The following is a 72,089-nucleotide window of genomic DNA, read 5'->3' as shown; positions in this document are numbered from 1 at the left end:
ATTGCAAGATCCTATTTACTATTGATGCAGCCTCTAAAGCACTTCAGTCTAAAGCCACCGATCTTTCAAATGCCGTAAAACGTTTGAAAATCTGCCTAGAAAGAAGTATTGGAAAGGTATCGCCATGAATTTGAAAATTTGAAGATGGAAGCAAATAGTGTAGCTGAAAAATAGTCCATCACCCCTGAATTTTCTAATACTCATCAGAGGAAGGTAAAACGCAATTTTGACGAGCTCTGCGAAGATGAGCGCCTCCAAGATCCGTAAAGTTTGTTCAGAGTGAATATATTTTATCGAGTATTGGACATCATTATAAGCCAACTGAAATCACGTTTCATTCCAATGAATGAAATTGTTTCAAATTTCAATATTTTACAGCTTTCCACGTTAAAAGTGTTAAATGATCTATTAAAAAATGCTCTAGAATTTGTTGAGATTTATAAAAAAAGACATATCTGAATCATTTGGCAGAGAAATCCTAAGTTTTCGATCCACCTTTAGAGACGAAATAGAAAAATTGTCGTGTATTAGAGACATTGCTGATTTATCTATCCTAATATTATAAAGAGGAAAACTTTGTTTGTTTGTTATGAATAGGCTCAAAAACTACTGGACCGATTTTAAAAATTCTTTCACCATTCGAAAGCTACATCATCCACGAGTAACATGGATTATATTTTATTTTGGAAATAGGGCTCGAGAAATAGGTCAAAACGTGGACCCGGGTAACCTTCGGATGTGTATGTACAATATGGGTATCAAATGAAAGCTGTTGGTGAATGCTTTAGTCCAGAGTATTTTTCATGCCGCTCTGTGACTAGAGTCTCGAGATAGAGACCAAAACGTGGACTCTAGAATGTGTTTGTACAATATGGATATCAAATTGAAGCTGTTGGTGAATGCTTTAGTACAGAGTATTTTTCATGCCACTCCGTGACTGGGGTCTCGAGATATAGGTCAAAACGTGGACCCGGGTAACCTTTGGTTGTGTATGTTCAAAATGGGTATCAAATGAAAGCTGTTGATAAGTGCTTTAATACGGGGTAACTTTCATACCTATTGATGACTAGGGTCTCGAAATATATGCCAAAACGTGGACCCGCCGTGTCTTTGCACCGAATTAAACCAAACTTATGCACATTGTTAAGTAAGTATTGAAAATGGGTTTCGTAAAGTTTGGTTGTAATTCGGAGCACTGGCAACGGGTACAGCGTTCTTTTCAACCAGCCATAATGTCGCTTACTTTTTTAACGCTTGGGGCGGAACTGAACTGTCAAATTGACAGTGTGAGTTACAATGGGTCTATATTTCTTTCTGATTTGGATGCAATAAGGAAAAAACGTAAGTGCAACATGTAAAAATTGTTTGTGAATTTTTTTGGAGTGGATTTTGGAACAGTGAATAATTTCTTACGAAATTTGAGAATTTAATGTGAAATCCGAATGAAATTATGTGTTCGTGGAAAAAAATTTTTTTTTCGTTTTTTTTTTTTTTTTTTGAAAAATATAAATGGATAATGGTTAAAAAAGCTCCAATGCTTAATAAAACATATAAATTGAAACGAAAAATTCATGGATGATCAGGAAAAAAAAACGATTGTTTATTCATATGCGTTGATTTGAAATTTAAAAACAATCTTCTTTTTTCCTGATTTTCAATTTATATTTTATATTTACTCAAAAACAAATAGAAAAACCAAAAATATTGTTTATGCCAAAGCGCTTGAATAAAGAATAAAGAAATAAATAATATGAAAATCATATATTTTCAGTTCTAAGCCATATCTATTCTATTTTAGTGTGCCCAGCGAAGGGGGCCGGGTTTGCTAGTTAATAATAAAAAAATATTTTATGTCTTGCAGCTTCCCTGAAGTACGCATAGCATTAATGTTATTTCTCACAATTCCTGGGACTACAGCTGGTGCTGAACGATCATAACTTCGCTGATGTTATGGGCACTTTTGCTCAACAGAAATCTCGAAAAAAGAGTTTTCCTAATAAATAACTCATTCAAATTAAATTGTTGTTTTGTTTATTAAAATCATCTGTTAAAATAAAATTTGTTTCTTTTAATCAAACTGAGTACAACGTGTCGATTTTTATTGATAGGGCCCCATCATAAGAATTTGCCACGGGCCCCAGATGTTGTAGTTACGCCACTGGATGTGCTATTTGGCTTCTGGGGAATTAAAGGGTGTCGCGGAAAAATGTTCGATATAGCATTATTATTATTATTATTATTATTATTATTTATTAGATATATCAAAATGCTTATATCAGTTAACAATGACAATGATCCACAAGTTCATTTTCCCCTCCAGTACGCCACTACTGGGTTGCATTGTAAACCAAGATGATGCTGGGATATAAAATGCACATAATTATGATAATGATATTGGCACCGTGTGCAAAAGCATTGTTTACTACAAAGGAATTGTCACCTTATGCTAAAAAAAAAACAATGGTATCAATAAGTACAGCCTAACTGCAATGCAAAGCGACCAAACAAGTATCGAGGGAAATGAATTGTTGCTACACACAAAAATGCAACGGGAAGATGGACAAACAGGTATGGAAAAAACCAAAGCGCTGCTGATTGTAAAAAATTAGAGCATTCATTGCACGAGTTTGGACACGAGCACTTGTGAGAAGTTCAGTCGAAATACGTAGTATTGTGTGAATAAAGTCTTTTGAAAAATCAAGGCAGTGAATATTATTTTATCTAAATATAGAGGAGTACTAGCTGCCAGGGCTTACGACTTTTTCTTTAAGTATATAATACCTGTGTTGATTTAGTTCTAATTATGGAGTTTAAATAATCTTTATTGACTTACATTGTTTCAGAAAGTTATATATTTTGTGAATGTCGCCAAATATTTTGATCCTGTGGCTTCGGAGATTGGGGCATTCATCTAGTAAGTGGTCGACCGTGGAAAGTGATCCACACCAAGGACATGTGTTTTTGGGTTTCCTTGTGAGGAGGTGTTCGTAACCGTATAAAGGTAGTGGTTTGGCTCCGAGTGTTATTATTTGGAAAGTGAGGGTTTTGTCCTGATGGGTTAACTTTGCTGTACCAGGATGAAAAATCTTTCGAATTCTTATCTTTCTCACTTTGAATATATGCTGCAACGGTCCTAATCGAATTGTGTTTTTCAAATGTTGCAAAAGTAAGGCAGGGTTGGAGATGGATTTGTTTGGCGGCCGCATCTGCTGCCTCGTTACCTGGGATCCCAGCATGACCCGGGACCTATAATAAGTTGATCTTTTTATGATGAGTACTTAGTGCTGCTTTAATATTTTGAATTAGACTACTGGAGGTGTTTACGCTTTGGAGTCCACTCAAGCATGATAAACTGTCTGTGCATATTACGAAATTCCCCTTCAGTTTTGTCGCATATTCTATAGCAATTTTGATTGCCAGTGCTTCGGCTGTAAAGACTGCGGTTCCACCGAAAAGCCAACCACCTGATATGATTAACCCTGTGTTGGAAACTACGGCGAAAGTGGCAACATTTTTGGTTTTAGATCCATCTGTGTAGATGAAGCTCCAGTTGTCTTGAGTATACTTTTCAAATTGTTCGCGAAATAGAGCTCTGTAAACTTCAGGACTAGTTGCGGCCTTTTTATACTGATGTAGGCAAACGTTTATGGCTGATTTATTAAAGATCCACCAAGTTTTCGGAGGCATAATATCTAATTTTTTGGAGAATGCTGCGCAGCGCCTTAGGGCGGATATTTGTTTATACAGCCGCTTGTGGGTTAAAATGTTTTTAAAACAATTAAATAGTACGTAATTTGTTGTATTCATTAGGCGGGGGACTAATTTCAGCGTGGTTTCCTTTACCCTTTCTTCTAAGGAGGAGAATCCGGCTTCAGCTAGTATGGCTCTGGTTGGTGAAGTTGGAAACGCATTAAGACTGCGGCGCACTGCTGAGTGGTATGGTGAATATATCTTTTGGAGATTGCTTTTGGCACACCATCCGTAGATTGGCAGGTCATAATCAATTTTTGACATAATTAGTGCTTTTGTGACATTTGTTAGAACATTAGTGTGAATTTGACATTTCTTTGATGCTAATAGTTTAACAATACTTAGTCTGGCAGCTAGGTCTTTTCTTAAACCTAAGCAATGTGTCTTAAAGCCAAGCTTATGACCAAAAATAATTCCTAGAATTTTTAAACTATTGAGTTGTTCTATATGTGTATTTTTGAATGCTAAGTTAAGAGGGGGGCAGTTATGTTTTTTACAGATGTGCAGCGTTTTGCATTTAGTGATTGATAGTGATGCACCTGAAGTGTTACCCCATCTGTCTATGTCTATAAGGATTTTGGAAAATATATCTTTTGTGCGAGATAAGTCGGGAATTCTCGTGAAGGCAAATATATCATCCGCATAGATTCCGTAGTCGATTTTTTTGTATTTTTCGCAAATTTTGCTTACTTGGCCAAATGCAGTGGTGAACAGTACCGCGGATAGCGGTGAGCCCTGTGGAATTCCATTGTGTAAAGAGCAAAGTTGGGATAAATGGTTGAGGACTCTAACGCAAAAATTTCGTTTGGTCAAAAAGGCTTTGATTATGCCAAAGATTTTAGGACCAAGGTTCCATTGTTGCAGTTGCTCCAGGACTGTGTGAACTCCTACGCGATCGAACTCTTTTTCAAAGTCAATGGCTAGGATAGTAGCATGGCCTTTAACAGAAAGAGCATCGAACGCAAAGTACTGAATTTGAAGTAAAAGGTCTATAGTGCTATGCCCTTTCTTAAATCCGGTTTGCTTGGCAGGTAGCAAATTGTTTTCTGATATGAACCATGAGAGCCTAGTAGCAATTATTTTTTCAAATATTTAAGCTAAACATGGGAGGTGGGATATTGGACGGTAACTGTTTATTTTATCAACTGGTTTATTCGGCTTGGGTATGGGTACGACGACTGCATTGAGCCAAATGTGAGGATAGAGGCCTTTTTCAAGCATTATGTTGTAAACTTCAATTAATTTTCTCTTTCCATTTAATAGTAGGTTTTTGATCATGGGGTAGGAGATACGGTCAATTGAAAATGCTAATAATATAATACCAGGTGGCGCAAAATTATTCGCCCTATAGGAAGATTTATTAGTTTTACATTTGACGTCGTACATCAATTATATTTGACACTTGTGAACTACTGCAGTGTACAAACAGAGCGCGTAAAGGTCAAAATAAATATTGTCCATCACTCAAAATCATATTTCATTTAGTAAAGTTATTAAAAACAAAATTGGATGATTAAATTTACCTCATATCTTTTATCAAATGAGCGCGCAAAGCTTGGGGACGTCAAGAGCGAATTGAAACTTTTGTATGATTTCTCTCCACTTTGAATGAATGAGCTAGTAAATATGTATGCCTATGGAAAAAATAATAAAATCCAAATTCCGTAAGCATAAAATTAAAATTCCCGAATTAATATTAACATCTCTGTTGGTATGCGTGTGCATGTTTATGTATTTATTATGCACAAAAATGCGAGATAAACCGGCAAAAGATGTAAGTATTATTGGCATCTTGATACAAATGCCGTTACATCATTTTCGAATAAGCCATAAGTGTTAACTCATTGACTGAGGGGAAATAGAGGATATTCAAGCGTCTTTTCAACACGACGTTTGGCATGAAATTTTTTCGGTAATAAAGACCAGCATCGGTATACATACCTATGAATGTATGTATGTATTTTAATTTACTTCAAGTTTCGTTTTTGTTATTTTCCATAATTTGTGCCACGCTTGACGACAAAAAACAAGCACCTGTATGTATGTGTGTGTGTATTTAGCGCATTCGCATTAATTAGGCCCTGCAAGTCGAGTTGGATATATGCCGGAGTAAAAACAATCAACAACGGTAACTTTCGTAATAAATGTATGTAGGTTCGTACCAACAAACGTGCGTATATGTGCATGGAGCACGCCGCACAGTGGTTCACAGTGCGTGTAGCAATGGTCAAAACTCGTTTTCACTGAAACTAAAAAAGGTTTCACAATGGAACTTGGTATACTTATTGAGTTTGGTTTAGTTTTGTTTGGCTATGAAAATGGCGTAAATTAGTTTAGAACCACGCCTGCCTGCCTTATAAATGATTGCATGATGAGTTTTTTTAAATTTACAAGTTTTTCTAGATACAATTTTTTTTGAAATCTTTTTGTTTAATAATAATAATTTTAACTAAAAACTAAACTAACTAAAAAAATAAAACACTTTAAGGAATGAAAGTTCTCATTTTGTACAAGAGGCACAAAGCTCTATTTATGCTCCCCACAAGGACTTTTCTTACATTTTGCACAAAATGATTTCGTCATCCGTCGCTTAGCAGGGGGACAAATTACGCAAATCTTTCTCTTTTTTGTTAAATTCTTTTGGCGATTAGTATCTGCGGTATTTTCATCATAAGAAATAACATTTTCAATATTTGATCGCAACGACGTAGACAATCCTGGTACTTCAAGTATGTTTGTCAAGTGACTTTGAATAGGGGCAGAATGCAATTTTTCCTGGACGACTAAGAGGTGTTTTACTTGTTTGAAATACGTTGTGTGAATAAATAATGTGGCTGTTTATAAAAGCCATGTTCAATATGCCCAAAAATTGACACATTGGCCATCGGTTTGTTTTAGGTGAACAGCTCATGACACTACACATTTGGTCAAACGTTTTGTTGTAAAATTCGATCATGTAGGGTTTGTTGGATTTGGGGTTTACTGCTGATGATAATAAATATATTACTTTATTCGGCTTCGGCTTATATGATTGAAGCGTCAGCTCATTATCATAGCAAAATATTGACATATTAAATTTACGACCCTTTATATTTTTCATTTCACTCGGAATCTCTCGCTTATTAGAACGTAGAGTTCCAACCATTGTCAGCTTATATGGTTCGCATAACAGTGATTTAGCAAGAGGAATCGAACTAAACCAGTTATCCATTGTAACGTTTCTATTTGAACCATGTACAGTTTTAGGCAACTCTTTTACGTAGTACTCACCAAGTGGAAAGGTGGTTTTGTTTGAACCTGTTCCCAAATACGGCATAGCATCTACCATGTAGTTTGTACCGCTATCACATATCATTACCATTTTGAGTCCATATTTTGCTGGCTTATTTGGAATGGGCATCCGGGAGCTACATTTTTCCCTGAACGCCAGTAGTTGCTCATCAATCGTATGGTATTCTCCAGGCGTATAGTTTTCACGGCACTTTTGAATGAACATCTCCCAAATTTTTCTAATGGGCGCAAATCTGTCTTCAACTATTTGAAGCGTGCAGATTTATCGTCGAATCGAAGACACGACATAAGAAATTTGAACCTTTCTTTTGTCATTATCGAAATATATGTTGTTCTACCATAAGATCTGTCAAACAATTCATCTTCAGACAGATGCTGATCTTTCTTGATTGCTGTTAGTACCAAGAGTCCAATTAAGGGGTTATATACCTTGTGGTCCGGTGAAATTAGCGAAAGTTGGGTTTTTTTTAAAGATATTTAGCAATAATTTTATTGTATAAAAGTTTTTATTATTGGATATTACAATGTTTAAAGAAAAAAAAAAGGCTTTGTTTGTGTAAAAATATTTAAAAATGGCGGAGTTATGGCGTTTTCCCCCAAGGCCCTTTTTTTGGAAGAGGCTTGCGGTGGACGCGATTCAAGTCCACCAAGTCAACTGAAATCAAAAAATCGAAAAGATTTCATTAGTATAGGGTTATATCTTCTTAGTGAACGATCAATATATTAAATATTTTGATTTTTGTGAAAATAGGAACATGTTTTTAAAAAACTCCACTTCTACAGTCCTAAAATTGGCATTAAAAAATTCATATCTGCAAAATAAAAATTTATACATAAAAAGTTGATCGTTCACTAAGAGGCGACATCAATTACGAACAATTTAAAAAAAAAATTATAAAAATCGGTTGAATACTTTTTTTGCAATCGCGTCCACCGCAAAAGCATTTTTGGAAAAACACGTTTTTGAGATAATCGCGTTTAAAGTTTCAAGCGCCGCATGAGGCCGTACGCTCAGGACGTGACGACGCACAATTTAAAACGCTGTAACTTTCGATCTATTGCTCAGATCTCTATGAAATTTTTGGAAAATGTTCTCAAGGGATTGTACTTTACGATAAAGAAATAAAATTTATTTTGATTTTTTTGAAAAACACAAGGTATATAACCCCTTAAGGCAGACATTTCATTTGAAGAAGTTGCTTTCCTTTGAGCTTCTTCTGTAGTTACAAGTAAGATGGACTGCCGATTAGCATTCTCAATGTTTGTCCATTGAACAATTTCCTTCACGATCTCTGGTGTAATGAACATTTGGAAGCATTGCAGTGGGTCTGTTATATATTTGCAATGGCGTGTTGGTCCTCGAGCTTTATGTACTACATTTAGACCATAACGATAAGATTTGCTCCTTTTTCTTGTCCACTTATGTTTATTTTTGCCCCGCAAAATATGTTGATTTATTAAAATAAATTATATTTGACTTGGCTCTCAATAAATGTAAAAGTATGTTATCTTCATCTGGGTCGGTTGATTCTTCTGAAGAACTTGCATCCCCTAAGCTTTCGTTTTGTTCGATTTCTGCATCAGATTGTAGTTCGCTGTTGTCTAACTCATCGTCTAATCCATTCTCGTCGTCGCACATTGCAAGAAATATATTTCCCACGTGGTTCCTACGTAGATATAATGGGTAAATGTATCTATATAATGTTGAATAATTACCAAATGTATTTGTGCTTCTGTTTATTGTTTTTTTTTTTTTTAACATTTTTTTACAAGGCATATAAATAATGTTTCGAAAGGGAACAACGATCTGCTTATTTGCCATATTCGCCTTATCAGAAAATTGAGAAACCAGCCTTGAAGCTTACTTCTTACTTACGCTTATATTTTAAGCAGTCTGTAAAAAGCACAAAAATTAATCCAATTTGCCCAGTTCAGACACACTGTGTGTGCTTCCGTTGTCAGGTTTGACGCGCAGCTGCGCGGGAGACACCAAAATTGCCAGAAACTCAGCCAAGTAGTTGCCACGCAACCGACACCACATGCAACATGAATTACTTAAACGCTTTGTGGCGCGTCACATTTTGCACAAATGAGCTAAAAGACAAATAATACAAATCATAAATCTAGCACAGCCCAGCTACGTTACACTTCATGTCAACTGAATGACTGCCGCCAGGCATCTTCGAACCTCTTCACATCCTCTTCGCAACGCCGCGACGCAACGCCTGCTTGGCTAATATTTGTAGCGTAATTTCATTTTTTTTTCGCTACTAACCAATGTGCCTTCCTTCTCAGCTGAACCGGTTGGCGAATTCACATGCGTACCTTTTCACGCCAAGTGTGATACCCCTTCTGCCGCTGTCGCTTATGATGCGTTGCATCTTACCCAATTGAATTATTACATAACAGCAATGAAGACACGGAAGCGACACTTCCAAGGTAACAAACAATTTTTACTTTGTTTTGATTTTGAGCAGCACATGCACTAACCGAAAAAAAGGAGTTTTTCAAGTTGAAGGCAAATGAAGTTGAACGTCATTTCGACAAAAACAAAACAACAAAAAGCAATTTAAACACACTTTGAACAGAGGAAGCACAATACCATTCCAGTTTGCAGATCATCTTCAACATCGCCAGCAACAGTGCCAGCCGCCAGTAGGTATGAAGCAAAACTTGTCCAACTGCAATCGTGTGATGACATCTCTCTGCAAACGAAGCGTCGCTGAAATGTGGGAAGAAGTTGAGAAGATGCAACATCGACAACGTGCAGCAGCGCAGCCCAAGTTCAAGTTGTTACCGGCAAAATTCACTTTCATTTTCGTTACATGAGCGCACATACATACATACATTAATATGTATGTTTTTATGTAGTAGTTTTTTCTAGCTGAACTCGTTGGATGTTGCATTGCGCGCGCAATACACAGCATTTTGATTAAAACGAGAAATGCAATGGAAAATATCCCTTACATACATATACACACACATATGTATATATGTATGTATAGTAGTGTGTTCCCACCACGGTGCAGAGAATCATTCTCGTGCTAACCGGCGCCAGTTGGACAAACCAAATGAAGCCATGAATGAAGTCCTTCTCCACCTAATCTTTCCAACGCAGAGGAAGACTTGCCAGAGCGCTTGTATCCATTCGGATGACTTGACCCAGCCAACGAAGCCGGTGGAACTTTATTCGCTGCGCTATGTCTATGCCTACGTAGAGCTCATACAGCCATTGTTCCTTTGTGGCCTAATCCCTTAAAAAGGTGCAATTACTTCAAACCGCTTATACGAGTACAATTGCTCCTTGACGAGATGCCACAGTTTCTCTAAAAATAGTTTGAGAACGATTTTAAAGTTCCCAGTAGGAAATTATTTATGGACCAATAAGACTACAGAACGGTACTTAGCGAATAAGATATAATCATGAGCTGGAACTTTTAGCAAAAAACGAAACTGTGGTAAGATTTATAAAACCTCAGAGTATAAGATGGCTTGGACACGTGTTTAGAATGCCCAAGGAGAAAACAACTTGAAAGGCAATTGAATTGCGCCCTGTTGGAGGCCGAAGAAGAGGATGGCCCAGAAAGAGATGGCCCGACGACGTTGAAGATGACCTTGCAAAGCTGAACGTGCGGCGATGGAAGAAAGTAGCCTTAGATAGAGACGGGTGACAAAGGGTTGTGAATGAAGCAATGGCTCACGAAGGACTGTTATTTTTTACCATTGCCTGCCGAGGGGCGACCGCTATTAGAAAACACTTTTTCTTCATTTTGGTGTTTCACCAAGATTCGAGCCTATGTTCTCTCTGAATTCCGACCGTTATGTTATATTATGTTATGTTTAGACTTTAACCTTCTTAGAGATATTTTCCCTCTTATTCTAAAGAAAGTTATAGTGGAGCTGCACAACGCGCAATGTTACATTCAGAGCCGTCAGCGCTCACTTTAACTATAAGTTTTATTACATTTCATCGAAAGCATTGAAATCGTGGAAAAAAAATAGAATGCGAGCTAAAAATCCAGGAGCTTAATGAGCTCGCTGAACTTTCGAGCTTTTACGTTTCTAGGTAAAGTCACACTGACCAGCTTTGCAGTCAATTTATGGCTATGGTTGGCAATCTTCACATAAGCACTGGCTGTCTAATAAGGCATTGCGCTTTACGTTTACTTATACGGTTACTTTATTTTCTGCATTGCTTTCGCTGCTACTCATCTCCACAACTTTCGTATGTTCCCAATTTCAGGCGTTAAGTTTCCGTTCTTTCCTCGAGGGAATACGAAGAATAGCTCCGTCCAACATTTCGTACAGGAAACGTTCAAAGAAAATGTAGCTTAAACACGAAGTGCAATAAAAATCTTCTTTTATAGCAAATCAAAATTTCAAGACCAAATAGTTATAATGGGAATCCATTTGTAAAACAGAGTTTCAGTAATATGACTTCTTACCTTAATTCGGCTTAGCCAGGTGTCCCAATTTTCCAATATTTTATTATTAGGTTCTGGTAATACTCACTCATATTCACTTTTGTTTGTTCTAGAGGAGCACTTCAGACAATAGGTCTAAAACTCTCAATTTACATCCGATATAATGATTTGCTGGACGGTAGGATGGATGCCTATTGAACTGAAACATAGTTCAAGATCAAGTCTCACAAAAAGGCTGCAATCATAGGTCTCCCTGACTTATCGCTAAGCAAAAAGTGGTTTCCAATCATAATTTCGAAGAACTGGGTAATGACAATACCCCAAAATCCACATCGATCAGTGAATTTGAATTTCTTGCAAATACTTTGACAGCTCGTCGATGACGAATATGTCCGTCGTTTCTTTCACTTGTAAATCGGCGCCTTTTGGCCACACCAAGTGCAGCCAAGTCCTTCTTTGCCTCATCTATTCTCTTCCTCTTCTACCAACAGCGGATACCGCATCGAATACTTTCAGAGCCTGTGCCTTTGTATCCATTCGTACGACATGACCCAGCCAGCGAAGCCGCTGGATCTTTATTCGCTGAACTATATCTATGTCGTCGTTAAACCCATAAAGCTCGCTGTTCTATCGCCATCGCCAACGGGAAGGCAAAAATATTCCATAGAAACTTTGTCTCAAACCCTACAAGGGGCATCTCATTGGATACTGTCATCGTACACGCTTTTGCACCATATAACAGAACGGGCATGGTGAGAGCTCTATAAGGTGTGAGTTTTCTTCGCAGAGAGAGAACTTCAATACGCAATTGATTTTTCGTTCAAAGTCGCCTTGTTGGCAAGACAGATATTGTGAGGTTGATTTAATGGTAGTCTCTTAATACCTCAAAATTATTAGCCAATAATATGAGATCTTTCTGCAAAACTCTCACGAAGCTAGTTAACGAAATTGATATGGTGATCGAAGTGTCATATCAGGCAAATTCTCGAACTGAAGCTTCACGAACTTTTTGCACACATTTCTTATCCACAAACACACTCTTTGTGCGCCACATTGTTCATTTTGGAAATAAGTTTGCCACATTTTCCAAGCGATTACTTTCCCTCCGCCCGTTTCTGATATTCACTAACAGCCAAGATTTAAAGCGCCAAAGAGCATTCAGCCTGAAAATATCAAATTGCACTCGGACCACCCTGTATATGTACACACATTTATTGTCTATCAAATAATTGGGCAATGCAGAAAATGGCCAATAATGTGCAACCAATGTGTAAAAGCCATTTCCGGGCTCAAACTTTTAGCCGTCCTATATCCCCAACGAAAAGCGCATATCGTCGCCTTGGTGAAAAAACCTGCCTGTCTGGTAGTTGACTATGGCCGTGGCAACCCAAAATTTAGTGGCCAAAATTGTATGTTTTCTCATGGCAAGCGGAGTATCGACTTTTATTTCAAAGGCTAATGCCGCAAACAAATCAAAATCGCAGCCTATCACACTGACTGAGTTACCAGCGAGTGCTACTCGTGCTGCTGCCTGGAGACGGGTGCATCTGGGTGCCGAAACCTGTCGGATCGGTTTGTTACATCATCGGCAATAATATTGCGACCACCGCAGACTCTTAGGCAGCCAGGCTCTTGCACATCTGTATGTATGTATACACAAACATATACATACATTTACAAAATTATCGTAAGCGAATTTCTGTAGCCTGCTAAGACGTCGCTTTGTAGAGCAGCTCAATAATAACAGTTATGTGCTTTATTGTTTTTGTTTTTGTGCGCTCAAAGTGTTAAACTTGGCTGCCAAATCGAATGGGCGGGTAGCAAATGCCACAAAATGTTACAAGTGCAGCAAGTGTTGTGGTTTTTTTTCGACCGAGATGATGAGGCATTGTGCCAATTCAACAGACATTTTTTCTTTCCTAGTGCTTTTAGGTAATTTTTTTTTTACAATTCTCATGTCGTGCAATAATTTTTGGAATTTTGATATATTTAAACAATTTACTAATACAACTGTACAGGAAGAGTGAAAGTTGAAATGCTTTCGAACATACATACATACTAATATACATTATGCATGTAGTTATGGGTAAATCAAACTAAGAGGCAAATAAACAAATTTATGAATTACCAAAAACTGGCACCCATCTTTATATTAAAATTCCGCTATGTGTGGTCGTAACTCTTCTCCTCCTCAATGGAAATTGAAACACTATTTTCATACTTATGGGGTCACTTGCGTGGTTCCTGGCCGAGTGGTGCCGGATCTATTTATTTCTAAAAGCCCTGTTTGCTGTATGCGTTTGCTCATATTAAGAATAAATTTGTTTGTTTTTTAAGCAAGATTATTTCTGCCTTTTCCAAACTGAATAAAGAAGCACAGCGAATGGGTTTGGTGGTGAACGGGGGCAAGCCGAAATACCTCCTGTCATCAAACAAGCAGTAGACGTATTCGAGTAACCACTGTTGAAAGTTATAATTTCCAGGTTGTAAGAGACGTTGTTTATTTAGGAACCAACATTAACACCGATAATAATTTCAGCCTTCAAATCCAGCGGAGAGTCTCTCTTGCCAATAAGACTGCTTTGGTCTAAGTAGGCGATTGAGTACTAAAGTCTTTTCTCGACTAACAAAACTAACACTTTATAAAACTCTTATCATGTCCGTCCTATCGTATGGCGCAGAAGCGTGGACGATGACAATATCCGATGAGACGTCACTCGGAGAGTTTGAGAGAAAGATTCTGCGCAAGATTTTTGGACCTTTACACATTGGTGACGGCGAGTATCGTAGGCGATAGAACAATGACACACGGCATAGACATGGTTAGTTGGTTGTTTTAAGTGGTTATTCTTCCAGAATCCAACTAGCGCTTCCGCACCATTTTGTTGACACATCCTCGTTACCAACTTGTTTAACGGTTATTTTCAGCATGACTATATCCAGTCTGTGCGGTTCAGGAACCTTATCAGGTTGTTGACATCTAAACCAGACAGCTGTTCCAGACTCTCGAACAGCGGTTTACCCAGGGTTAACATTCTGCCCTTCCATAGGGCAGGGCATTCGCAGAGGAAATGGAAGATTGTTTTCTTTTCCTCCGGTTGTTTACAACTGTGACAGTATGTGTTGTAAGGGATGCCCATTTTGGCTGCTTGTTCTCCCACAGACCAAAAGCCAGTTATGACTGCCATTAGTCTCCAGGCGTCCCGTCGTTTCATGTTGATCAATGTTGACGATTGCTTAAGGTTGTAGGTGGGCCATAACGTTCTGCTGATTTTGCATTTTGTCTGGTCTCTCCATCTACAATCCGCGATTTGAAGGTATTTTAGGGAAATTGCACTCTGGATTGCACGTAGTGGTGTGAATACCGATTCTGTAAGAGCGTTATTCATGGCAGAACCCCTTCTTGCCAGTTCACCCGATTTTTCATTACCTTCGATGCTCCGATGTCCCGGGATCCAGATTAAGGTAACTTTATGGTTTTCGCTCAAGGTGGTGAGGCTATTCCTACTTTGTTCCACCACTTTAGAGGTTGTTGTAGCTGAACCCCGTGCCTGGATTACAGCTTGGCTATCCGAAAGAATATCGATACTGCCCTTAAAAGAGGGATCTGCGATTAGTAGCCTACAAGCTTCCCCAATTGCCAGTACTTCAGCTCCAACACCACAATCCATTTTACTGCCATCTGCGTATAGACTGTAGTGTCGAACTTGTTTAGTGAGAATCCCTTATTCCATTCTTTCCGAGATGGAAAGAGATTGACAAAATTTCTGCTGAATGTCACCGTCGGGACGATGTAGTCAGTCCTCTTCGAGGTATCTGCATAGACATGCTGCTGAGAATAAAGATCCAGCAGCTTAGTTGTTCATGTCATCCGAATGGTTACAAAAGCTGCGGCTCTGAAAGTATTCAATGCGGTACCAGCTACTGGGAACAGAGGAATAGGAAGGCTTCCTCTGCGTTTGAATTATCAGGTGTAGAAGGACTTGGCTGCATTTGGTGTGTCCAACTGGCGCCGATGATAAATAAACGACTGGCGCATTTTGTTGAACTCGGCCAAAACCGCTTAAGCCGCTATCGCGCCCATTCAACAATAAAAAGAAGAATAAAATGTATCTCCCTAAAATCTTATAAAGGCTCCACATATGGACTAGTTTTGGCTATTTACTTATGTGTTTTTTAGGTAGGTAGGTACCTATGTTTTTTTTTTAATTTCAATTAATTTTGTATACCAGGTGTTTATTAACAAAAAATGGTTACAAATTTAATCTTCAAAATAATAGCCATCGCTGGCGACACATTTTCCATATCTCTCAGGCAATTTGTGGATGCCGCGCCAAAAAATGTGTCCGTCTTTGGCAGCAAACCAATCATCGAGCCATTTTTTGGTTTCTTCGTGAGAATTGAAGCGCTGCTCGGAAAGTGCGTGGCCCATCGATGCAAACAAATGATAATCGGAAGGCGCCAAGTCTGGTAAGTAAGCCGCATGCACCAGCGGTTCCCAATCGTACGTCTCCACCAATTCCCGGGTCGCTCGTGTTCGATGTGGCGGGGCATTGGCATCAAGAAAAATTACTTTGTGACGCCGATCGGCATATTCTGGGCGTTTTCGGGCGTTGTTGAAATGGGCGCTGTTGAAATCGGCCAATTGTCGTTGGTAGAGTGCACCGTCAACTGTTTCACCTGGTTTTAACCAAATCATACCACGCTGATCCCAGAAAACACACAGCATTGCCTTGCGGCCGAAGCGATTTGGTTTGGACGTTGTTTTTGGCTTGTGGCCGGGCGGACCATACGAGCGTTTACGCTTGGGATTGGAGAAATACACCCATTTTTCATCACCCATAACGGTTCGATGCAAAAAAGACTTTCTTTTGAACCGGGAGAAGCGTTTTTCTTCAATTAATAACAGAAAATCAACGATGTCGGCAAATCGTAATTTGAAGGCACGAAATTCCACATTTTTAAGAGTGACCAAAATGCATTGTTGTTTGAAACGTAACAAAAAATGAACTGAATATTGTTTACAGATGACAGACGAAAAAAACAAGACATTTGGGAAGGTTTAAAAATACTCCTAGCTACATCTATGGACTAATAGCTTAAAGTCTCACTTCATAGGTATATACATGGTAAACATATGATTCATTCTATAGAAAAGACCAAAAAAGTCCAAATTTCAAGCTTTCTACAAGATTTATGAAAATTTAACGCATTTTCATCAACATTTTTAAAAACAAATTTGTGTACGCAGTTTTATAGCCCATTAAATTTTAGTATACATATGTAACAAAGTGCCCGTTTAAAGTCGCTCAAAATTCTTGTTGATTTTCGATAATTTTTTCCCCTATTTTCTCCACATTTTTTACAAATAGACGTGCTAGATGTGGTCGACACGGTTTTTATCATATCAAGCTAGAATGAAACAGAATAGACTAGAATAGAATAGAAAATAATAAATAGAGAATAAAATAGAATAGAAAAGATTGGAAAATAATGTAATAGAATAAATGGAAATGGATTTTGTGCCGTCTCCTTTTCACAATACCTTTTTCAGTCCCAGTTCCTACGATAAACTTAGGATAGAGTTGGTTCTGGCCATACTACGCCGAAATGCGTACGTCTTCTTCACCCTATGGCATCCTGTTTGGGAAGAAAGTATGGTGATGTTTTTGGAGATAGGTCACATATCCGATAGGAGTCGTTGTTGGAGCGTATTCCGTACCTGTGCAGATGACTGAGTAGATAGGTCGTTCAGTAAGCATTTTCAGTATGTTCTTAGGAAGGTACACTGGATACGCATTCCAGTCATTAGACCAATAACGATCTATGGTTCGCTAGAATATTGACGGCGTGCGATAAAGTGCGCTATAAGCACTACTCCAACAGCAGCAATAGAAAGAGTTCTTAACTAGCATCCAATCAAGCTAGTAGTAAGATACTAAGCCAAAAAAGATCTGTTCTAAGACTGAAGATGTCAGGACAATTCTCACAGAGGTTTTCTGGTCACAGCAATATTCTGAACTCAAACGGAAGATCAGACTATGTAATTCCACTAGTTAAATTTGGCAAAAAACCTAGCGTCATTAAAGCGCAAAATGGATGGCAGAAAGGTCTAGAATCTACTTACCATTCATAAAATTTTTTTATAGATGGCTCCAAAATGGTGGAAGGAGTAGGAATGGATGTCTTTTGTCCGCAATTTGATCTCAAAAAGTCTTTCAGACTCTCTAATTACAACAAGGGATGTATTGGCTTGGAATTAACCCCTGTTTATGTTGTTGTTGTTGAGGTGGTTGAATATTTCTACTGAACTGCTCCTAATTAGTGACCAGCACCGTTCTACTACCACTATCTCGTGTGATGATGTATTTGTTTTTTTTTTTTGTTTCCAAGTCAGATCCATTTAGTGAGGTCCAAGTATAACAGCAAAAGTCGATGCCTGAGATCGCCTTAATTTGCTGTAGGAAAGGCTTACCGAAGGAGCGGAGTCGTGCCCTGGCTAGTCCCGGACATTCACATAAATAGTGGAAAAGACTTTCCTTCGCCCCTTCCGCTTGACAGCTTCTGCAGATAGGATTGAAGGGTAGATTGAGTTTAGCTGCATGATCCCCTACTTTCCAATGACCTGTAAGGGTTTCAGTGATGCGTGAAATGTTTGGCCGAGAACATCCTAGCAGGTCAATAGTCCTTTGGATTTTGTATGACGGCCATGTGTTTTTCGTTGTAATACATGTAGGAATTTGCTTCCATCTTCTTTCGGCTAAAACATGATAGTGTGAAGCAATGGGTGCTTTTAATGTGTTCAGTGGGGTAGAGACTGCCACCGCCTCTTCTATGTCTAGTGTCGAACCTTTTCTTGCTAGCTCATCCGCTATCTCATTGCCCCGTATATTCCTATGACCGGGAACCCATATCAGAGTAATTTCAAGCCAATGGCTGAGCAGTTCCAGCTCCTCTCTATACTGTAAGACCAGTTTGGATGAAATATAGTTGAAGTCTAAGGCCTTAATAGCTGCTTGACTGTCTGAGAAGATAGCTACTCTTGCAACAACTTCCTTATAGAACTCTAGGAACTTGCATGCTTCTCTGATCGCTAAAAGTTCTGCCTGGAACACGGTGCCATAATCAGGAAGACGAATTGACTGAGATAGGTTGAGTGGCTCCGAATGGAAGCCAGCTCCCATACCACAGTTCATCTTAGAACCCCTGTTTATACTCGGACAAACATGATGACCGATGAGATCCCAGGTATTTGCTTGCCGAGAAATATATCCATAACTCTCCTTTCTGAAAGCGGAACTAAATGAAGAACTAGCTCTGAAAACGCAGTCGATATGGGAACAATCAACCTCGTGCCAAAATTATGCTAAGGACTTGGAATGCGATAACTGCAACTTAATTTTATCACTCCCTAGAAAAGAGTGCAAAATATTGGTTGGAGTACTGACGGGACACTGCCTCACTCCACATGACGCAGCCAAAATTGGATTAGACAAGAGCGATGTGTGTCACACATGCAACGAAGCGAATGCTAGGCGAACGTTGGAACACCCACGCATTAAGAATTACATTAAATAATATCTTCTACTCCAAATACATAGCACTGGTACCACAACCCTAGAGGTCTAAATGAGATCTTTTTATAGATCAGCCGGCACTACATAGCGAGGTATATGATTTCGCTCATTTGCTGCAACGTCATCATAACTCAAAAATCGCAAAATTTTAGTTAACATCACTAATATATCGGAAATAATATGTTTGATCAGCTGACAAAGTGTTACATCCGAAGTTTTAACATTTCACGCAGCATCGCGATAGATGCCTTTCGCTCTAATTACATATCCTATTGCGTCGTATTTGCAACAACGTCTTATCTCAGTTGTCAGTTATGTCAGTATTGTTGTCATTTTCAGTCAAAAAATAATGGAAACTAATTCTCAATCCGCCAAAATGGTGGGAATGGCTTTAAAAAAACAAGATGGAAAGGGTAAAAAATGCCAGATAAAAAGTACATCAACAGTGAATTTTGTTGAAATGAAATCAGACTCATTAAGCTCGAGCTCATTTTCTGAGGATGATGACGATTCCGTACGTGATACCACAAACATTCCACCCGATATTGTCAGTAAGAGTAACAGTCACTGCGAACCAAATTCAACATCAGACAGTTCTGAGGCTAACACAACCGGTGTCGAAACTTCGATGATTTTAACGAGTCCACTAAAAAAAGGAGTAAAGCGTAAACGAAATGAGAGTAACTGGGTAAGAAATGTAAACAAAAAAAAATGTAAACATTTTATTGATGGTAGCAAATCTATTTCAGACATTCACCGAGACTACGTCGCGGAGTGTAAAGATAAAAACGTTCCGTTTGTTAACTATGTAATGTTTTATCGAATATTTACAGAAGATTATAATATTTCATTCTTTACGCCAAAAAAAGACTTATGTGAAACATGTTGTGCCTACGATATCGCTGAGGGTGATGAAAAAAGTAAACAAGAAGAATATTATAATCAGCATATCGTAGAGAAAGAATTATCCAGAAAGGAAAAGATGTATGATAAGGAGGAAGGCTATGCTAATGTGGTAGTGTATGACTTACAAGCCGTCATGCAGATTGCAAAGGGCGATGTCTCAGTTTTTAGTATAAATCAAAACTAAATGTATTCAATTTTACAATCTACGATCTAAAGAGTAACGAATGTGAATGTTTTGTTTGGGATGAATCCAATGGGTAAAGAGGTATTAACGAGATGAGTTCGTGCGTTCTCCGGTTTTTAAATAAAAGAGCTGTGTCAAGTGATGAAGACTTCATATTTTATTCGGATAAATGTGCAGGCCAGCAAAAAAATAAGTTCATGGTGGCCCTCTACCTCTACGCTGTATCTCATCTCAAAGTAAAAAGCATAACTCATAAGTACCTAATCAAAGGCCACACGCAAAACGAGGGAGATTCCGCCCACTCTTTAATTGAACGGCAAGTGAAACGACAGCTGAAAGGTGGTCCAATGTACACGCCAGAGTCATTTATATCTGCAATTCGTGGTGCCAAAAAAAATGGAAAGCCATTTAACGTTACGGAACTGTGCTTTGAAGACTTCTTTGAAATGAAGGCTTTAGCAACTGAAATGGGGCAGGTAAAAATTTCCAAGTGGTGGTTCTGCAAGTTCGGCGCGATTCACCTAACACCATTTTCTTTAAAACATCTTATAACGAAAACGAATATAAGGTGGCAAATAATATCATTAAAAAGAAAAACATGAAGGATATTACAATGACAAGAGCATTTTATTCAAAACCTCAGATGGCGGACCGCAAAAAAAAAAACTGCTAGAATTGATACAGAAAAATCACATTCCTAAGTATTATAGACCGTTTTACGAGCAATTGTAATCCTTATTCAATTCATTTTTTATTTAAAATGAATATTAATATATTTTTTACGTGAATTTATGTTTCTTTATTTTTGTACCTGAAGTAATATGTTAATTTTTATGTTATAATAAAATATGCAATGAATGCAATAAATTTTATTTAATATCCATATTTTTTTCTCTTATAATGTTTAGTAAGGTGCAAATATAATAGAGTCAAAAGTCAGAACTTGCAATAGGTTTTCAGCTACACAACTTTTTGTTATTTGCAGTAACGTCACAATTTTAATTATGTCAGACCATAAAACGTATTTTTGCAGCAACAACGTCATAAGAAAAACTCGGACTACTTTTGAAGCTACAGAAAAAGTCCATTATACATTTCAACCTTTAATTTACATATACGTCTTAACCAGATGCCATTTCAGCAAATTTGACCATAATCTTCTTTTCATATACAATTTTAATATATACTCGTATAAAACAATTTAAAAACTGAAAAATGCGTCTCCTGTAGAATCACAATTTTTGAGTTATGACGACGTTGCAGCAAATGAGCGATATGTTTAATTAATTACTTTGCCCGGCTATAGTCACGTAGCCTTAATTCTTTCCAACTGAGATCATGCTTTATAATATGTTTTCCCATGTCCAGGAACGGCTCAGATAGGAAAGACTACACAAACAAAACTGCATCCACTACGTTGCTACCACATGCGCCCTTATGATCCGGAACTGAGGCGTATGCGGTTGCACGGCCCTAATAAATTTGATCTCTCTATGCACTCCAGCGCTATCGAGGACTTGATATACATGCATACATAGTATAAATATTATTGGAGAGCTATTGATATCGCTTCACCCATGGCGTGACCTGTTGTTAACGCCGCCCACACGTTCCCCATTTCTCAGGTTGCTCTTAAGTTTATTGAGTTGCGTTTAAGTCTAGAGTAATTACACTGTAAGCCTGATATGAATAGTGAATTACCGACCATCACGTCTTTCTGAGAAAAATCATGCGCAGATTATTATAGGAGGCACGTGTTTACATACCGCAAACATTCGTATAAAAATATATAGTAAGTGAAAAGCAAATTCTCAAGTAATCAATCAATGTAAATGTCTGTTAATGGGAAATTATGTTTGTATTCATTTCAAAATGCCTTCCAGGTTGTAATTAATCGTTTCACGTGTAGATAAATACACATTTTAAAGGCATACATATATTAATATGTATGACTGCACATGCGCAAATATTTATAAAGGGTGCACAAGTAAGGTTAAAAGAGTCTATAAAGAGCTATTAAATGGCTTCAAGCAATTTTGGAAATATACAATGTACAAAATATTTATACGGTGATTGAAGGTGAAAAGCAGAGTGCAGATATTTCATTTATTTTCTTTTATTTTATTATTATTTATAGGGTATTTACAGGGCCGTATAGAGCATATCCGGGCCAGGGTGAAAATTGCAAATGCGGGCCCGTTCCAATTATGTCTAATTCATATAATTCGAATTACTTTCGAGTCCGGGTCCCTCTGAGAACTCCGGGCCTGAGGTAAAAAGTCACCGATCCTTCCCGCCTCTCGTCGGGCCTGAGGATATATACAATATAACCCTAGCTTAATTAGCATAATATCTTGCTTTTATTTTATTTAACAACATAAAATACAAAAAAGTGTCCACTCATTTCATTGTAATGCAAGAAAAACAAAAACATACAAACAATTCACGCCGCAGCTTAAATGATGCAGAAAAAAGGCCAACTATTGATTTCTAATTTTTTGGTACTACTCTTCAACTGCTTAGTGATTGAAGTATGATTAGGATACCTATGGCCACGAGCAAACTAAGCAATCAAAGACAACATTATCAAGAGGTCAAGAGGCCAATAGGGCATGGAGGGATGAGTACTCATGCGTAACACTAAGATCACTATGGCCGCAAATAAGCAAAAAAATAATTGCTTAGCCTCTCAAGAGAAGATATCTCGAAGGTTGTGGCTGGTATAACCGGCCATTGGCTATTTAGCAGGCATTCCTTGATACTAAGAGTTTTCTGCCATGAATATTGTAGAAGTTGTAAAGATGAGGAAGAGGAAGAAACAGCGATCATTTCCTTTGTAATTCTCCCGACTTAGCTAAAATCAAAGAAGGTTATCTAGGTAAACACTTTTTCAATTCTCCTACAGAACTGTACGGCGTGGCGATCGGAGCAATTAAACGCTGCATAAGAGCCACAAAATGGTTTCGTGAAGATAAATAAATAAGGTTCACGTGTCGCACAATGGTATCACAACGGATCTTTGTACTTTATTGGGTATCCTTTATTATCAATTATAGCTTGAAGTCTACTTGGCTTGGAGTCAAGCAGATTTTTGGTATATTCTAGACTAATTTGGTGTCTTCTAGTATCGGATTTTTAAGATCAGATTTGTTATGGATGCCATAGGTATTTTCATATATTTGTCTTGAAAACCGACCACAAATTTTCGATGACGTTTAAATCCGGTGATTGTACAGGAGTTTCAACAATGTGTGGACATTTATGTACATATTAACCATGTTTATATTGGTAGTCGAAAAAGTTTTCGTATTTCTAATCAAACTTCAACTCATTTTTTTTATATTTATAATGAACTTTATTTAACCAAATATGTAATATACCATTTTGGGCGACCACCTTTTGCCATTTTTCTTCTAGAGACATTATTCCATCAGTGTAAAACTTTTGTGGTTTCTCGGCGAAAAACTGCGACCAGTAATTTCCACAAGCTTCTCTTGAAGCCAACTTTACTCCATTAAGGGAGTTCTGCAATGACCGAAACAAATGGTAGTCCGATGGCGCAAGGTCAGGGCTATATGGTGGATGCATCAAAACTTCCCAGCCAAGATCTCCCAGTTTTGGCCGTGTCATTAAAGATGTGTGTGGCCTAGCGTTGTCCTGATGGAAAACCACGCCCATTCTGCTGATCAGTTCTGGCCGTTTTTTTCGATTGCTTGCTTCAATCTCATCAGTTGTTGACAGTAAAGTGTAGAATCAATCGTTCGAGCAAGCTGGAGCAGCTCATAGTGGATGATTCATTTCCAATCCCACTAAACACACAGCATAATCTTTCGAGGCGTCAATCATGGCTTTGCGACCATTTGTTGAGCTTCACCACCCTTGCACCATGATCTTTTTCGCACATTATTGCCGTATTTTATCCACATTTCGTCTCCTGTTACCATTCGCTTCAGAAATGGTTCGATTTCATTTCGTTTCAGCAAAGAATCGCAGATGTTAATTCGGTCCATTAAATTTTTCACAGACAATTCATGTGGTACCCAAACATCGAGCTTCTTTTTGTAACCAGCCTTTAGTCAATCTTTTCCATAATTTCATCGACTTTTTCAACGATAGGTCGACCGGAGCGAGGTGCATCTTTCACATCGAAATTTCCAGAACCGAAGCGAGCGAACCATTGTTGTGCTATACGAACTGATACAGCATCGTCTCCGTAAACTTCACAAATTTCATTGGTGGCTTGCGTGGCATTTTTCTCTTTTTTATACAAAAATTTCAAAATATAGCGAATTTCTTCATTATTTTCACTCATTTTTGAACAGCTATAACTTTTTTTCAACTTCTCCGAATTTATTTTTTTTTTTTGCTAAATGAAGCTTAAAATGTCACCTTTCTAACACCATATGATATGACACAATGTGATTGGTAGCACTAGAAATAGATGACTCCAACGACATCTATTGACAAAATACGAAAAGACTTTTTCAACTACCCAATATTACTCAATCATCTGTTATTGTCATTCTGTACAAGCCCAATTTGTTGCAATACATTGCGTTAACGAGCTCTTTCTATGGATCTCTACGGAGTATGCCCCGTGCATTGAAGAGAGTTTATGATATTTGCGGCTGCTGTACATGTCGCATGTCGTTTTCCACTTTTCTTCGTATTCGCACGTATGTGAGATAAGATTTGATGCAGTTATGTTTTCACCAAACGCCCTTTCAAGCATATTTCCCGCATTAATGAATCGCGGTCATTGCAAAAGGACATGACTTGCCGTTTCGTGTTCTTCGGGGCATTGCGGGTAGTACGAGTCGTTCTCAACATGGATCCTGTGTAGGTATGATTTGAAGCCACCGTGTCCAGTAAGTAACTGCGTGATAAAAAAATCGATTTCTCCATATTTTTGTCAATCCAGCTTACAATCAATCAATTGGAATCAGTTCAAAAGTCCACCGATCTTTCTCGGATTGCTCCCATCGTGTCTGTTACTCTGTAATTATTCGCAGTCTTTCTTTTTTCTTAGCTGCGCTCGACCGTTTCTGCCCAATGGTGCTATATAACCCATTCATTTCAGCCACGGCACCATTCTTATAATTACATGGATTACGTTATCTGAGACAGTGCGATAGGCACTGGCTGATCTCAAGGCGCCAAGTCTGTATGTGATTCGCGCGTGTTGGATGTACGATTGCTTTGTGTTTGTTCAGATTGGTGCTGCGTACAAAATCACTGAGCTCTTCACTAGTAATAGAATTTTCCTTGTACTTGCGCGAGGGTTGCCAACATTGCGCATTCGTCTTTTCCCCTGAGTGACTGTAAATGATGCTTAAAAGTCATTTTCTAGTCAATGAATACTCCCAGGTACGTGATATATGGCACCGACGTTATGTCATGGTCAGCTATCGCAATCACCAGCTTTTCACGTACCCGACCTCAGGGTTTTGTGCTGCGAGCTCTTACTTCGCATTTCCAAACCAGCTTTTGGTCCTTGCAATTGGATCGTTGCATAACTCTTGCCGCACGTACAGTTGCTTCCCCACTTCCGCCGACGAATAAGGGTAGCGTTTTCAGGAAGCTCAAGCTTGGAGATCTTGTCATACATAGCATTCCAAAGCGTTTTATCTCTATAAGTAGTCCTACTTTATAATGAGTTTGGCCGTGCTACTGCTCGTGCTTCACAACCTTAAGCCGCCTCCAAATAGCGGATGGTTTTTCATGAGACATTTTTTCCTGACAGAAGTACACTCGGAGGGGCGACCGGTATTAGAAAATAAATATTTTTCTAATATATAATTTGATGCTTCAGGTCTAAAATGGGCTTCGAGCTCGGACTCGTAGTAATCACACAATCGGCTACGAGCATTATACAAATTACAAAGTACAAATATACAAGAAAACATTCTTCTTCGTCGTATTTATTTGACAGGCACCTATGTAGGTGCGTGATGGTGTGAGTGCTTAATCTGTTTGCTTGAGCGTATTGGTAAAGGACTATGCCAAATTCGAATTTTATGGTAGCATTAAAAACATTACAATATCGACAAAAAGAATTTTATCTTTTACTGGGAAAATTTAAAATCACAAATAATTTTGATGGATTTCTTAGCTATAATAATGATTTTTTATTGAGAAATATCTAAATTTGTGCGACATTTTTTTGACTTTTTGAAACGATTTTTTATGAAATTTAATAAATTTTTATGCAAAGGCTTTACAGAAAAGAGCTTATTGGAATCGGGTGATCTCAGCTGTGTCAATTTTTGACGCCCAGCTGTGAAAGTGTTTTTACTTATGGATTTCTACAATGGCTACGACTGATTAATTAATTTATTTATTCATTTATATCTATCCACCAAACATTATCATTAAAAGCAAAGAACGTACAGAAGTAGCTAGCGAAAGTCCAAGGCCCGATATATCAGGTTAGTCCATAAGTTCGTGCGTATTTTACATACACAAAATTATTCGCGGAATATAACGGAACTATTTATATTTTCTTTGATATACTGTGCATTCAACAAGTGATTTTAATCGCGGATAGAAGCACGTGTTGTTAAAAAATAAAATGGAATCTTCGAACGCGTATAAGAGGCATATTTTGTATTTTTTTAATAAAAGTGGTAAAAATGCAAAAACTGCCGCTGCAGAAATAAACACTGTTCACGCAGAGGATACCGTGAGTGTAAGGACCGAAGTGGTATCTGCGACGTGGAGGATGCCCCGCGCACCGGTCGTCCTGAAGTCTTTAACTCCGACGCCTTGCTCGAACGCGTGGAAGCTGAGCCAAATTTGACAGTCGATATGATAGCTGGGGAAATGGATTCCGCATAGACTTTCCGTCGCCAACCTTCAGCAGAGAGTGAATGGGTGTTCTCAGCTGCTGCAACGGCTTGAAAATGAAAGTTTCTTGAACCGTATCGTTACTGGTGATGAAAAATAGGTCCTTTACAATAATCCCGTTCGCAAACGCCAATGGTTAGATAGAGATGAAACACCAGAACCGACCCCTAGAGATGGCCTTCACCCCAAGAAGACTATCCTGTCTATTTGGTGAGATATGGCCGCCATTGCTTTTTATGAACTTCTGAAACCAAACCCGAAGATAACTGCTGATTATTATTCCCATCAGCTAACAAACCTGAATGAGGCACTTAAATAAAAATCGACCGTCTTTAGTGAACAGAAGCAAAGTTTTGTTTCACCACGACAACGCAAGACCTCATATCGCAAGGCAAGCTCGTATGGGAGTTACTGCCGCATGCACCATACTCTCCGGATATTGCACCTTGTGATTATCACCTTTTCCGTGGACTTCAATCCCATATGAGTAACAAGAACTACTCCTCAAAAGAAGCTATAAAAAGGGATATCGAAGCGTATTTTGGCTCCAAGGACAAACAATTTTTTGAGCAGGGAATTAAAAATTTGTCTAAACGTTGGGAAGACATAGTGAATAATGAAGGAAAATATACTATTGATTAATAAAAACTCTGAACATCTTTTTTATTAATTTTGAAAGCACCATTAAAAAACGCACAAACTTCAGGCCATAAGTTACCGGATACTAAATCTCCTAAATTTCACAAAATCATTGAACTTCTCTTCGACAAGTAGTACTCGTACTTATGATTACGCTTTCAATGCGGCATCATTCTCATCTAGACAAAGATCACTCGCATGAATCCAAATATGTGTTTTTGTAACGCACTGTTCTTGCCCGTCAACAGATGATTTTCGCACCTGACGCATATTGCCAAATAACAGTGTTCAACTATTTACCAAACAAATTTGAACGAAATATTCAACAACGCAAAATCTTAATAAGTGATCAAACTTTTTTCACACTGAACACCACCTATTTTGTGTTCAACTGATAAATCTTTTAAATGAGAGGTGTTAACACATTACCATACACGCAAAATATATAGTAAATAAGACTGCTAAATATACTAGTGACTCAAATTAGTGGCAGTTTATTTGTGGCACATCATCAAGACGTACATTACAAATAGGAGACGGAACTCGGCCAAACACCTAACAGAAGTGTACGCGCCAATTATTTATTTTTTTATATTATATTTAATTTATAATTTATTAGCGTTTAAGTAATGCTCGTCTGCAGATGGCCGTATCGATCAGAGAGTTGATTTCACGTTAAATCGCGGACTAAAACTTTTTCCGATCAAAATGAGAGATTTGGAAAAAGTGGCTCTTGAGATACACTCATTTACCCTAACCATATTAATTCGTACCCCCCACTATTTCTTCTCATATACAACCCATTGCGAAAGTATAAACATTGCAAAACAAAAAATATTTTTTCCATTAAAATATACTTCATACTACAACAAAATCCATATAACGCAAAGCTTCAAATTTTGTACAAATTTTTAATTTCTTTTTTCAAAATTCTATTAAAACTTACAATTTTTTAACCGGAGTTTCAAGAATTTGTTGGGTATGCAGTTATAGCCACTTAAATTTTAGTCTAACAAAGTGCAAGTTTCAAATGACTAGAAAGTACCGTTGATTTTTAGCATTTTTGTTTTTTTGATGGAGCTAGGGTCTTTCAAATTGAAGATGACTTTTTTACCACGAAAACGGCCCTAAGTACAAATCACAAATAATACAATAAAATACTCACAACGGCCTCCCGGCGGAGAGGTTCCGAAAGGATATATCGTAGGACACAAGGGGGAATTATTTGGGTTTAAACCCTACACTACAGCTTTGGACATAATCTTCTAATGATTCTCCTTCTGCACAGAAAAAAAGAGATAGAGATAGAGATAAAGTTGGAGAAGAGAAAGAGAGAAAACATTGTTTTAAAAATCAGCAGTTCCCTTAGAATGGAAACCTTGCATTGTCTTTCGCTTTCGTTTAATAATATTTAAATGAACATTCTTGGTACCCAATATATTTGCCATTGAATTGCAAAGCACCTATTTATTTATTTATTTATATTAATAACTTAAAATTAAAATTCGAAGCAAAACATTTAAGTAGATATAAGCTCTTGTGATGAAATTGTTTATTGTAAACCAGAATTCACTTCACGTATTGAAACATGAACTACTTACAGTGGTGTAGAACCTTATTCTACGCATCAATTCATATGAACGCTTTAACACTAGAAAGGTAAACCTCACACCAAAATGAATCAATTTAACGAAAGCAATCGTTTATCGGAACATTGGGCTAGGCTTGCAATAATTGAAATTTTCTGTATTTTTTTTCGAAGCAAGTAAATAAAAAAGACACGACATTTTAGAGATATCGGATTTTAAATTGAAATAAAAAAACAAAATTTCAAATTGATTGGGCAATCTTTATTAGTTTTGTGTAGAACCATTCACGACGTTTATTTTTTTTACAGATAATCCCTTTCAAATGTTGGCCGCAACTGCGTCGTAATTCGGCCATCCGAAAACTCCAATTTTGAATGACTCGCTGGAGGACTTCGGTCGGTATCAGCTGAATAACTTTAGTAACGGTTTATCCACAAAATATTTAGACTTCACATAACCCACAAAAAAATGCTAAAAGTCTTGGTGGTCAATCGACTGGTCCGAGACAAGAGATAAATCGCTCACCGAAACGACGACGCAGTAAATCCATTGTTTCATGGTCTGTATGGCAAGCAGTGTCATCTTGTTGGAACCAAATGTTTTGGAGATCACGGGCTTTAATTTCCGACATCAAAAAGTTGTTTATCATGGCGCATTAGCGTACACCATTCACTGTTCGGCGTCAGCCTCGTCTTTGAAGAAATATGGGCCGAAGATTCCTCCAGCCCATAGGCCGCACCAAAGGGTTGTTTTCAATGGATGTAGTGGTTGTTCTTGAATTGTTTTGCGTTGCTCTTTAACCCAAATATGGCAATTTTGCTTATTGACGTTGCCATTAGGCAGAAAATGGGTCTCATCGCTGAACACGATAAGTTGGGCTGAGCGCGCGTGGAACACTTATCACAGAGCGTCGATTTTCGTATTACTACTGGGTTTTTTTTTTTAAATCAAATAATAACACAATTTGCTTGATGTTGACAATAATAATCATTTGATTTGGTTCAAGTAGATTTGTTGACATTACTTTTTGAATATGATATCTCACAAATGGCCGCCTTAAACCTGTACGGCGTATTGTGCCTGCTTTGCAGCATTTTCCTTAGTTTTAGCTAACATTTTGGCTGGAATAGCGGCTATTTCCTCACGGATATTGTTCTTGAGCTCTTCTATGGCCTTTGGCTTTGACTAAATATCCCCACAAAAAGAAATCAGATGGCATTAAATCGGGCGAACGCGGTGGCCAGTCAAAATCGCCATTTTTCGACATCAAACGACGAGGAAACAATTTCTTCAAAAAATCGATTGTGGTGCGAGCTGTGTGTGGTGGAGCGCCGTCTTGTTGAAACCAGAACTGCCTCATACGCTTTCGACGAATAATTGACATCACAAAAGTGGTTATCATAACGCGATAACGCTCCTGATTGACGGTAACAGCTTGACCAGCTTCATTTTCGAAGAAAAACGGCCCATTAATCGTTTTCGCACTAACGCCGCACCAAACAGTGACTTTTTCGTCGTAACGAGGTACCTCTTGAGTTTCGTGAGTATTTTCAGTGGCATAAATACGGCAAATTGGCTTGTTTATCGTCCCATTCAATAAGAAATGAGCCTCATCGGACATGATGATTTTGTTTCAAAATTGCTCGTCATCTTCAGCCATTTCGATGACTCGTTGGGCCCATTCCAATCGACGAGGATTGTCCGCTGGCAAGAATCTTTGCGTCAATTGAATCTCATACGGGAATAAATGCAAATCAATGCGGATAATTCGTTGTAAAGTGGTCCGAGCAATGCCCAACTGCTGAGAACGGCGATTTTGGGCGGTCCTTGGCGGTCGTCTCAACACTAGCCCGTACAAGAGCAATATTCTCATCCGATAGCCTTGGTTTTGATTTGGCCTCTTTGGATTAGAAAGAGCATCACCAGTCGAAAACCTTTCGTACAAACGTTGAATGGTGTTCTTAGAAGGCGCACTTTTCACATTATTTAATTTTTTATACGCACGTTGAGTTTTCACAATTGACTTCTTTTGTTGAATGTAAATTTCAACAATTTGGGAGCGCTCGCGTGGCGTGTACTGTTCCATGGTAAAAATCTGCTTGGACTGACGCTTCCAACGCGGTATGTCATTAAGCGATCTGACGCCTCTGTCAAAAGATACAGGCTTCCAAGATGGGTCCGTCGAATATGGGCAAACCTGTAGTGTAAGTTTTACCAGGATGAAGTAGCAATGAATAAAAAAAAAATAAATAATTTGCGCGAACACTTCTGTTAGGTGTCTGGCCGAGCTGTGGTGTGCGTCTTGATGTTGTTCCACAAATGGAGGGACCTACAGTTTCAAGCCGACTCCGAACGGCAGATATTTTTATGAGGAGCTTTTTCGTGGCAGAAATACACTCGGAGGTTTGCCATTGCCTGCCAAGGGGCGACCGATATAAATGTTTTTATAAATTTTGCTTTCACCGAGATTCGAACCAACGAGCTCTCTGTGAATTCCGAATGGTAATCACGCACCAACCCACTCGGCTACGGCTACTGTACAGAATTATGCATTTAGTTCAACAGTAGTCACGCGTGATCTGTCAAAAGAAACCTATAGGAAAAAGTACTTCCAATCTGATCACCCTTTACAAAATAAAATTACATTCTTAGAGTTTTCAATCAAATTATATTTTTTTAATCAGATATAAAAAAGAGTAGTCGAACTAGTTATGTAACTTCTATGGAACTTCTATTGGAAATCGTTTCCCACAAAAGATACTATGTGCCAGAGACCCTCGGCAACTTTCCAGGTAGCTTCTAATTTATTTTATTTCCTGTGCAACTACGAGTATAACAAAATTCTTCTCTTCTATGAAATCCACTGCCGATTCAACTATCCGCCTAATTACTCGTACGCAATTTCTGTTTTCTATGAGAGCTTGCAAAATTAAACACTGTACACTGCGTTCAATTCGAAATGCCAATGCAAGTTTTTCTAATGGAAATAAATCAAGTTTAGAGTTAAATAAATTTTATTTCTCAACTGCATAGTGCACATTATGCACCTACTAGGTGATATTCAAATGAATCTTGCAGCTCTGACAAGTCTGTAAGTATGTACAGATGTATGTGCAAGTAATTCATGTATAGAAGAGGGAAGAACCTTTGGTTATTTCCATTACTTGTTTTAAATGCGTTCTATTGTAAGAAGTGCTATAGTTTGCCAATCATGTTAAGAGTATAAAAAGAGCTCCTAAACGGTTGGTCAATCATTGTATTCAAAACGTTTGCAATATGAAGTTCCAACTACTCATCGGCTTTGTGCTGGCGTTACTCGCTGTGGCTTTTGGTAAAGTTTGCTTGATCGAAAATTTTTATTAGATTTAAATTATCTTTTAAACTTACTCTTCTTCTTCTCCTTTAGCCAATCCCAATCCTTTACCTAAGCCTGAGCCATATCCAGGTGGCGGTGGCGGCGGCGGAGGTGGTGGTGGAGGTGGAGGCGGCGGTGGCGGTGGTGGCAAGTAAATCTAAAACTGGCCGATACTTTACCACGAATTGATAATAATTACCTGTAAATGCTAAATAAATGTGTACTGAGCAATCGAACGCGCAAAGTGCACAACTATGGAGAAATTATTATTATTTTTTGAATTGCAGCCAAGAGTCGCTTGGATTTATTTGTGAAGAGAGTGGCAATTGTAGATAGGAAACTTATTTAGAAGCAGCTAAAAACTGTTTTGCAAAATACAAAAAAAATATTTTCCGATAACAGATCAAAGAAGTCACATGATTGTGAGAAGAAGAAAGACGGGGGAGCATAATTGAGAGGCAAAATCGCTGGGACCTAGCGACTATAGGGAGATGGACGCATAAACTTTTCAGAAGCGTACTGGCTTGGGTTGAGAGAGGACATGGTGACACAGATTACTACCTCACACAGTTCCTGACGGGGCATGGATGCTATAGAGAGTGTATCTCCAAAGACTCGGCCACGAGGATGCAGCTGACTGCTCGTTCTACGGCAACGGTAGTGAGAACGTGGAACATGTCTTCTTCTCCTGCCCGAGATACGCATCTGAAAGAATGTGCATTGAAGAAATCATAAAAGAAAAAATAACCCCGGGCAACATTGTAGATCACATGCTGCTGTCGAAGTTGGTGTGGGCCAAGATGAAAGAATGGTCCGCAAATGCGTTACAGGAACTGCGGAAAAAGGAATGGGAACGCAGTAAGGAAAGGAGACAAAGAAGTAATGAAGGGTAGACGGAGAGAGAAACATAAATGAAGAGCCATAATGGCTAGCTTGGCCCTGCGATGCAATGCTTAAACGGCGGTACCGCAAACTAAAGCTACAGAGGTCGGAGTTAGGTGGGAGTTTTAGTGCGTAGGTTTACTGTTTCGCAAGTCCAGTTTAGTAGTAATACTGACTGTGCGCGGTCTCGAATGAGATGCACCCTTAGCGATCAGTATGAATCGTGCATGCCGTCTGTATTGACGGTATCTATGTAAGATTCCCCCTTCGGATAAAAAAAAAACAAAAAAAAAAAAAAAACAAAAAACTTGATTGTGAGATCTCCAGGTAAACTACCACCAGCACTGAAAAAGAAAGTTTCAAGGTGACTCTGATTTCTTGAAACATGAAAAGGCCGGATAAATTTCCATATAACGCAGTTGGTCCCTAGTCACGGCTGCTTTGAGTCTTACTTATAACGTTTCAACCTAGAAGATAATGACACCTGCGCTGCAAGCGTTACCGTGACGTTAGGCACTTCCCATGTAAAAAGTTCACCAGAGCACGGACTCATTTGCGAAATGTGTTTAAAGCCGACCAAAAATCAGAAAATATGGTTGCAAAGATGCTGCGATCCACAGAGAACAGCAACTAAGTTCCGAATATTGCATCAAGAATTATGATCACACTCAAGGGGTTAGGGGTAGTCAGAGACCCGAAAAATTGATGATTTTCAATAACTTTTTTTTTGCTAGTCAATTGCTTTATTTTACAAAAATAAAAGTATAGCATTAATACATCGTGTTTCGACTTGACTTTAGCTAAATTCCAAAAAAAAATAAAATAAAAATTGTAAAAGTTATTGCCGATTATTTGGAGAGGTTGATAGAATTTCATGTAAGCCTAACTATAGATAGAAATCTTATCTCTATGTCACAACATGCCTACAAGAAAGGGAAATCGGTAGAGACGGCTCTACATAACCTTATTTACACGGCAGAGAGTTCACTGCACAAACTGGAGCTTACTTTAGCCGCTTTCCTTGATATTGAAGAGGCCTTTAACAATGTTGCAGCACTCACTGATCTTGCGGTAGAACCGGGCTTGGTAGGCTTCATTGGCAAAATGCTAAATAGTAGAATCATTGAAGCGGCACTAGGAGAATCGGTGCTCAGGAGATTGGTAAGTAGAGGTACACCGCAAGGTGGAGTCCTCTCACCGTTTCTATGGAACGTAGTTGTCAATTAACTTCTGTTAATACTGGAATCGGTGGGCTGTAAGGTGATAGCTTACGCCAATGATGTTGCCATTGCTGTCTCTGGTAAATTTGTATCTACATTAAGAGACCTAATACAAAATGCTCTAGATATACTTTCTAGGTGGGCAGAAAAGTGTGGTCTAGGAGTCAACCCAGTCAACCCAGTCAACCCCAACAACTCATATTGTTCACTAGGAAACACAAAATCCCTCAACTAACTCCAATTATGCTCAAGGGGGAAGCTCTTGTGATTTCGGAAGAAACCAAGTACATGGGACTAACCATAGATAGGAAATTGACTTGAAAGTCAAACATCTTAGAAAGAGTCAGGAAAGCGAACCTAGCTTTTTATGCCAGTAAGAGAGCTTTAGGTAAGACCTGGGAAATTAAACCTAAGGTTGCTCATTGGCTCTAACTGCTGTCGTCAGACCCATTCTTCTATATGGAAATGTTGTGTGGTGGTGTGCTATGCAGAAAAAAACCTATTCTAATTTATTGAATAAGGTGCAGAGATCGGCGGAATTAGCAATATGTGGCGTCATGAAAACCACGCCATCCATAGCTTTGGATATCATACTACATTTGCCACCCCTAGATCTCTTCTGCAAATACTTAGCGGCCTGCTCCGCTTTAAGGCTCAAAGCGAGCTCACAATGGAAGGCTGTCACACATGGACATTCAAGCATCTTAGACTCCTACACGGATATACCCAGTGACTGTGATTATCACCCTCCCATTCTCTGCTTCGAAAGGAATTTCCTAATGAAAATCCCTTCTAGACTGGAATGGTTTGAAGAAGATCCAACACCCAACACACCCGTTAAGATCTACACGGACGGGTCTAAAATAGACACCAGTGTAGGATCAGGGTTATTTTGCGAAGAGGTTTCTATTAGTGAATCCTTTAAACTACCGGATCACTGTAGAATTTTTCAAGCGGAAATAAACGCTATTCATGAAGCCCTAAAATGGCTAAAGATAAACAGAATATCATCAACGGATATCTGCATTCTATCAGACAGCCAAGCTGCCCTACGAGCCCTGGATGCATTCCAAACAACATCAAGGAGTGTCTTACGTTATCGCCAATCACTAAATGAGATGGCCAAACAATATCGTATAATCTTGTGCTGGGTTCCAGGCCACAGAGATATACCAGGGAACTGTAGGGCAGACCAACTTGCAAGAGAAGGTACCTGTATGCCAGACATAAGTAATTTTATGGAGATACCTCTCGCATCTTGTAAGCTTCTCATTAAGGACGCACTAAACAGTTCTGCAAATCAAAGATGGATTAGCGCTAACACCTGTGAAATTGCTAGGCAAATACGCCCTTAGCTTTGGGCGTCTGTCCAAGAGTATTACAAAACTGAATAGACTTCAAATCAGGACCTTAGTAGGGGCCCTCACAGGACATTGTCTCATAGGAAATCATGCAAGGAGATTAGGCGTTTACACGCATGATTTCTGTCGTAGCTGCAGAAATGAGGAGGAGTTGGAAACAATTCAACACCTTTTTTGCACATGCCCAGCTCTAGCCAGAGGCAGGAACCGATTTTTAAAATCCTACTTCTTAACGAATATATATACATTTTAGGTATCAACAACCTTTTACGCTTTGTCAAAAGCTCAGGATGGTTTAATATGGAAAGGGAAATGTAGCTCAGCCCCCGCGGTTCACAACGGACCCCTTTCGTGGTCTAAGTGACAACGTTGTCTCTATGTGCAATGCGGCTGCCAAACCTAACCTAACCTATATGGAGCACGTTTCTCCAAAAGTCGCTTGCGGTAATCCTCACAAGTCCTTGGAAATTCATCTAAAATCAATCGGACATGAGAAATTCGTTTTATTAAAGGATAATCTCGTGACTGATAGAAGCTTTTTTTTCAAAATTAACAATATGGCGTTCTCAGGAAACCGAAAAAAGAGTTCCAGAAATGTTTTGAGAGCTTGATCACACGCTGGCATAAGTTCGTCGCAGTTGATGTAGGAAGTACTTTGAAGCCAGTAAGGAGTAAACTTTTGTTTTGAATTTGCTGAATGTATTTCGGGAACTTTTTGATCAAACGAGATGTCGTTGATTTACTTTTGAGCTCGACCAATACTTGGTCTGCCAGCTGCGAAAATCTTGGACTTCGCAACCTATGCGCGGTGTCTACAGGATGGCCCATCAGAGCGTGTATACTTTACTTACTTTGCGAATACAATCAATTAAAATGAAAGGTTAGTTTTTTAGGATTTTAAAAGTGTATTTAGGTAAAAATCTGCATGCTTAAACTACGAGGGGTGCCTTTTATATTTCGGGATTTGGCAACCCTGGTGTTGCAATCTGGCAACTGACAGCTGTATCGCAAAGTTTGATATGTTTTTGGCTTTTACGTACTCAGAACGTTTTAAAATACCAGCGCTATTTGTGTTGTTTACAGTAACTTAAAAGATTCATCTCGGTCCAAAAATGGAATTAAATCGTGAACATTTTCGTGCATCAAGGACCACTGTTTATCGATGGTATGGTGAATTCAATCGTGGTCGTAGTTCACTCCAAGACGAATTTCGTGAAGGTCGTCCAAAATCAGTTGTTGTTCCGAAAACCATTGATGCTGTGCGCGAACTGATATTGCAAGATCGTCATGTGACCTATCGTGAGATTGAGACAATCTTAGGCATTAGTGGGACCAGCATACATTCAATATTGCATAAACATTTGACTGTCAAACAAATTTGTTCGCGTTGGATCCCACACAATTTGTCAATCGCTCAAAAAAAGGCTCATGTCTATTGGTCGAAGGAAATGCTCAAAAAATACGATCGCGGGGCTTCGAAACACGTCTATGACATCGTGACAGTTGATAAATCATAGATTTACGCGTATGAGCCCGAAAGTAAACGGCAGTCGACTGTATGGGTGTTTCAAGATGAGCCAAATCCAACAAAAGTTGTTCGCACACGAAGCACTTCCAAGCAAATGGTCGCCTGTTTTTTTGGAAAAACTGGGCATGTCGCAACCGTACCACTAGAACAACGCAGAACAGTAAATTCTGAGTGGTACACAACCATTTGTTTGCAGGTTGTCTTCCAAGAAATTAGGAAAACCAATCGCCAAAGACGGATCACTCTTCACCAAGACAATGCGAGCTCTCACACATCGGCTCAAACAATTGCATTTTTGAGCACCCAAACCATCGAATTAATGGGTCATCCGCCGTATAGTCCTGACTTGGCACCGAATGACTTCTTTTTATTCCCGTACGTAAAAAACAAACTGAGAGGTCATCGTTTTTCGACACCTGAAGAAGCGGTTGCGGCATTCAGAATGCATGTTTTGGAGGTACCTCATTCAGAGTGGCAAAAGTGCTTCGACAATAGGTTCAAACGCATGCAAAAGTGTATAGATCTTCATGGAGAATATTTTGAAAAACAATAAAGTGATTTTCGATGATTAAAATTTGTTTTTGTTCTCTAATCCGTAAATATAAAAGGCAAAGTAGTAGAAACAACCGTTGTTCATAATTCAGCGGCCAAGGACTGTATATGTCTAGTGAGTAACCTACTTAAGCTCATCATAAAGGCAGTGACATCAATTTAAACAATAAACAAAAGCAACGACAGTAATAATAATTTTCACCGTAAATAAGTACATCTATGCATACATACATACATACATATATTATATTTTTATATTTCCATTTATGCATTACTATACAAATTTTTATATAATATATAGTCAGCAACCTTACGGGCGTGCAAGGTGCACTGCCTCGGCAGGCATGCGCAAATTCAACCAAAGGTCAACCGCTTTCTACTGTATACAGGGTGGTCCATACAGTGGTTCGTTTCAATCTTATGTTATTTTCACGGTGAAAGTTCTTTCGCGCTGGTAATCTTCACAGAAATTCACTGTCATATCTCCGCGAAACGAAGTGAAAATCTTTACGCTTGAACTACGTCTAGAAATATTGCAAACTTATTTCCAAAGTCAATGTTGTGTCGCACAAACAGTGCATTTACTGAAAAGAAGTGAAACCCATCTAGTTGGTGTTGATGTTGTTGTAGCAGCATAGACATTCGCCACATATGTGGGGATTGCTGCTGGAGTGACAGACCTTTGCCTGTTATAAATCCGGGACGTTCCGGTAACGTGAAACCGACTGTCACGGGAACGAGAATCATCTTGTCGGACGTAACACTTTTTCATCTCGAGGTATTTGGAATCGGAAAAGCTGATCGAAACCCTAAAAACTGGGAAGACAGTGAATATGAAAATGCTGCTGGCAACGCCATTTCGGTCAACAGTGAGTGGTACAGAGGTATGATAAACGAGTTTTGTAGCCAGAAATTAAAGACATTGAGTTCAACGATCTTTGAATGGCACGCCATACAACACAACTCATGCCACAATCGATGTTTGCGCGCCAAGTTCGGTAATTTTGCTAACAGCCATATCGGCAATGTGAATTGGTCAACTCGGAGCGGCGATATGATGCCGCTTTTCCTTTTTTTGTGGAGCGTTGTGAAGGATCGAGCGAAGCATAAAGCGAATATCCAGCAAGTCATTCGAGAGTTAGAGTCGGAAAAGTCACCAAGATCTTTGAAAAACGGGAGTGGCAGGATGCGCTACCACAAAACCAGCAGATAAAGCCATATGCATGAAATCTTACTTACTTACTTACTTACTGGCCAAATCAAGGATTACGACCCATTACCGAATTAAAGCCGACTGCAACAAGTCTCGCCAGGCGTCTCTGTTTTGCATGCGTTTTCTCCAATGTGTTACACCAAACGATGACAGGGTGCCCTCGACTTGGTCCTTCCATCGGAGAAATGGTCTTCCCCTACGTCCTTGTCCGCTAACTTGCCATCCGAACACCATTTTTGTTGGAGTTTCTGCATCCATACGCTCGACGTGGCGCAGCTGAACACCTCCTTTGCTGGAACTTCTGGAACCATACTCTCGACGTGGCTCAGCCAGCGCAAGCGCTGAATACTGATGCGCTTAACTATGTCCACATCGTCATATAGCTCATACAGCTCGTACTTCATTTAGCGGAAGTAGTTATCGCCTACACGAAGAGGTACGAAGATTTCCAAGTATGAGGGAAATCGCATCCCATAGATAAAGACTATGCTTGCTCTTTCGAATAAATCAAAAATACCATAAACCGAAAAAAAAAATTCTTTTTGTTATTTTCCGTAAATTTTCTATAACTAAATAACTATATGGACCGCCCTGTGTTGTTGTCGAATGCTGCGAGCAGCTAGCGATTTCCGCTTTGCAAAACGATCGTGTGAAGTAGTGCAGCGAAAACAGCTGGAGCGTATGGATGCGGGCGGCGATAAGCAGATGCGGTTTATTTATTTAATGAGCTCGTACAAAATGTATAAACCAGGCGAAATTCGAGTTAATATGTGGAAATCAAATTGACAGCTTCACGCAAATGTTTGGCACAACAATGGAATCGTTGGAACTCCTGCAGGCCATACTGGAGTACAGCGCCTGCATGTCCCAGTTGCTGGACGTAATTGAGCAGCAAGAATTGGAGGACTATCTGAAATTTATTAAGTATTTTTTTGTGTAGTCCACAAAACTCGTTTATTAAAAACAAAAAACATAGATATTGCAATAAAGTGGACAATCAAATAAATTATTTAAAATATTTAAGTTCATAATAGTAAATAAAATAATTGTAACTCGTACTTAAATGCGTGTATACGTGTATATGTAAATATAATATAATTTGTTGGTGAGTGCATTTAAGTGCATAGAGTACAGCGTTAAATATTGGTGACGCCTTCTCCCTTCAGTTTGTCAAGGACACACATCGCTGCGACAGATGCGCGCTCACAACTACAAAGAAATATGAGTGAGTATTTGGAGTTTTAATTTTAACACCAGTCAGTACTTGTCAGTTTCTTTTTCAGTTTCCTCGGCGCATTTTTGGAGCACATTTAGCAGCTTTTCCTTCTCAACTTGAGGATGGATGATCTCGAATATGTCCACGAGTTTTTCTTTATCGAGAGAGTTGCTTGCATTAAACTGTAAATATTAGGGAAAATAACGCATTTTTCTAACTATGTACAATAGACTGGCCGCAACTTTTTTTTGTGGAAATCCATAAATTTTCGGGTCTTAAAACATGAGGTTAGGAGTAATGAAAAACGGTGTAATTTTTTAACCCGATCCGATGATGCCTAACCGTGCCCATTTGATCCCAAAGTATGGACAATTTCAAAAAATCACAATCTTTACAAAAATTTTTTTTTTTCTAATTCATATAATTTAATTTAATATGTATATACTTAAAATATATATAATTTAACTTTATTTATATAATTTATTTTAGTTTAATAAAATTTTAATTAAAGAACTAGATTGTCTATTTAATGAGAGATGTTTTGGTGTAAGACGGATAAAATTGCCTGTAGTGCTCAACAACTTGCAGTACGTACTGTTTATCTTCTTCATTATAAGTAAGCGATCTGTTGTAGTCTGTGATCAATTTCAATGCTCACTCTGCAGCGTCATTAACTACAGACAAATGCTGACAAATTCATTTTCCGGCTATATAGTCTTCACTTTCTTGCCATGTTGAAGGATCTGATTCCAAAAAACTTGTTTCAATTCCTAAGCGGGTAAAGAATGTTTTAGTTCTTGATGAAATAAAATCAACCAACCGCCTCTTCCGATAAATGCCAGAAATGATTTTTAATTTTATGTAACAAGGCATTGGATACATTCTTATCGAAATATACAATCACATCTTGAATGAGCTTAAGGTCATTTTGTGGAGCAGCTATTGGATCCACACAACGAAACCAATATGGAACGTAGATGCAGGTTAAAAAAATACAAACGCTTCTTAGACTCTTTATCCCTGAAGTCGTTAACACGAATTGCTCGCGAAACAGAAACATTTTGTAGCAATATAGGCACTTCGACATAAACCTTGCGTGTGATGTTGCACCACGTGACCGTACTTGTGAAAAATTTGGTACGTCTTCCCCAACAAAGAGCAACGATAGTTGTAGTAATTCTTTATAATCGGCACGAGTGTGGTGACTATTTAATGCAGTTAGACAAAAATTCTTAAATATTTCCACTTCAGCTATTGTAAAGACTTTCCGAACTTCATTTTCCGATATTCCACTTTTGAATGACTTAGAATTAATGTGTTTCCAGCTGTTAGAGAAACGATTGAATAAGGGAACTTCTGGTGCTAATGATTTGCCAGAATTTAGTTCGAACACTGCTTTGACTAGCAACTCACTAACATGGTGACGACAGGGAAAGAAAAGTAGATTTCGGCCCAACCTTTTTTCAAGCAAGAACACTGCTCCATTATTAACTCCCGTATCAGCAGCTGTTGTATCAAATGATACAATTTCCACTAAATCATCGAGCTTCCACTTGCACAAAAAATTATGTATTTCTGCAGCTATTGCATCTCCCGTTGAACTTTCAATTTTTGGTATCTCCAGCAGTTTTTCCATATTTTGTCCTGTGACAACGAGAGACAATCTATCTTTCTTTTCTGTGCCTCGGATTTCTGCAAGCAGCTTGCCATCCCAGTGAAGGACAAAAACGTCGGGAATCTACAAACAAGTAAAAAGAAAGTTCAAGAATCCAAAATTTTATAAACATATTCAGTAAAACCATTACATTGAATCCATTAATAATCTCTTGAGCTTGTCTGCGACGATAATCGCTCCTCATCGAATGTAATGTTGTTCGATTAAGAATTAAATCTTCCATTTTTATTGACGGCGTTCCATTAACATTTTGCATGGTATTTATGAAGGCAGCAACCGTTGCACTCACCAAATGCATGGCATCTCTTGTTGAGAGGTTACATTTGTCCATGCATGCAAGCATTCTATCATCAATAAAATTAATTTTTCCTCGATTTACCTCTTTCGGTAGTAAATTAATGTTACTTCCGTCTGTATCGTCGCCTTCATTCATATCTTTTGCTGCATTTTCTTCGCCAGCTGAAATATCCTTTTCAGCATCCTCGGTATCAGAGACTTCAAGAGCATAATTAGCTTCAAATGGGATCAAATATTAAAAAGAAGAACCAGTAAAGCTTAACTTTAATAAACTTACTATGAACTATGCAATGTCAAATATGAAGTTTTGAATTTTATCCTTAAACTCTGCTTCATTTTTACGACACTTCTCGTTAGGAGTCTTGGAATGATTTTGTAAATTTCTCCATTCCTCGTAACGATTTTTAAGTTTTTTAATACAATTTTTTTCTTGCGCCGTGGGAATTATAGCTTTTTTCCAAAATTCAATGGTGGCACCAATCGTGTATTTAATACTGCTTTCCAAAGTCAAGTTTTCGTGCCTCATTTTGTAAAACAATAATTGGAGCACCTGTTTCATTGATGGCAACTTGGCCCCCAAAATAACACTTTCACATTCACCCACAAGATATATTTTTTGCTCAGAACGTAATCTTTTTTTCGGAATGCCTGATAACGATTTTGAACTCATTTTTTCACTAACTAATTACTTTTGTACTATTAAACGCATAAGACAACTGAAACTGAATTAAAATGCAATGCAAAGCTTACTAATTCAAATGTCGAGTAAAAATTCAAAACTTTTAGCGTATTCAGCGAACACAACAGTTGATGAATTGTTTAGTGATCGCCAAAGTGTTGATTATATAACAAATTTTTATTTTTATTATTATAGTAAAGTGTGAAAAATTACTTAAAAAGTACCTTTGCATAAAATTTAAAAATAATTATTTCATTTAGCAGCTGGCTCAACACACCGTTCATAAAACACAATTTCTATTACTCAACTGACGGTGACATATTTTCCACGTATTACTAATCAGTTATGTGTGCTGAAAGCGCCTTTTGTCAGGTGGCTTTCGCGATATAAATTGGGCCATACCGCAATAAAGTAAATAAGATCATTAATTAAAATCGCATCACGTCAATAAATATAAGATTCGAACAAAAAAATTGGAAACGAAAAAAAATTAGTAAAAATTGTGATTTTTTAGTAAAAATTGTGATTTTTTAGTAAAAATTGTGATTTTTTCAAATTTTCCATACTTTGGGATCAAATGGGCACGGTTAGACATCATCGGATCGGGCTGAAAAAATATACCGTTCTTTATTGCTTTCCTCATGTTTTGCGACCTGAAAACTTTTGTATTTTAAATTTTTATTTTTCTCCATACAAGCTGCGGCCAGTCTAATGTACAATAACTTAAATGCCAATTAGTAGACATGAATTCTGCCAACTGCACGAACAAAATAGAAAAGATAAGATGTGAGAGATATTTTATTCCGCACAAAACCACATCCAGTTCAAGCTGCTTTAAGACAACTAAAAGTGTACAGGGCTGGGACTTAGCGTAAGTGTTTCTTTTGCGGCCATACCAGATCGAGATGTGTTCTTCTTTTCGCGACATGACATCGCATGCGAGCAGCAAGTGTGATGCTGCCTCTGTGGAGAAGTCGCACAGTCGGCAAAAGTTGTTTGGTCATATTCCGAGCCTGCTTAGAGAGCTTCGCAGAGCGCAGTGACTAGTGAGGTTTATAAGTTCTGTTTAAAATTATACTTTCACAGTAAGGACTTTGCATGGCGTAATCCCACAGTGTGGTGCCAGTTTTAGTTCTACAGACTGTGATCTCCTTCTGCTCAGCACTTCTTTGATGGTGCTCCAGAAAAGGTTGAGGTACTGCTAATTGAGGTCACAACCTATTTGAATAACTCATCAACTACCTTGTACATAAATAAATAGAATAATTCAATGCTTTCTATACTTGCACGCAAGCTCATCGCCTCCTTATTTTCGAAAATTTATCGCACTTTAATGGCCCTTTTAGGTTGGGTTAGGTTAAGTTAAATGGTTTTCCAGACAAAGCTCCCACTTGGACAGAACATCAAATCATCCATTGTGATATCTTACAGAGAAAAACAGAGCTGAAAAGGGAAGCTTTTCCGTAGGAAGGATGCCAATCGAATGCGGAAATTCAACAGGCGTGTGATATCTGTACTGAATAGCCGCCAGTATACGACCATTCGGTAATGCACAGGTTCGAATTTCCATGCATGAACTTCAAATAGGTTAGGTTAGGTTGAAGCGGTTGTCCATTGTAGGACACCCTCAGGCTCATGGCCCATTGTGATGCTGCGTGGGGAACTAGCCCCTATCCCTCCTGAAACCAATGTGTGCTATTGAAAAATTTCGCAAGGTCCTTAATTTCGACCGAGCCGTGGTCTTCTAACTCGTTGAAGAAATGTTCGCCAAAAATGGCGAGTCTACGTCTGGATAGAGCAGGACAGTGACACAGAAGGTGCGGGATCGTTTCTTCCTCGTCTAGACAACTTCTGCAGAAGTCATGTGTTTGCACACCCATTCTCTGGGCGTGCCTACCGATTAGGCAATGCCCCGTAATGACAGAAATCAGTGTGTTAAGACTATGCTTATCTCTTCTAAGTAGAAGTTCTGTACGTTTAGCATTGAGAGTCGGCCACATCTGCCGGGCTATTTTGCAAGTGGCTTCGTTACGCCATCTTTCGTTCGCTACTCTTATAATTTCCTCGCAGATACGTAGTCTACATGTTTGCAGGGGTATACCTATATCGTTGTCTATGTACTAGGATGGGTCGATTTGTGGGGAGCCAAAAAAATCGCCCATTGCTCTGTGAAAATCATATTCTAGGGATCAAAATAAGAAACTTTGCCGAAGGAACCATACCTCTAAAACGAATTATGAATGAGCGATTTTTAAATCGGTCCGTCCTACTATCTACTCATCAGTCAATTTGGTGCCGATTTTCGCTAGTTCATCGGCTCTGCAGTTCCCCTCAATGTCGCAATGGCCAGGAACCCATGCTATCATTAGGTGAACAGGCTCAAGTTAAACGGAGTCTGGGGAAATGAAGTAAGCACTGGACACTGTCAGATATACCACCAGTTGTCGGAGCGGTGCACACTGTTCTCGATGCCGGTGGACAATCGGGTGCCTGTCGTTAGCTTCGGTAGGAAGTATGATGTTTTGATTCCAGATAGAGATCAATGGTTAAGTCCAGAGAACCTATTAACGGGATACCAGCACACTTTCTACACCGACGGATCCAAAACCAGCGATGGAAGCGGATCTGGATGGGACTTAGACGAAGACACTAAGTACTCCTATGTCCCAGGACAGATGGCCATGGTAGATGGTATTCCTTACGGAAGTCTATGCCATCTTAATTGAGAAAAAGTGGCGGGGCAACAGTATTGGAATTTATAGTGACAGTCAAGCTGCACTGAAAGCCCTTCCTAACCCATGCTGCTCTTCGAAGTTGGTCGGTGAATGTAAAACAAAACCTAACAGTGTTGCAAAACACAACAAAGTTAGTCTTTTTTGGGTGCCTGGACATTGTGGTATTGCAGGGAACGAGTTGGCTGATAAATTGGCAAATGAAGGCTCTGCAAGAAGCCACTAGGCCCTGAACCCTTTCTAGGTGTCAATTCCGCATCGATTCAACTATGGATTGACGACTACATGAGGTCTACTCACAGAGGTCGTTGGTCTGAGTTGAACTCGTGCAGAGTAGCCAAGTGCTTTGTGAAAGAACCAAACCGGAAAACAGCGACCTTCCTCCTAAAACTCAGCAGCAAGGACCTGAGAGTACTGGTGGGTGTAATCACAGGGCACAACGTCTGTGATCAGCATATGGCTACCATGGGGGTGGTGGACAGCCCTATATGCCTATCCTGTCTTGAGAATGACGACACTGCAGAGCATTTTCTCTGTAGCTGTCCTGCATTTGCCAGAATCAGACTTAGGCTATTGGGGTGCGATGTTCTGAGCATGGATAAACCTCATATTCTTCCTCTTCCGGATCTCTTAAAATTCATCAATGAATCCAAGAGATTTGTGGAAAAGTGACCTCAAACTAATCTATCCGTTTTTACCATCCACCTTCTATATTTCCTATCACTATTCTTTCTATTGATTTCTATTCGGGTGTAGTATCTACAATGGTCTACTGACTGAGTGCTTGGGCTTGTCCAACCCCCCACAAATCTAATCTAATCTAAAGCCACCGCCATGGGCTGCGATCACATCGGCGTCAGGTGGCTATGTCTAACGAGATAGAATGTCCACTAAGTCTGGAGACCAATGCGACGACTTAACTCTTTCTAAGTCAATGTCTAATCTTTACTGAACGTAAATTGATTTTCTTATAGAAATTTGCTGTTGATAGGATTTACTATTTGGAAAGCGGCAGCTAAGCAACTTTTAGACTTCTTTAGAGAGTGTAAAGCTGCATGCTATACGTGGAGCTAAAATCGCCCTATTGTCACACAAAAGACATTCTAGGTCGCATTGTCCTTACCTTTTTATATTATCTATTTAGAAAATAAGAATGTAAATTTGGTTTAAACTTACCAATCCGTTCTTTCGCATAATACAATAACGCAAACACTTCGTATTGTGCATTATATTATCACGGGAACCCTTTAATAGCTCTTCAAAGCCTTCTGTAATGTGTGGCAACACAACAACAAATTAATAATAATAATCTAACTTTTAGGTCATAATATACACACCATCGGTTATTTCTACTTTGACCTTCTGAGCCGCATCCTCGTAGCAATCCTCAATAGCAGCCTCAGTCATAGCACGCAGTGGGCCATAATGGGGCGGTTGTAAGTCAGCCAATAGGATTGCTATAATTTATTTACGAAGAAGTTATTGAGTAATAGTGGCTTGTATTTTTAAACACCTACTAGGCAGTGACGTCATTGTGATAAAAATCAAAAAAGAACTAAATGCTGTCATTGTTTTCCACAGATTAGCTGGAGTGTTACGAATGACAATCGGATTTCAACTGAAAGTTAAAATGCATTTTAGCAACACTATTCGGTGTTAGGAAACCAGTTTAATGGTGAAGCTGGGAAAATTTTTCGTTCTGAGATATGAGCACAATGATGGTGAGAAAAATTTAAATTGCTTTACGTGTAGGTGCATCGTGATTCTAAAATAAATAATTTATAGTATTTCTATATTAGGGTGGTTCTTTCACCGCTTATTGGTGATGTACCAGCCTAATATATACAAACTATTATAATAATAATTGCTATACCAATCCACGCCGTAGCCGAATGGATTGGTGCGTGACTACCATTCGGATTTCACAGAGAGAACGTAGGTTCGAATCTGGGTGAAAACCAAAATTAAGAAAAACATTTTTCTAATAGTGGTCGCCCCTCGGCAGGCAATGGCAAACCTCCAAGTGTATTTCTGCTATGAAAAAGCTCCTCATAAAATATCTGTCGTTCGGAGTCGGCTGGAAACTGTAGGTCCTTGCATTTGTGGAACAACATCAAGACGCACACCACAAAGAGGAGGAGGAGCTCGGCCAAACATCCAAAAAGGGTGTACGCGGCCTCGTATTAGTCAGTAGAAAATATTTCGTCACAGTGCTCCTAAAGCAAGGGCAGGGTTTTTGAAAATGGATCCAAGATTTTCCAACGTAGAGTATTCGTATATGACCTCTAGATTTCAAATTTTCAAACCCCGAAATCGTACCTGATCCTATTTTAAAGATAGAGTAAGTTTACCTGTGGTAAATCTAGTTGAAAGATTTACATTACTTATTTTCAGTTTAAATGTGCATAGGTTCATGTCTACGCCAGATAAAGATCTAGTAGGCCTTGCCAGGCTAGACGTTTATTTGTACATTTCACAATATCTAAAAAGTCACTTGTAGTCTAGCAGCCATCATCTCAACAACACAAATACCTGTAATTTAAAATAAACTCACAATCCTAATATAAATCACCTTTGACGCAAACATTTTGGTCCTATTCAACACTAAAAAACTGAAATAATTTTTGTTAAATTACGAATAAAAAAGGCTTTGCAGATATTTTCAAGTAGTGTTTGACTTGTTTAGAATGGTGCAATGGACAATACGAAAGCTTGTTCTCACGATGAAAATAGACGTAAAGTCTGCGGACCTTGCGGTACAAAAATTTCTTTTGGCAAAAAAAAGCCGAATAAATTTCTTATAAACGAAAAGTATGAAACATTGATAAAGAAATTTATAAACAAAGATTATGATTTAAATAACGAAAAATACCCCCTTAGCATATGCAGAACTTGCTACCTCACACTTTTTGATGCAAGTAACAACATTTTTACAAGACCTTTTCCAGACATGCCAGATTACAATAGTTTGGTTTTACCTAAAAGTACTCGCACATCTATGGACAGTTGTAATTGTTATGTATGTTTAACAGGCAGATATAAAGGTCATGAGAAAGTAGTAAAGGGTAAGGGTTGTAAACGAAATTTCGAAACTAAGATTGATACAACTAATGGTCTTTATGGATCCTCAAATATTGACAAACTTGCAAAGAAAGACAGCCAAAAAAAGGAAAAAACTAATATACAAATATGTAAAAAATGCTTACAAGAACTTGGTAAAGGCAAAAAACATTCATGTAATATAATAATATTCAAGGCAATGCTTTAAAAATAATAGAAAAACTTCCTGATGTCAAGCAAGAAATCGTTGCGTCAACTATTATTAGAACCAAAATTGATTCTGAAGACGATATAAATCGACACATTAAGAATAAGAAAATTGAGTTGAGTACGAAGGGTTCTAAAATGAGAGTTGTTGTTAATCCTAATGAAAAAAAGGACATTACGTTCAGTGAAGAGCGTTTGGATAATTTGCGAGTAAACCTTGGCTTATCCAGTAATAAAATGAAAAGCATTGCTAACTTTTTAAGATCAAATGTTGGAAGAAAGTCAGTACCCGTTGACTATAAGAAGCACATGTCAGAAAAATCGAAACTTTTACAAGATATATATAAAAAAGATAAATACTTTTTTGATTGTGATGATGCAAAAAAAGAAGAAAGACCAGTAGTTTACGCAAATGCAGAAGAACTTTTTGATGCAGTAATTATGGAAAGAAAACTTGAAGGGAATGTTTGTGTTAAAGCAATGGCTGACGGGGGCCGCGGATTTTTTAAAATTTCTTTATCAATATTTCAAGAAAATTCTGATGGTGATGATTTTAATTATGATGATTTAACAATTCATGATAAAAATCAGAGAAGTCTTTATTCTGAGGGAGGTAGCGCAAGTAAGAAAGCAAAATTGATGAGCGTGAAACGAGTTATACTACTATGCATTGTACCTAAGATAAAGGAAACGTATGAAAACGTAAAACTTTTGTTTGACATCACTAAAATAAATAACATTCCCTTCAAGTTCGTTTCGGATTTTAAATTGATGCTTATCATAAATGGCCAACAGACGGCATCTGCAATGTTTCCTTGTCCTTATTGTTTTGTTTCACTTAACGACTTGAAAGAAAACAACACATCTGGACAGGAAGATGTGCTTTACAATCAATGTAGTTCCAATGCAGATAATTTTGAAAGCAATGTTATCAAACTGAAATCATACGGAGATTTAAGAAACGATTATGAACAGTTCAATCTTGCTGGTGGAAATAAGAAAAACAGCAAAGAGTTTCATAGCACTATTAACCTCCCTCTATTTACCGAAAGTGATGACATCACTGTGTTAGAAAAATGCGTAATTCCTGAATTATACGTGCTAATGGGCTTCGTAAACCATCTGTTTTGGAAAGGTTTAGTACCCCTTTTGGGAAAAGATAAAGCTTTGATATGGCCAAAAAAATTAAAACTTATTTCCAAAAACTACCACGGAGATTGTTTCGAAGGCAATGCATGTAGGAAACTTTTAAAAGAAGCTCACAAACTAAATGATCCTGAGATTTATGAAACTGTGGGATATTTAAAAATCATACCTTTTACCAATGCTTTTGTAATAATGAATAAAGTTGTCGATTGTAGTTTTACATCTGGAAAAGTAGGACCAGAACTAAACGTTCATTTGGATAAGTTAAACAAAGCTTTGATTGCTTTACATGAAATTGAAGACATCTCAGTAACCTTAAAAATTCATGTCTTAAAACCCCACATTATGGAATGTCTTCAATTCATAAAACACAATGATGGTCTAGGATATTGGTCCGAGCAAAGTGGAGAGTCACTCCACCGTGAATTCTCGCAAACTTGGGAGAGATATAAAATAAATACAATCGAAGATGAGTTATACTTAGAGAAGCTTTTTACAGCAGTTGTAGAATTTTCATCACTTAATGCATAATCAAAATTTTGATTCCAAGGAGTATCGTTATCGCTCAAGTTTTTATTTAATAATAACATTTAAAAAAATCAAAAAAAAACCAAAAAAAAAATATAAAAAAACAAAAAATCAACCAAAAAAAATTTAAAAAACAAAATGGGACCAGGTTACCACTACGTCCCCGTCGTTGGTCCTGGGTTACGCTGAAAGTGGTTTACATTTAAGTACATACATAAGTAATACATACATTTATCTTTAAAATAGGATCAGGTACGATTTCGGGGTTTGAAAATTTGAAATCTAGAGGTCATATACGAAAACTCTACGTTGGAAAATCTTGGATCCATTTTCAAAAACCCTGCCCTTGCTTTAGGAGCACTGTGTCGTGGCGCATGACGTTTTATTTTTTCCTAATCACAAAATTATTTTAGTTAAGTTTTCTTATAATTCAGTGTTTTATTAGTGTGTAGAAGTGATAAATATAAAGAAATGAAAACTATACGAAATTTCGTGTTTGTTTTGTGATGAAACGGGTCATTTAGTGATGAATCCAAAACCACAATCATTTATAAATATTCAGAGAGCAGCAGATCGGAGAAAAGATGACATTAGTGAGAAAATTAAAAATAATACAGACTTTACTGAATACAAATGTACTTGGCATCGATCTTGTATGGCAAGTTACATTAGCGAAGAAAAGATAAGACGTCGAGAATTGGCACTACAAAAGCAGGAGAATGTTTCTATTTCTACCTGATCTGCAGAAGCTAGTGTGTCAGGTACTCAAGGCACTTGAAGGTCATCAAGAAAAAATTTAAAATATAATAAAGATCTAAAATGTTTAATGTGTGGTAAACAAACAAGAAATAAAAACAAAACACAAATAGTGCTCCGAAATGTCGGCAGCGGAACAAATCTTAAATAAAAAATGAACGATTTGTTCAGAAAAATAAAAAAATATCCAATCCTATTAAAAAAACGAAATTTGATAACTTTGTGACTGCTTCTGAGAAAGGAAGTAAAAATATTTCTAGTAAAAAGTTGCAAGATGCAACAGATATAAGTATCTTTCAAAAAACATTTATGTTGGCTAATCAATGAGGATTTGACACAAAAATTTTAGCATCTTACGAAATTTTGGAATACTGCAAATACCTTTTTGACGCAGAAGGATTTTACAAAATCGGAACTTGCTCATGAAATTGAAAATAATTATAAATGTGGTACAAATAAGCGGCAGGACGTTTCAAATTTACAAACTCCAAAAATTTATATTGTTGATGGTATGGCACTTGTTCATCGAATCCAATTAAAAAAAGAGGTTGTCTGTAAAGTCGGTTTACTGACGATAGTTTAACGTGACAACGTCATAAGAAAATATTGATGGAATGGTTGCAATTTTCAAAACAAAATTTTAATTTTATTTGTTTGATAGATATTTTGTATGGATATAGGAGGTATAAGAGGTAAATGGAATTGCAATGGAATAGGTCAAGTTACACTTACACAAACGTGAAAATTAACGAAACATTTATCAAATTCATGAAAGATATCTTCAATTTCGATTGTGCATCAGACGTTAATAAGTCAACAACACTAAGAGGCACCAATCCTCGATTTGCCTTTTTCAAGACCCTTTACACTTGAAACACTCCCTTTCATTTCCTATTTTTTCTATTATCGTCCTATTCTCAACAGAGAAATGGTTCAGTACCATGCACACAGGAAGAAGGCATATGCAAATACAAGTATGTGAATTTATATACCTACATATGCGCATATACATACATATATAAGCTCACTCAAGGAGGACAGAGCCAGATGTCGAACGTTGCCGAACGCGGGGGCCGATTGTGCTCTTTGTCGTTCGTTCCGCGCTTTCGCTTGCAGTTCAAGCACATTAGCTTACATTTGCTTGCGTACGGAATAGATTCGTATATTTGATACTAGCAACCCGCCCGGCTTCGCAAGTGTATAAAATATATACCTTATGTCACTCACTGAAAAAATGATTAAAATCGATCCAGTAGTTTTGGCTTATTCATTAGTGCCCGTGGCCCGCACGCGTTAAATTTGGAGTAAAACAATTCCCCTTTCTTTATAGCATGAAGATTTCCTGCTATCTGTGGAATATCTAAATTCATACCCTACACCTTAACATATTAACTTTTTGCATTTTTACATATGTATTTATTTTATTTTTACAACAATTACTACATTACAGAATGTCTTTATATACAACGTTCATAGCCTTCTTGTCATCAGACAATACAACCATGTTTTCTGTAGAGGTTACTCTTGAAAGAGCGACATACAGTTGGCCATGTGAAAAACAGTCAACGCTCAAATCTAAGCCTGCAACGTTGAAGGTTTGACTCTGAGATTTATTAATGGTCATTGCAAAAGATGTCTTTACCGGAAATTGTGAGCGTTTAAATTGGAATGGTAGATCCGATGGTATCAGAGGGATTCTGGGAATCAATACATCTTCGCCGGTACCACATCCTGTGAGTATTGTGCACTCTATTATGAAAGTTTTCAGTGATTTTACCAGCAAACGCGTGCCATTGCAAAGTTTAGGTGGATTTAGGTTTCTTAATAAAATAACAGGGCAACCTATTTTCAGCTCCATTTTGTGAGGAGGGAGTCCAGACGGTTTCAAAGAATTTAGAAATTCTGTAGGAAATTGAACAGCTTCTTCCAAATCGAGAACAGTATCGACCGAGTAGTATATTTTCGTCGGCGCATCAATCTTTGAAATAATCAAGTTATTTACTTTATCTACTTGTTCGTTAGTTGGTGACAGAATAGCTCTTTCTTTAAACCAAGATATTGTCTTATAACTTATGTTATCAATGTCTGGATAGACATTGTTGACTAACTCTTGGATATTGTCTATTAAAACACAAAGGTTTTCTAGGTTAATCCTTCCCTCACTTTGTGTTAATTCTCCATTGCCAACTTTTAGCAGCATCTCTGGAAATAGCCTGTTCTCACGTGAAGATGACGAAACCCTCATATTAGTTTTAAGCTCTAATTTATTGGCATGCAACCAAAGGTGGGATCTTTTTAGCGAAGCATTTATTTCGTCAGCACGTGTTCCTCGAGTCACAACTGGTAGGATTTGAGAACAGAATTGTACATCCACCCATAGGTGCATTTTTGTTGCGCAAATCGCGCATTGTCCTATCCAGTGCTTCCACAGACGTCTTGTTTGACATGGTAGCTTCGTCCCAGGCTATTAATGAGCAGCCACGCATCAATTTTCCTGTATTGCTCTGCTTAGAAACACTACAGACGCTGTTATCATCATCGCTGGCGATTTTCAGCGAGAGCTTGATTGTAGAGTGTGCGGTTCGGCCTCCTTCCAAAAGAGTAGCGGCAATGCCGGATGACGCAACAGCTAACGCAATTTTTCCGGTAGATCTCAATTACTAATTACTGATGAAATATCTTGAAAAATATTGTTTTTAATTATATGCTGTAAAGAGCCATATACATAGATCTATATGAAAACAACAATGTATTTAAGGTATTTAATTGGATAAGGATTAATGTTGTACCCATTTGTTGAAATCGCTTCGAAAATAAGCTATTAGTTGTCGTAAAAAGTAAATGACAAAAAATGTTATTGTATGGAATCGATAGCAAACTAAACGCGCTCCGAATCAATAAAAACTATTCAAAAACTGTATTTTAATTATGTGCGATTTACTGATATAGAACCTGAAAATAGCGGTTTATTTCGCTGTAAAATTGTATGTACATAATATATAATTACATGGAATTCAGTACATACATAGATACATATGTACATACGTCCGAAATGAAATAATGCGAGCGACTCGTAAATACATACATACATAGGTCACCATACGATGTAATTCAACATTAATGAGGTGTGGTGAGATTATCGCTTAACGCTGTTGCTTCATTCGGTTGACAGCGAAAAGAGCTGCTTTTGTTTAAACAATTTTGGTTAAATAACAAATAAATCAATTTTTTTTTTCATGCAGGACGAAAGTAAATATTTCAAAGTTAAACTTCAAGAAAGTTTCATTTTAATTGGTTGATTCGTTTATGATTTATGGCCGTGAAAACAAAAAATTTATGTTTTTTTGCCACATTTTGACCGATTGCCACGCCCCCTTTATATATTTCTTCACATTATATAGATATAAACCTTCCTCTTCAATCAATCTATCTTTTAAAAAAATCCGTTGCGTAGTTTTAAAGATTTAAGCGTATAAAGGGACATAGGGACAGAAAAAGCGACTTTGTTTTGTAATATGTAGTGATGATGTCCATATGACTTGTATGCATCTTTACATATAGATTTGTTCTTTTCGAAAATTGCGCGAAATTGTATATGTATATGCATGTTTTTATACATATATTAGTATACAACATATCCTATAAGGTATATGGTAAATATTACCATACATTTTTTCCTCCTTCATATATAATAAAAAAAATTAATAATAATAACATTAAAACAACAGGTATTATTAACAAACTTGGTTTTATTTTAAATTCTTCAAGTAAATCAAATTAAAAATAATCAATAAGAAGGCATATGCAAGTACAAATACGTGAATTTATATATGTACATATGCGCATATACATACATACATATATACGCTCACTTAAGTAGGAGAGAGCAAGATGTCGAACGTTGCCGTTCGTTTGCTTTGTTCGTTCCGCGCTTTCGCTTGCAGTTCATTCAAGGTAACGGCAAATGAGCAAGGTAACGACACATTTTTTCGTGCGTGCAGCCGGCTAAATCGAATTATAAGACGTTATCACGTCAAAAACATTCTGCTCATATCATAATTCTTAGTGCTGATACAGATGTTTTTATTCTTGGAATTTACTTTTGGAATAATCTAAATGTCTAGGTTGTTTAGGTCTATGGTTTGAAGGTTCTTATAAGAAAAAATACATTTTAGGGTGTCATTTAGCTGCTCAATCCCTTGGCGAAAACATTTCTACTATTTTGCCAGCATTACACTCTCAAAGTGGTTGCGATTCGACTAGCAGATTGGGCTCAAAACAAATAGTTTAAAAGCTGCATCGTTGGATTTTGTGCAAAATGGTCTAAGGCATTTAGGAAATCCATACCTAACAGTCGAACAGTTAACGGAATTAGAAACCATTTTCACCTATCTTTTCTCAAAAAAAAAAACATTAACTGCTGATGAACTTCGCTATAAATTAATTTGTCAAAATATCGGCTTCGGCTTAAATTTATTACAAGTAATTTGCACATCAGATGCTCTACATTTACATTTGTTAAGAGCTTCAGCACAAACATATATAGTTTATGGATAAATTCAGACCAAACAGTACTACAGCCTATTGATTACACCTTATTAGGCTATGAAAAAAAAGATGGTAAATTGTATCCACGACAATTGACGAAGCGACCATTACCGGAATTGTTAATTCAACCCTGCAAACGTACATCTAATTATCAAACAAAGGCTTGTTCTTGCAAAAATTTACAACTAAATTGTATTTCGTTGTGCAAATGTATTAATAATAACTGCCAAAATAAAAAAGATTAATTATTTGTATTTTTTTGTATGACTTATGTTAAAATGTTCTTTTTCCTACTAAATCATTTTTTATCAAAAATATTTGTTTTATTTTTTACTCTTTTTGATTGACTAACTAAAATTATCTTTAGTCATAAGAATATATTGAATTTTATCACAAAAACAATCATTGAAATGGTTTCAAAGCACTTGTTCAGTCCATTTACTTGAATACTAAGGGGGTGGGGTAAAAAAAAAAAATGGGCCATCAAATATCTGTAACAAATATCATAATCTGCAAGCTTTTCTGAGTTCAAAACTATTTTTAGAATGCGGTCCTCACATTTTGCACACTCAACTCCATACAGCCCCCGCTCTAAAAAGCCACATTTAAATAAATTGCGCAAAGAACTCCGCCTCGATTTTGGATGGGACCACATGGCTTGAAGTTCTACTCGTTCCCAGTGAATGGAAAAATAGTATAAGGTTTCCCAATAACAGGTGTTAGGTGGTAAACAGGAGAGATGATTAACGATTTTTTATGGCTAGAATTGGATAGTATTGATCTGGGCGACAAAACGGCGCAACGTGTCACACAAGCTTACGGGAAAAGTTTCCGGAGCGTGTTATCTCTCGAAGAGGTGATCACAATTAGCCACCGGGATCTTGTGATTTAACACTTTATGACTTTTTTCTTTGGAGCCACGTGAAAGAGAAGGTCTACGCCAATAGCCCAGAGTCGATTCAAGACCTGAAAGATGGAATTCATGAAGCTATCGAGGACATAGGGCAGCCACTTTGCAACTCGGTTATGGAAAGGAATATTCATGAAAAGGATATTTTTATGTAAGCGTGGTCGTGGTGGTCATTTGCCTGATGTTAGTTTCCATTATTAACGGGATACCTTCCTCTTTATAATGAAATAAGCATCCGATCATTTATATTAAAAAATAGCATTTTTATTGGAATATCAAAAAAACACCTCTTAAAAACCCCTTTATTTAGTGAGGAAAATAATTTCAGTTTGGATAGACCAAGTGAACAATTTATATTTCCATGACTTAAGAAAGGAGGTAAAATACGTGAGTCGACATTACAGGCGTCAAGGTGGTGGTATAGTATTTTTTTTTTGTTTTTTTTTTTTCGGTGGGTTCAAAATGCCTTCGCACTTACAGCGACGGTCGTGTACTGCGTTGAGTGGTGTGGCCACTAAAACTCTCTTCTTTTGGGAAGACACCCTTCCCGCAACTACTTTCGGCATTACTTCGGGAAGGTCCAGAACGTCACCCATAAGAAGCACCTATTCTATTCACCCATGTCTGGGTCCACCATATTTGTAGCCGACTTCATGCTATAGGCTTGCGAGTCAATGACTCAAGTGTCCGTGGTTGGCGTCGCTGTTATGATATAAGGAGTATTCTCGTACAATGAGGCATTTGAATTAAAAATTTTGGGCTACAAAATTACGGAAAGTATCTGCAAATCTCGGTTGGAATCATCTTTTTCAGAGATTCGTGAAACATTTGCACCCATTACTTTGATTTCTCAACAGTATCCTGGACACACTTCAAGAGTGGTCAAAACTGGGATTGCGTCCCAAAACGTTGAAACTCTAGCATAGCCACCCTATCTAAACATTATCGAAAATCTATGAGGATGGCTTTCTCGTAAGGCTTATGAGAACGGGCAACAATTAAAAGACAAAAACGCTTTAATTCGCATCACTAAAACGGCCTGGTTGGAAATTTCATAAGGCTATCTGAAGAATTTGTACAAATCCATTCATCAGCGTGTTTACGAAGTAATTTATAAACCAGGTGGCAGCACAAACTATTAATCTTAAAATAATATAGGTCGTCGAAAAAGTCTTTTCGTATTTCTAATCAAACTTCAACTCATTTTTTTTTTATATTTATAATGAACTTTATTAAACCAAATATGTACCATTTTGGTCGACCACCTTTTGCCATTTTTCTTCTAGAGACTTTATTCCATCCGTGTAAAACTTTTGTGGTTTCTCGGTGAAAAACTGCGACAAGTAATTTTCACAGGCATCTCTTGAAGCCAACTTTACTCCATTAAGGGAGTTCTGCATTGACGGAAACAAATGGTAGTCCGATGGTGCAAGGTCAGGGCTATATGGTGGATGCATGAAAACTTCCCAGCCAAGCTCTCTCAGTTTTTGCCGAGTCATCAAAGATGTGTGTGGCCTAGCGTTGTCCTGATGGAAGACGACGCCCTTTCGGCTGATCAGTTCTGGCCGTTTTTTTTTTCGATTGCTTGCTTCGATCTCATCAGTTGTTGACAGTAAAGTGTAGAATCAATCGTTCGAGCAGGCTGAAGCAGCTTATAGTAGATGATTCCTTTCCAATCCCACCAAACACACAGCATAACCTTTCGAGGCGTCAATCCTGGCTTTGCGACCATTTGTTGAGCTTCACCACCCTTGCACCATGATCTTTTTCGCACATTATTGTCGTATTTGATCCACATTTTGTCTCCTGTTACCATTCGCTTCAGAAATGGTTCGATTTCATTTCGTTTCAGCAAAGAATCGCAGATGTTAATTCGGTCCATTAAATTTTTCACAGACAATTCATGTGGTACCCAAACATCGAGCTTGTTTTTGTAACCAGCCTTTTTTAAATGGTTCAAAACCGTTTGATGATGAATGTTTAGTGCCTTAGCGATGTCATGGCAGCTTATGTGACGGTCCTGGTCAATCTTTTCCATAATTTCATCGACTTCTTCAACGATAGGTCGACCGGAGCGAGGTGCATCTTTCACATTGAAATTTCCAGAACGGAAGCGAGCGAACCATTGTTGTACTACACGAACTGATACAGCATCGTCTCCGTAAACTTCACAAATTTCGTTGGTGGCTTGCGTGGCATTCTTCCCTTTTTTATACAAAAATTTCAAAATATAGCGAATTTCTTCACTCATTTTTGAACAGCTATAACTTTTTTTCAACTTCTCCGAATTTAATTATTTTTTGGTTAAATGAAGCTTAAAATGTCACCTTTCTAACACCATATGATTGACACAATGTGATTGGTAGCACTAGAAATAGATGACTCCAACGACATCTATTGACAAAATACGAAAAGACTTTTTCGACTACCCAATAAATGTAAAAAAAAACAAAATGTCCTATATTTGTTAGTATTTTTTTCATATTTGGCTAATGTCTCTATTTAAGTGAATCAATAAAACAAGCAAAGTATTACAGCAAAAGTTTTACTACTGTGAAATACCGTTAGATGAAAAAACATTCTGATGCATGTTTATTTTCGAACAAAGTACAGTCTTCATTTGCGTTACCAGAAACTTTTGTGCCACCTGATCATTTTTTTATATCCTTGTTCACTCCGCTTCGGGAGCATAGGGCCTCGTCAAGACTCTTTCATCGTAGAGCTGTTGTTTTTGCGTCAACCCATGTGATGTCGGCATCTGCTGGCACGCGCAAAATTGGCCTTCTCCATGTGATTTTTGACCGACCGCGCCGTGGCCTCTGCTCCCTTGCGGATTTCAGTCCAGTGCCATACACTCGTGATGCTATCTGGTGGTTTTCTAAGCATATGACCATCTATCGTCATTTGCAATAGGATGAGCTCCTCATTACTTGATCTTCACAGCGCGTCGCTGCTAATAGTGTTCGGCCAGAATATTCTGCAGATGATGCGGAGGCATTTGTTGACGAGAGATTGTTGTAGCCTCTGTGTGTTAGAGACAAGCCATGTTTAGCTTCCGTACAACTATACGGACTTCACACATGAGCTGAATATTCGCAGTTTAGTGCGTCTGGAGATTTGGGAACTCGCCCATACTGTATGTATTCGGCCGAACGCCGCCCCTGATTTGTTTAGCCTGCAGTTAATAACTTCATCTGCTCCGCCGTCTGGCGTGTTGGTGCAGTTTTCAACGAATTCCACCGGACACCCGTCAATCATTACAAGTCTTACCTTATTGTGGTTGACTCTCATAGCCTTGGTATTGGCGCCGTTGACCTCCAGTCCGGCAGTGGGGGCCAACGGGACTAGTCTGTCCGCCTTCGCTTGCATGTCAGTGAGTTTGTCAGAGAGGAGGCACATGCCATCGACGAAGTCCAGGACTTCAAGATATCTAGGGAAACTCCATACCATGTCTTTTTTGTGCATGGTCAAATGGCTCATAAAATCGTTTAGGACGATGTCAACGAGAATGGCCTTACGCTTTGACGGAAATGAGCTCATTCCTTTCTCTGCTGCCAGCAGATAGCAGATGCAGCATCGAACACTTTCAGGGCGATGGCCCTAATGATATGATTGAACCTACAGAGTTTGAAATAAAATTCTTTTGCTATCAATGGCTAGTTATGTCCACGTAAAGCTCGTACAACTCAGAATTCTTTCCTCTTCTATATAACTATTTTCCAATGATGCTTGTATAATACTTTTTTTAATATGTTTACATATCACTTGCAACATTAAAACAGAGAGTACAGAGGAACAGCCAAACTTATAAAATAACCAATTAATCAATTAAAATTAATTCAAAAGCCAAAGTCGTCTTCACGCATTTCCAATTAAGTTTCCCAGCTAATTGATTCGTTTCAAACACGTCCCAGCTTAAAACCATTCTCCTCAGCTTTGCCGTGTATGCACATGCGATATTCCTCGGCTGCCTCACAACTGAAATATTTAGAAATGTAAGTATGGCATTTTCAGTGAAGTATGAATTACTACTTACTGGTCCTCATCCACTTCAATATCCCCACAAGCCTCCACCACTTCCTTGCCCAAGTTCTGTTGTTCCTCATCGTCGCCATGTATCTTCTCCAGGATATCTAAAGCCTTTTCCTTGTCCATTTTGCCTTCGTCATTCAACTTAAATAAAATAAGAACACAAGAATATAAAATTGTATACAGTTCGAGAAATTCGATTGTAATACAAGTAGATTCAACAGACCAAACCGAAACGTTTCATGACACATGCGTGCAGACATTTGGCCTCCGAACTGCCAGCCGGCTCATGATTGAACATACTGTCAACATCAGCTGCAAAAATGGAGAGCATTGAGTGTTTATTTTTTGTGATTGTACTTAAATTGTTTTTGTTTACCATCTGTGGCGCCAACCTCATCCTTACATTCGTTGGCTACAGCTCTGGCCTTCTCGGAATCATGACACTGGTTTCCAAAAACGGAAAACGAAAAGAAATTTAATGGAATTTTAGTTAGTTTGCTTTGCTTTAGATTACAATATTTTTATTAAATACAGTTTTTATGCAATCAAAGTAACTGTGGATCATTTTCTTTAAAGAATATGAATAATTTCGAACAAATCTCGCGCATCCGTGTTTGTATCTGGGCTTAACGCTAATTTGTCATTTGCCGCTGCTGGGTTTCAGAAAGTGGGTGTAGGGCCAACTTCACTAGTGGCCTTATCACCTAATTCTTCACTGCTCGAATGCCCACTACGCGCACTGTGCTGGCGAAGAGTGGGTACAATTTTAGCACTCGCCTTGGCACGGGCTGTTTCCAACTTCATGCGCGCTTTTTTTATTTTTCCACTTATTACTTTTCTGCATTTGCAAGAGTTATTACAGTTTCCATCTTCTACAAAAGGTTTAGTGCATGGCCTTTAACTTACGCCGCCGATTTACAATAAAAGCAGAGTTTTCACTAAACTCTATTTCTAAAAGAGCTAAGAGTTGCCCGTTAATTAGAAGGTGACCTCTACTTAACCCATTTTCTACCGCCGTTGCGTTTTTGCAACAGCAACTTTGAACTTTTGTGACTACAGTAAAAAAAAAGATATCTCTAAAATGTTATATTTTATGTTGTAATTTGGTTTTTTGACTTTATAATTATGTTCTAAGATTTTTTGTGTGCGGATATGTTCCAAATCAGGACAAGTGTAGAAAAAAGTGTGCAAAATAATAACTTTTTCATAAAACTGTTTGAGAACTAAAAATTGTTTTTTTACGTTTTCTACTAGTTTCTTAAAAATAAGATATGAAATAATAACATTATCATACCAGCTGCTAATGCAGCTGAAGTTTTCTTGCAAAAATAAACGCAACGCTGGTTGAAACGACTCATATGACTTCAACGTTTTGATGACATTATTTTTGGCGGGAAAATTGATGTTTATGTCATTTTCATATGGCAATTTGTACCATAAGTCCTATTATTTTTATTTATGCAAGTAAAAATACATTTAGAAGTATTTCGTTGAAAGCTTTTATCGTTTTGGTAAGACTAATGTGCTCTTGATATTTTTTGTCAAAATTGTGTACCCTTACTTAATTCTTTATTGAAGAGTAATGGATCTTCGACGTTTTTTAACCATTGGGGAAATAGAATCCTACATAAATACTTCGAGCAGTGAGGATGAAGGCGAAGTAGTTTCAGCTAAATGAATGAAAATTGTTAAGCCTATTTCGAAAAAAATAACTTCTGTCGTATATATTCCACCAGCAGATGTTGATGCTGTAAGTGACGATGAACTTATTGACGATAATGAATGACGTGGAAAATATTTATTCGTAGTAAACCAATTCGATTTGGTTTCAAGTATTGGGCTCTTTGTTCAGACAGCGGTTATTTATATGCAGTAGCACCATATGGAGGATCGAGTGTACCTTATGACACGAATGTAGGCTTAGGCGCTTCTGTTGTTCTATCATTGTTAGAAAACGTTCGAAATGCAGATAACCATGCCATATATTTTGATAATTTTTTTTCGTCATACTATTTGTTTTGTTTGTTGAGTGAAAAACGTTTCAGAGCAACAGGAACTGTAAGATCAAATCGTCTTAGAGGTGCAGAGAAATTGCTAAGCACTGGAAAAAAACTGAAAAACACCAATACGACTACTGCTCCGAGATAAATAATAAATTATTTGTTGCTCGTTGGCAAGATAATGCAGAAGTAACAGTCATTTCTAATTTCAACAAACGTAAAAGATGTGCTATGTGTCACTCACAAACTGTTTATGAATGTAAAAAATGTAATTTGAGATTACATCCAAAATGTTTTGATGAATACCATACAGATTTAGGAAATAAGAAAAACTAATGTTTTTTTTTTAAATATTGCAAAACTAATATATTACATTGTAAACTTAACAAAATAAAACTATATTAATAAAGAGAATTCAAAAAAATACTACAACTCTGCGTAAGTTATATTATTTCTATGAATAAGATCACAGCGTTTCAACCAGCGTTGCGTTTTCGCAACAGTCTTTCCTGGTGCATTCGGAAGACCTATTGGTCTGAAAATTTGTAAAGGTGATCAGGAGGCCTTTAATACCGGTAGAAGATGGGTTAAAGATCTGATGACTCGTTTCAGGATCGCTCCTTGCGTTTAAAGATCGCAATGTATTCCTCAAATGTATTCCTATGGATAGTCAGAAGGCTATCTTCTTGAAGTAGCTTTCGACACCACGGTCTGCCGAAATGCGGAGCTACAACGGATATGAAATGATATGTAAGCCATTGGTAGGTTTCTGTAGAAAGGGTTGAATGCTGACAAGGCTCCAAGAAAGTGAGTGCATTTTTTTAACATAAGCAGCTGGAAAATGTTGCTAGAAAGGATGCAGTACTTCGTTCAATAGTGACCTCTAAGTGGATTGAGTCTCCCAAGTCAAAAAGTTCACCAAATTAATAAAAGCTACTTAACTGCAGCAAGTTGGTATGCACTAAATCGTCTCTCGAGCCCTAAATCTCTAATAAATAAACTCGCAAATGAGCTCACCCCGAAGCTCAGTTAATTCAATCGCTCTATACCGTCTACCAAAGCTACTGAAACTTTAGTAATTGCTCTTCGGATTTTCTAAAACGCTTTGGCGGATTCTGTTCTTATTTTCCTAGAGGCCAAAGATTTTTTCGCAAATTTCCAAATCTTTAGGGGATGTGCGCCTCCACGTGCTACAAATAGAAGGGCCTGCCGTTAAATCGTCTCCGAACGACATATATCTGTGATGAGAAGCAGAACTACACTCGGAGGCTTATTGTTGTTGTTATAGTAGCATGAACATTCCTCATACATATACGGAGTGACAGTCCCTATATATACAAGTATAAATAATTGTCGCTAACACCCTTTTCGGCTATTTTGCTGAGTTCCTCCTAATATTTGTGCCGTGCGTCTTGATGTTGTTCCGCAAATGGAGGTGCCTACAGTTTCAAGCCGACTCCAAACGGCAGATATTTTTATAAGGAGCTTTTTCATAGCAGAAATACATTCGAAGGACTGTCATTGCCTACCGGGGGCAACCTATGTACCTATATTAGAAAAAACTGTTTCTATCGATTTGCTGTTTCATGCAATGGTGGTCACACACAAAACCACTTATTAATATATTATAATCGTACTCGGATATATACAAGCATTTACAGAAAAGAAGTTCCAGCTACGATAATCGGCCTCTTCAGAACCATTTACGAAAACTCCGAACTGGCAAGGCTGCTCACTGTGGCCCCTTATCTTCGCCATCATCCTAAACAACGTTATGAGCCAATTGACCTTGCACAAAAAATACATCGTATGGAGTTTCACCAGATATCTTGAAGACCTGGGCTTCGCCGATCACAGCTGCCTCCTCTCTCACAAGCTCACTGGCATACAAGCGAAGGCGGACTAGAGGTCTACATCGCCAAGCCAAAGTCTAGGAGAGTCAACCACAATAAAGCAAGACCTATAATGGTTGACGAGTATCCGGTGGAATTTGTCGAAAGCTGCACCATCACGCCAGACGGCGGAGCAGATGAAGTTGCAACTGGAGGCTAAACAAAGCAGGGGCGGCATTTGAGGCGAATACATACAATATGTGCGAGTTCGCAAATCTCCGGACGCGCTAAACTGCGAATATTCAGCTCATGTGTGAAGTCCGTATTGTTGTACGGAAGCTAAACATGGCTTGTCTCTAACACTATCGCACAGAGCCTACAATCTTTCGCCAACAAATGCCCCCGCATCATCTGTAGAATATAGCCGAACACCATTAGCAAAGACGCGCTGTGTAGATCAAGGAATGAGGAGCTCATCCTATGTCATATCAAATGCAGAAAGTGACGGTGGATGGTCACGCTCTTAGAAAGTCACTAGATAGCATCACGAAAACGATGAAAGCGTCTTGTCGAGGTCATATGTTCCCGAGCGGAGTGAACAAGGATATAAAAAAAAAATATATATATATACATATATATTGCATTTTTTTTCATTTTAAACAAGTTTTCTACCACTATCCCCTAGTCTATTCACTCAACCACTGAACTAAAATTAATAAAAGCCGGCACAATAAATATATTTCACTTCCAGTATCTTTAAATCTCGACTCCTCGAAGCTCTCATATCCTGATTACCTCCGCGTATGATATGAACGCCGCACACAAAATCAGGAAAATATTAAGGAATCTCATATTTTTAAGAATTTGTGTAATTTTTTTAATTAAACTAACTTAGGCCACCGCACTTCGGATATTAACTTCTTCAGACAAGTTGCAGTCCTTTTATATACTGAAATCATGTGACGATCGCCGAAAGCAATTGTTATGAACTAAAAATCTTCACAAGATAAAGATTGCGTGTAAACTCAAATTAATCAAAAATACATATACATATTTATTTAATTATATACATACATACATACATATAAATGTGCATACGGGCATACATTTTTGAACAATTAAAGTGGCATTACGTTGGCAATTGATTGATCTAATCATTCGATTAATGAGACTCAAGCAACAAATTCTTAAAGATTTTCACGTAAGTATTAACTATCATAATTTGTGCTACTACTGAGTCTCTGGTGGCCATGTCATTCGAAGCGTATGCGAAACACAATAGAAAATGAAGTATTTAGAATTCTCCTGACTATAGATAATTGTTGTATAACTAACTGATTGAGTTTAGCTCTAACTTTTTAATTATCGATTGGTACTAAGGAAAAAATGCCAAAACTATTCTTTATCCTTTCAGTGAATACAAGTTTTAGCATATCGGTTATAGTTTTTCAAGAAAAAGGTTTGTTTGTTATAATATTACGAGTGTTCCTTTATTTGCCCAATAGACAGACATTTAATACAGTCTAATAGAATCTGTTTATGTTGACTTTATAAGCCAATAAATGGCAACTGAAATCATAAAGCCAATTTTTTTTTTTTTTAATTAAGTCAAACTCAGCAGAAGAAGCGGAGAAATTTGAAAAAAATACAGCTATTGGCGCGTTTGCAAGGGATCAATTTATATTATACTAGCAACCCGCCCTGCTTCGCACGGGTATAAAATATATACCCTATGTCACTCACTGAAAAAATGATTAAAATCGATCCAGTAGTTTTGGCTTATTCATTATTGCCCGTGGCCCGCCCGCGTTAAATTTGGAGTAAAACAATCCCCCCTTCTTTATAGATTTCCTGCTATCTTTGGGATATCTAAATTCATACCCTACATTTTTGCATATTAACTTTTTGCATTTTTACATACATATGTATTTATTTTATTTTTACAACAATTACTATATTACAGAATGTCTTTATATACAACGTTCATAGCCTTCTTGTCATTAGACAATACAAACATGTTTTCTCTAGAGGTTACTCTTGAAAGAGCGACATACAGTTGGCCATGTGAAAAACAGTCAACACTCAAATCTAAGCCTGCAACGTTGAAGGTTTGACTCTGAGATTTATTAATGGTCATTGCAAAAGATGTCTTTACCGGAAATTGTAAGCGTTTAAATTGGAATGGTAGATCCGATGGTATCAGAGGGATTCGGGGAATCAATACATCTTCTCCGGTACCACATCCTGTGAGTATTGTGCACTCTATTATGATAGTTTTCAGTGATTTTACCAGCAAACGCGTGCCATTGCAAAGTTTAGGTGGATTTAGGTTTCTTAATAAAATAACAGGACAACCTATTTTCAGCTCCATTTTGTGAGGAGGGAGTCCAGACGGGTTCAAAGAATTTAGAAATTCTGTAGGAAATTGAACAGCTTCTTCCAAATCGAGAACAGTATCGACCGAGTAGTATATTTTCGTCGGCGCCTCAATCTTTGAAATAATCAAGTTATTTACTTTATCTACTTGTTCGTTTGTTGGTGACAGAATAGCTCTTTCTTTAAACCAAGATATTGTCTTATAACTTATGTTATCAATGTCAGGATAGACATTGTTGACTAACTCTTGGATATTGTCTATTAAAACACAAAGGTTTTCTAGGTTAATCCTTCCCTCACTTTGTGTTAATTCTCCATTGCCAACTTTTAGCAGCATCTCTGGAAATAGCCTGTTCTCACGTGAAGATGACGAAACCCTCATATTAGTTTTAAGCTCTAATTTATTGGCATGCAACCAAAGGTGGGATCTTTTTAGCGAAGCATTTATTTCGTCAGCACGTGTTCCTCGAGTCACAACTGGTAGGATTTGAGAACAGAATTGTACATCCACCCATAGGTGCATTTTTGTTGCGCAAATCGCGCATTGTCCTATCCAGTGCTTCCACAGACGTCTTGTTTGACATGGTAGCTTCGTCCCAGGCTATTAATGAGCAGCCACGCATCAATTTTCCTGTATTGCTCTGCTTAGAAACACTACAGACGCTGTTATCATCATCGCTGGCGATTTTCAGCGAGAGCTTGATTGTAGAGTGTGCGGTTCGGCCTCCTTCCAAAAGAGTAGCGGCAATGCCGGATGACGCAACAGCTAACGCAATTTTTCCGGTAGATCTCAATTACTAATTACTGATGAAATATCTTGAAAAATATTGTTTTTAATTATATGCTGTAAAGAGCCATATACATAGATCTATATGAAAACAACAATGTATTTAAGGTATTTAATTGGATAAGGATTAATGTTGTACCCATTTGTTGAAATCGCTTCGAAAATAAGCTATTAGTTGTCGTAAAAAGTAAATGACAAAAAATGTTATTGTATGGAATCGATAGCAAACTAAACGCGCTCCGAATCAATAAAAACTATTCAAAAACTGTATTTTAATTATGTGCGATTTACTAATATAGAACGTGAAAATAGCGTTTTATTTCGCTGTAAAATTGTATGTACATATAATTACATGGAATTCAGTACATACATACATACATATGTACATACGTCCGAAATGAAATAATGCGAGCAATTCGTAAATACATACATACATACGTCACCATACGGTGTAATTCAACATTAATGAGGTGTGTTGAGATTATCGCTTAACGCCTGTTGCTTCATTCGGTTGACAGCGAACACACACACAAACAGCTTTTTTTGGAAAAAGAGCTGCTTTTGTTTAAACAATTTTGGTTAAATAACAAATAAATCAATTATTTTTTTTGATGCAGAACGAAAGTAAATATTTCAAAGTTAAACTTCAAGAAAGTTTCATTTTAATTGGTTGATTCGTTTATGATTTATGGCCGTGAAAACAAAAAAATTATGTTTTTTTGCCCCATTTTGACCGATTGCCACGCCCCCTTTATATATTTCTTCACATTATATAGATATAAACCTTCCTCTTCAATCAATCTATCTTTGAAAAAAACCGCATCAAAATCCGTTGCGTAGTTTTAAAGATTTAAGCGTATACGGGGACATAGGGACAGAAAAAGCGACTTTGTTTTATAATATGTAGTGATATCCATTAACAGCATGCAGTTTTCATTAACAGAGAATGTAACAGTAACAGTAGCTGTAAGAGCAGCGTCGCTGTTCAGCAGCAACGAACAGCGGAACAGAACCGAAAAGTTTGGTATATATCCAGAGAACTTATCGAAATTCTATTTGTAGTTTGGTTTGCCGAAGAGACGAATGCATGCCGGAGTCAAATATGTAATAATGTAAATGTATACAGTGTATGTACGAATACATCAGAATGTGCATGTATATATTTATTTATTTATTTGTAAGAGTAATAGTTTTAATACACTAAAATTTAACAAGAACGTTGGCTACTAAGGCCTTCGGCTGGAGGTTTGTATTTGTATAAGTAATAATACAATAGATTCACATATAAGTAGATTATCCACAAACAAACGTGGTGTTAGGCATAAGTCTTATAAAATTTATGTTATAATACGTTCACATATGCATTAATCACCTATAAATCCATCAAATTAATCTACCCGTTCAGATATGTCAGATTACCTGCAAAATCTACAATCAGCTGTCAATACTGCTTTGAGAGGTTTTTCTTAAGAGAAATTATTTTGGTGGAATAATTCGGTGTTTTTAGTTTCTTTAATTATTATTAATGATATGAAGAAAATACAAGGAGAAGGAATGGATAATTTAATTGCGCAATTGGCTGCTAATAATAAACAGTTGGAGGAAATCCGTATGCGACGTTTACTGAGGTTGCAAAAAATTCGAAATTCGATATTACATTTTACAGTAAGTAATAAGAGGTCGAAACGTTTATGGACACACGATTTTTTCTGTAAAATGAATCCTTAGTTAATAATATTTAACAAAAATTTTATTAGAATTATGTTTACAGACCTGTTTTCTTTGCCGGCATCCATTTCATTTAGTTTTTATTTTGATGCTTCTCCTTACATTCGTAACACAATAATAATTATCGATAACACAGAAAACACAGGGTTGTATGTCTATAAGTATCGTTATTATCAGGGAATATTTTATAATCTCAGATTTTGGGAGAGAAATTTTGTATGGGAAATCGCGCTTTTTAATTACGGATTTTGAGTTAAACGCGAAAAAGTAGATAATCTACTTATATGTGAACGTATTATTAGATACATATAATATTATTAATTATGCAGTCATATTATAGAAAAACAACAGTGCGTGTAGCGTAGTACACATAACAGAAGTGAAACTTTCAAGGCAAACGCGCACTACTCCGAGCGTTTATCACCCGCACAACCGCACCGATTCCAGGACCGCAGCAACGGCACAGATTACCGCAAGACAATACCAATAAATCCGACGCCGGAATGGATAGCACTTTGTAGTACGCACAAGAACTAGCCAGGAAACGGAAATAAGCGCCAAAAAGTAGGCACCAAAACAACCGCCAAAAAAATTGGTACCAAAAAACGCCCCAAACTGTAGGCACCAAGGAAATATAACGCCAAAAATATATTTCCTACAAGTTTGCACCAACAAACAAGCGCAAAAAAGTAGGCAGTGTTATTTCTCACAAGAAATTAGCAACCACAAGGAAAAACTCAGGAAAAATAGCCCAAAGTGTATCTAAGATATACAGCTACCCAGTAGAAAAAAGAAGGAGGGAAAAGCGATTACAGAAGCTCTTCTTTGGAATCGGGAGGGCCTTACCATCTGCATGATTTCCTTAATTATTTTTTATATGAAATGAGCCAAAATGCAAGGCATTGCATTTTCGCTTGCAACGGAACATCTTATAGAAGGTGTTATTGCAAGTAATTATGCCACCGCTTGTACGAGAATGCTTTTGAGAAGGAGCTGTCTTCAAGCGCTTCACAAACGCCTGGCAGTATGTCCTTCCTGCTCGCTTACTTTGTAAGGGCTGCAGGAAGCCGTCTTTGTCATGTGATGTTATCTTACTTCCAAACAGCAACGATAATTTCAAAAAATGATTTTAATTTTAATAATCATAAGTATTTTAATAGATGATTTATACACATACGTGCATCTGTTTTTACAAATGTGTATGTATATATGTAAATATGAATTTTAAACAAAAAAGATAAATAAATGTAATTAAATTAATTTTTTCTTAGCAATTTTTTCTTACCGATTTTGAAACCTTTTTTAAGTTCAACAATATAGTTGTCCCATTTTATTACGCTTTCTGCAACAGATTCTACAATTGAAAAAAAATACTTATGTTAGACATTGGATTAAAGATTATAGTTATTGCAACTTACTATACAAAATATCATTTACGTTTTTATAACATTTAAATGATTCTTTTCCTTGTATTCCGTCGTAATTGAAATTAAGGAATACGTCTTTTCCAAATAAATTGTGCATATTTTTGGAAATGCCACCCCTTTCACATATTTTTGTTATGGTATTAATCTGTAAGTAAAAGACAATTTATAAGTTCATCTATTACATGGAGAACTGAATGAAGTAGTTAGGGAAATTGGCACATTTAGTCCTTCTGAATTTAAAATATTTAACACCGCTTGTATAACTTTTCTGATTTTTGCCGTTCTTTATTAAACTCCAATCTCAACTTTCGACCGTTCTTTATTAAACTCCAATCTCAACTTTCGACCGTTCTTTATTAAACTCCAATCTCAACTTTCGACCGTTCTTTATTAAACTCCAATCTCAACTAAAAACTATATTCTTACAATCTACCCTAAATCCCTACTTGCGGTGTAGCTATTGAGTTTGTGTTGGTGTAGTTGCGCCGGCAGCTTTGTTTGTATGTTGGTACGAATGCATTCTCAGCTGCATTCCTCAAGCTGCCAAAAGTCACGTACGTAAATTGATGATCAGCTTGACCGCTGTAAGATTTGTTTATTTGCAAAATCCAAAAGACGGGCAGGCGTAGGAGTAAGCTGTGCGATCTAATTACGAACAGCCAGTAGCGTGGGAGTGATTCAAGGGAATCATCAAATCTCTGTTTTAGCTTTGCAAGTGTGCAATGCGCTAACTTCTCCCCCTCTTAAGACGAGCCGTCCTCGACTCGTGCCAAAATTTCCTCTACTGCCCTCTGAGTTTTTACTTTATTACTTGCTAATTTGTTTCTGCGGTGGAT

The 72,089-nt window shown here is 37.7% G+C and overlaps 2 protein-coding genes and 1 long non-coding RNA gene across 3 annotated transcripts; 1 reads left to right on the top strand and 2 right to left on the bottom strand.

The window, feature by feature from the left end:
* The first annotated feature begins 32,262 nt into the window (after positions 1–32,262).
* On the top strand, positions 32,263–32,824 carry LOC128858724 (uncharacterized). Its single transcript, XR_008454050.1, has 2 exons — positions 32,263–32,537; positions 32,613–32,824. It is a non-coding gene; the product is annotated as an uncharacterized LOC128858724 (long non-coding RNA).
* A 7,468-nt stretch (positions 32,825–40,292) lies between these two features.
* On the bottom strand, positions 40,293–47,540 carry LOC128858720 (general odorant-binding protein 19d-like). The gene is made up of 5 exons (XM_054095200.1): positions 47,434–47,540; positions 47,254–47,373; positions 47,093–47,184; positions 40,582–40,715; positions 40,293–40,526 (listed from the first exon to the last, which is right to left on the bottom strand). Exons 1-5 carry the CDS (start codon positions 47,483–47,485, stop codon positions 40,454–40,456), a joined length of 471 nt encoding a protein of 156 aa, XP_053951175.1. The 5' UTR covers positions 47,486–47,540; the 3' UTR covers positions 40,293–40,453.
* Positions 47,541–60,794: 13,254 nt separating this feature from the next.
* On the bottom strand, positions 60,795–65,855 carry LOC128858722 (general odorant-binding protein 19d-like). Its single transcript, XM_054095203.1, has 5 exons — positions 65,731–65,855; positions 61,480–61,546; positions 61,327–61,415; positions 61,108–61,244; positions 60,795–61,049 (listed from the first exon to the last, which is right to left on the bottom strand). Exons 1-5 carry the CDS (start codon positions 65,785–65,787, stop codon positions 60,971–60,973), a joined length of 429 nt encoding a protein of 142 aa, XP_053951178.1. The 5' UTR covers positions 65,788–65,855; the 3' UTR covers positions 60,795–60,970.
* Positions 65,856–72,089: the final 6,234 nt, after the last annotated feature.

Source organism: Anastrepha ludens, chromosome 3 (assembly GCF_028408465.1).
Source record: "Anastrepha ludens isolate Willacy chromosome 3, idAnaLude1.1, whole genome shotgun sequence".
NCBI classification, from domain to species: Eukaryota; Metazoa; Arthropoda; class Insecta; order Diptera; family Tephritidae; genus Anastrepha; species Anastrepha ludens.
Note: the sequence above shows the minus strand (reverse complement) of the source record. Positions and strands in the feature narration are given on the sequence as shown.

Coding starts and splice junctions, on each gene's coding strand:
- LOC128858722 (XM_054095203.1), bottom strand. CDS start 65,787: ATGAGATTCCTTAATATTTTCCTGATTTTGTGTGCGGCGTTCATATCA. Junction 61,416..61,479: donor TGAGGTTGGCGCCACAGATG/GTAAACAAAAAC, acceptor CCATTTTTGCAG/CTGATGTTGACAGTATGTTC. Junction 61,245..61,326: donor TCATGAAACGTTTCGGTTTG/GTCTGTTGAATC, acceptor ATTTTATTTAAG/TTGAATGACGAAGGCAAAAT.
- LOC128858720 (XM_054095200.1), bottom strand. CDS start 47,485: ATGACAGCATTTAGTTCTTTTTTGATTTTTATCACAATGACGTCACTG. Junction 47,374..47,433: donor CACAATGACGTCACTGCCTA/GTAGGTGTTTAA, acceptor AATAAATTATAG/CAATCCTATTGGCTGACTTA. Junction 40,716..47,092: donor TTATGCGAAAGAACGGATTG/GTAAGTTTAAAC, acceptor TAATATTTACAG/TTTAATGCAAGCAACTCTCT.